Raw genomic sequence first — 72,089 nt, forward strand, 5'->3', positions numbered from 1 at the left:
TAGTATACCAACGTGTTTAAGGGATTAAATAGAGACAAACGATGATTATATGTTCCTCAACCTTCCGTTGTTATTTCAAGTACCCCTGCCATGATTGATGTGATTAAAGTAAAATATCTAATATTCAAAAATACACTTGCTGTATTGTTTACAAACGTTGCGTTAGTATTTTATTAGCAGGACCCTTTATCAGCGTTGCCCGGTGGTAGCATCCCCCCTGCGCGTAAAATATTAAATTACAGCTGCTGTTTTTATTTCCTAACCCCAACCTCTTCATGTTAAGAACGGCTTTCGAAATTAACACCTCCAGCCTCCTTATGTTAAGAACAACTTTCGAATGGACACCATCAACCTCCCTATGTTTAGAACGGCTTTTGGAATAGACACCCCATTTTGTGAGTGGTTGTGAGGGTGTCACAAAATTTTCCCGAAATAACTTTGATAATCGCTGTCAGGATTCCCACGCGCAAATGCTATGAACGAACAACAAAATTTGGTGGTTGCAGTGTCGTTTGGCCCGTGTGCACTAATCTGGCGGGCATGGCATTATTCAGAGTATGGCTCAGCGTATGGTTCAGAATAGGGTATTTTATTGACAAGACTAGAGTTTAAATGCCAAGCCTCTATACTTAAAAGGAACTAAATTCCTGTGCTCACATGTCCGTTACGATATAAACATGTAAATGTTATTTAAGAAAGAGACAGTTTTAAATTAGCAAAATAAAAGCAAAAAATACAAACAGAGCGTTTTCTTTAAATACGAACTAATTATTATTTATTTTAAACAATACATACAGAATTTCGTTTATATTATAGACAATATAAACGGAACACTTTATAATTTGAAGCAATGTAAACCTTTTTAAATTTTAAGCGTAAGACAACCGAAATAGAAGCATACTATTTTTTTAATTGGGAAAGATATAATAAATGTGTATGTTGGATCTGTTGAAGCAAATCTAGTGTACTTGTGCTAGTTGTTGTTGTTGTTATTATTATTATTATTATTATTATTATTATTATTATTATTATTATTATTATTATTATTATTGGCCTACAGGGAGCCTTCGCATAGATCATCGAAGATATCTCCTTAAAAAAAAACCTGTGGTGTTCTCTGGAAGCTGGGCGACAGTAGTCTACTCAGATTTCCAGTACTCTGAACCTTTTTCGGCAACATTTTCCAATGAATTCGCGTTATCGCAACAGCCACTTGCCATTGATTTCTCGTTGACAGCGATCTTTTTTTTCCACTGGGATTTGAGTGGCAATAATCCTCCCCAATGGTCCCACTTCTTTCCGCACTTGTTCAGGAAAGGTCTTCTAAGTGCTCTCTCTCTCTTCGATCTTTCTATCCTACTTGACACTTCTAGGCCATTTGTATCACTCTTTGAGAGGGGCGGTGTTAGGGCAATGGGAGGAGATGTGGGGAAAGATAGAGAACTTATAGATATGCATCTACAATGTTCTGTGTTTCACGTAAGCTTCATCACGTTTTGCGGCTACTGGCTCATGTGTATTAATCCCCTCATTCTAGTTTTTTTTTTAATATTTCAGCTGTTTTGATTATTGTTATTCGTTGTATCTTTCCAGTCATTCCTCCTATTCGTTTTGAAAGCTTTTTGGAATGGTTCCTAGTGCTCCTACTATTATAGGGACTATCCTTATTTTCTTTATAATCCCTATCCCTTTCAGTCATCTGGCTAGCTCCGTGTATTTGCTCCGTTTTTCCTTTGCTTTGGTATTCACCGTGTGGTCAGCTGCAACAGCAAAGTCCATGAGCTGACAAGACTTTTCTTATTTGTTAATTTTTACGACATCCTGTTTCGTGCTTTAATGGGTTGTTGTTGTTGTTGTTGTTGTTGTTGTTGTTATTATTATAATAATAATAATAATAATAATAATAATAATAATAATAATAATAATAATAAGACAAGTTTTTGCAATGTTTGGTATATTTCACATTCGAAGTAGCGTAGCATAGCTGTATCAAAAGAGGAAAGATCGTGGGAGAGGATTGAAAAGTGTAAAGGATTGTGTTAGAACCGAGGAGATGTCGTTGAAGGAGCATGTGGTTAGAAGTGCGGAGTGGATGCTTAAGTTTGTGGCCAATGAAGTGGAGGTATCTGAGACCAAGGCTGATTATGTGAAACGTATGGATAGAGAAAGGGCAGAGGAACTGGCTAGGAAGAAAATGCATGGTAGGTTCTTCCAGGATATAGCAGAAGTGGCTGATGAAACATCATGGAAATGGCTTAGAGCTGGGTATTTGGCTAAGAGTACTGAAGCTTTTGTTTGTGCAGCACAAGAGCAGGCATTAGGAACACGATTGTTCAAAAAAGTGGTTCTAGGAGAGGAAGTTGCTACAGAATGCCGGATTTGTGGTAAGACCTCAGAGTCAATTGCGCACCTGGCTGCAGGGTGTAGTGGACTGGCCCAGAGAGAGTACCGCAAAGACACGATCGCATGGGACTCCGGATATATTGGGAGGTGGGTAAGAGGATTGGGGTGAAGTGTGCTGGAAAGTGGTGTGAGGAGATGCCTGATGAAATGAGAACAAGTGAGGATGGCAAGGTAGAGGTATGGTGGGACAAAAGTGTCATAACAACAAAGCAATTGGAACATAATCGTCCGGATTTGGTCGTCATTGACAAGATCTAAAAAAAACTGGCAGATTGTAGACTTTTCAGTACCCTGGGATAGGAATGTGAAAGAGAAGGAGAATAAGAAGTGGAGAAATTATGCTTCATTGGCATTGGAGATAAGGCGTATATACACAAATAATCCCGGTCGTAGTTGGTACACTTGGAGTAGTATCAAGTCGTCTGGAAGGATCATTGAAATAACTACAACTCCCCGATGTTTTAGGCGACCTTCAAACTTCTGCAATTATAGGTACCACCAACATCCTGAGGAAAACACCAGATCTTTGAAGCTCCTAGTTTGAAGCCGGGATTAAGGGAAATCCTCTGTAAATGAATCCCATCCCTTTCCAGAGAGGCGTTCATTAGCGAAATCAGAATTATTATTATTGTTGTTGTTGTTTTGTTGTTGTTGTTGTTGTTATTATTATTATTATTATTATTATTATTATTATTTTTATTATTTTTATTATTATTATTATTATTATTATTATTATTATCATTAACAATCGTCAAGTGTTTAACTTTATTATATTAAATTTTAATAATTATAATTAAACATTCATTTTATCTTCAGTTCCGGCCTGCTTAAATTCTCAATTATATAATTTTTACTTATTTTATGTCTGGCATGTTGGATTTCATACAATGTTAATATATTTTAACCGGATTTATTTTAATAATTAACTAATATGGAATTAAGTAAATGTCTGATTTAAGTTGCATTATTATAAACAAAAGAGAACATCGTACTACATTATTTGTAGTAAACCATTATATTTACTGTTTGGGTCGCTTGTTTATCGGAAAAAGTAGCATTATTGATTTATATCCGCCATGTTGTGAGTTTGTAGAGCATCAATTAAAATGTTTACTTATGTTCTTGTAAATGCACTACGTTGAGATGAGTGGCGAAAGTATGCAACCTCTTTTGAAGTGTTTGGTTTATTGTTATAAACGGCAGATGCAGAATCGAAACAAAACAGGCAGCATGTTTCTTATCTATAATGAAAAAAGAAAAATTCACAAAAAGCAAGTACAAACAAATGCGCTCACGTAGATACCCACACACTCACACACGCACACACGCACACACGCACACATATAGCTCTATATTGATAATAAAGTTGAACGTCTGTGTGTGTATGTCTGTACACGAATAGGCTCCTATATGGTTTACTATTAAATTAAACTGACCACATATTATTATTATTATTATTATTATTATTATTATTATTATTATTATTATAATTATTATTATTATTATTATTATTATTATTATTATAATAATAATAATAATAATAATAATAATAATAATAATGATAATAATAATAATAATAATTATAATAATAATAATAATAATAATAATAATAATAATAATAATAATAATAATAATAATAATAATAATAAAAAAAAAAAAGTGGTATCAAGTATCAAAAATTGAAATGCTAAATTTTGAACATTGTTGGTTTTTTAAAATTGTGGAGTCTGTGTACGCGCCTGGTCTTCAAAGAATAGAATAAATTTAAAAAAAACTTTATACGTTTTTTTATATATAGATCCACATAATAATTTTTTAATAAGAATGTTTCATTCTAAACAGGGACAGTATAATAAAATTTTGGGTGTAGCGTTATTACCTGGCCTCCACATAATGCAAATATCCAACAAACTTTAAAATATTTAATTATGAGATAGATAGCTAAGCCAAAATATAATACAAAGTCGATGTTATAAGATATAAATGAGGATTGTTATATGAAAGAATTACCTCAGTCGAAATACATTTTTACTGACTCATAAGGAAAGAGCAGATACGGAAATTTTATTTATTCATGCGAAAATGAAATTACAATATTTTTCCATGATAAATACTACACGTGGAATCATTTATTCACAAACGCATTTTATTTACAAATATTTTTTTAGTGATTCTTTAAAAATTTCAAAGGCAAAGAAATAGAATTTCTTTACATTTCAAAAATATATTTATAGTTTGATTGATTGAATTAATTTTATTTTTTAATTAAAAATAATTTAGACAAACTGAACACAGTTTTTATTGGTTATAGTCCTTTCATCACATTTCGCTTAACTTAAAATATTTTTAACAGATGTATGTGTATTTTTGTTTTTGTTATTACGCATATATTTTATAGAATCACTCCCGTTAGAATCGTGTTTTGTGATTAACACCCCATTTAACGTTAAAGCAGAAGTTGAGAAAGGTTCATCAAAAGAATTTTGATTCATTCAGATTAAAAAATCCAATGAGCATGTTAGGCGATTCAATTTACCAACACGTAATGAAGTGGCACCTTTTATACCTGATGAAAGTTTTTGTAATAGATATATAATTTTTATTCAAGAGATTACATGCAGAAAAATGGATGTGAAATTCACAGATTTTATTACAGCATTCAATATCATCTACTATGTTTTATAGAGAAGATAAATAACATTATAGGATTCCACAGTTTGGAAATACTACCAAACATTTTTCATGCATAGATTTTTATGCGTACCATTTTATGATCAGAGATAATTCCTCCAATCATCTTCACATAAATCAAAATGCCTTCCATCAGTTTACAGTTGAAATGTTTGCAAAAATTGAAGCAGGAAGACTTTTATATATAAAAACTCATCAAAACAAGCTTACAGTAATTTCTTACATTCATATCAAAGAGCATATAAATAACGATGCGCACGGAAGTGATATAGGCCAGATATGCATTTTACCTTCTAGCTTTAAAGGAAGTCCAAGATATATGCATTGAAGGACCCAAGACCCAATAACATGTCAGACATTATTCAAAACAAGACCTTTTGATCGCATTCAATTTAAATCAAATGTATAAAGAAATTAAAATGAACAAACATACATCTATAGACAAGATCTATTTGCTGTGGTGTTTTGCTTGGAGATAATCAAAGTGATGAATCTGATAAACAAATCAGAAATTGTTGACTCACTACGATGCTACACGTACCAGAAAAAGGCTTGCTTTATTCACATATATTATTGTGGCTTACCGGAAAAATCAACTACAATCAAATTGATTCCATTATGTAATCTGGATTACTTGATATAAAAACTACTTCAATCTTAATCAAAATAGTAAAGAATAAAATTGGGCATTGACCTTGTGGTAATATCAATAGAAATACACCTTGCATTGTTGATGGCCAATGTAAAAACAACTACCTAAAGTTTATATTTGAATATTACTTTAGTGATAATGGTTATTTCTCTGATAGGAGAAAATGGTGGCTTTGAAACTATAGTTGGCACGCATGTACCTTACTCTCCCTAACTTTTAACGGCATTAAATGCTCATCAAATCAATGTGTATTTTTGCAATTCTGTGACGTCTATTGAATATGTTTGCAAATACATTAATAATAAATAAGGGGTTTGATGCCACTATGTTTTCCTTAAAAAGTTTTAGTATTGAAGTTACTTCATATATCGGCTTTAATAAAGTATTTTAGCGTATTTTTGGATTTTATATTCACGGAAAGCTTTCTATAATCCAGCAGTTTGCAGTTTTTCTTGAATATGTGTTGGCGGATTTATTTCACAAACGAAAATCTTACCCAAGTCGTCCTAAATCCAAAGGACACAACTCTTACTGCTCTTTGAATTAATGTGAACGAGATAATTTTCCAAAAATTCTAATTTATAATCAGGTTCTATTTTAATTACACATAGAACTGCAACACATGGCACGGTGGAAAACGAGGAGCGAAATGGTTATCTAGGTGTAAAAGGGGACTTATGACACTAAAATTAGAAGAGTTATTCTGTGCACCTAGATTACCGTTAATATTTCTTTTTGAAATTCCTTCTTCGGGACATGAGGACCCACTTCATTTTCCTTGCTAAGAACTATTGATGGAAAAACTGTTGACAATCACAAGGAAGCCTGTTTGACCTTAAATATATTAGAAAATCACAACCAGTAGGACAGAACTATGGTTGAGACTTTAGTGCCCCCACACCTGTTTCTCTATGAGTCTGTGTTGCAATAATTCTCTAAACTTGTGAAATAAGTAATCGATTAGTATTGTAGCAGAAATGTAAAGATGATTTATCTGATGACTATAAATATCAAACAAAACAAAGATTCCCCGAGAGAGAAATAGGATTTAGTAATAAACAATTCTCTGTTGATTGTTGTTGAAGAGCATGTAATCGCTATGGGAGTAAAAGAGCTTTATAAATCTGTGTTACCTAACATTCATCGAAGTAGAACGAATAGCTTACAGATATTTTGCGAGAAACTTTATATATTGATTCGACGATGATCATTGATGACAACGTGCTAAAACGTTTTTCCAGACTAACAATATGGAACACTCATTGAGCAAGTGGTCAATATGAAAGGAGGATTATACTTTTATATGCACTAAGATGAACTAGAAAACTGTTGTCACCAATTTATTGCTGGAAAAATTAAGGCAGAGAAAGGAAATAACCTTAATCGTAGCAAGTTCTAGAATTGTTGCAACTTTACTCTAGAGATTTTAGATAAGTCAAGCTTCCTTTGGATGAGTACAACTGATAGACTTTTCATATAATGTGAGGCGAACTTACAATGTCTCATGAAAAAGATGTAGAAGCTGATAATAGAACATTGCGTAATTCCTACTGTTTGATGGAATGTGTGACTGTAGTGCTTTCAAGTGATTTTAGGTGAACTTGCCAGTTTTTTTCCCCCAGGTAAGTAAGGCAGATGATTTGAAATCTTCTGCACTGTGCAAACATGCCAAATGTTTAAACTTTCCATGGAAATTTTCTATCTGAACAATTAGTTGATATCATTTTTAAACTTTAAGAGAAAATACTGAATATGACGTGGAAAGGTAAAATTAAGCCACTTGGTTTCCTCTGCTGAGGAAATAATTGCAAAAGTTTTTTCGTTAATTTCAAATTTTACAACTCACGGTCTGTGTGTGAAAGGGTACTTATGGCACCAAAAGGTATTGCAATTATGGCACCAAAAAGTATTTATTGCGCTACTTTAAATGAGCCTTCCTCTCGGTTGAATTACATTAGGAAAATAAAACACCAAAATACTGGTGTTGTTATGTTTCTTTAATTTCATTCATCCAGAGAAAGTCTCATTTCTCTATTTCGTCGGAATCCTATATATATTAATCTCATATATATATATATATATATATATATATATATATATATATATATATATATATATATATATATATAAAGAGAATAATGCAAATAATAATCCGCTACAGTGCCGCCAAAACGTAAGTCTGCACGTGTCCTTTATTTAAAAAAAAACGCAAATTTAAACTAAATTAAAAGGAACCAGTTTAACAACCTAAACGTCATTTGATCTGCCTTTTATTCCTCCATAATTTTACCTGTTTATACTTGACTTTCATTTGTAAGTATCCTAGTGTCCATGTCAATTTTAAAAAATAGCTTCAAATCGAGAAGGCAAAAAGAAACTCCGCGCAATGGAAAATTGTTATTGAAATGTAAGTTTAGAAAATTAATGCAACACAAATAAAACAGGTTCACAATGAACTAGTTATTATTTATGTAGATAGTCCGTTGTGCAATTTGACAGTCTGCAAATTACGGCGAAAATTTTGGGGCATTCTCTTCCATTTATCTGCGGCAATACTCTGGTAAAAGAGAATCCCACTTCTCTTAAATTTTTTGTCCACAGTTCTAGATTTGCAAATTTATCATTGCGTAGCTGTTGCCAGATTTAATGCCATGCGGTAGATTGTGCTGACCAATCCAAATACGGAATATCGTGCTTTTCAAGGAACCTCTTGACATTGCCGGTTGTGTGAATGGAAGCATTGTCCTGCATGAAGAAGAGATTATCATCTAAAATCTGGTCAAAGTAAAGTAGAAAATGCTCAGTCACATAATAATGGACTTGGTCAAATTAATTAGACCTTGCAAGCGACCTATAGCGTGACCATCGTCATAGATGGCCTGTCAGTTTAAAAATGACGTCATCGTCATAGGTCCTAGCAAGCAAGATGAGTAGAATACAGACTGTTGATAATGAGCAGACATTTTTTACAGAAAGCGTTGGAAAACTTCAAAATTGGATTAAAAAAGATAAACACGATACTTTGTACTGAAACTCATCGATTATAAATAATAAAAATATTAATAATAAAAAACGAATTGAAAGGAAGAAAAGTTGTAAAAGGTTTAAAAAGAAAAGGAATACGATTTGATTTGTATGTAACTGAAGTTTATTCAATAGAAATAAATAAAATGAACAATACATATTTTTTGGATAAATAACAATGTTTTAAAAATCAAAGCTGAAAAAACAATAAATTAGTTTAACTGAAGAACGAACAATAAATTAGTTTAACTGAAGAACGAACAATAAATTAGTTTAACTGAAGAACGAACAATAAATTAGTTTAACTGAAAAACGAACAATAAATTAGTTTAACTGAAAAAAAGAACAATAATTTAGTTTAACTAGAAAACGAACAATAAATTAGTTTAACTTAAAAACGAACAATAATTTAGTTTAACTAAAAAACAAACAATAAATTAGTTTAACTGAAAAACGAACAATAAATTAGTTTAACTGAAAAAAGAACAATAATTTAGTTTAACTAAAAAACGAATAATAAGTTTAACTTAAAAACGAACAATAAATTAGTTTAACTAAAAAACAAACAATAAATTAGTTTAACTTAAAAACAAACAATAAATTAGTTTAACTGAAAAACGAACAATAAATAACAATAAAAAAGCGCGTTTTTTAAAAATATCTCAAACATTTTAACACTTACTCTGCTATATTCAGATGGAGTAAAATCCTTTCTTTTTATTGCATTAACCCACTGGTAAATTATTTCCTTTTTTGGGGGAAATGAAAACACGGTAACTTTTGGTCCATTTTCGTAGTTACCTCGGCACTATACTACTTGGAACTATACATCTCGACGGCATCTTTAAATTTATTTAACCCTCCAAAACTTTAAACCAACTTCCGGTTTAGTTATGAGACACGTGACCATATTTCAACAGACCGATGTTCATGACGTCACCAGACTAAATTATAGTCGTCGCTAGGCCATCATATTACGGTAGCCACGCCTATAGGCCCTAATAACGCCCGACACCAAAGCTGACCTCTGCCATCTTGCAGCGTTAAACTGTGCACCTAGCATTAAATTATTCGTACTTCCTTTTAGGGATGTACTGCCTATTATCACTGCTTACATACTGAACAAGCTTTCGTTGCTGAAAACCAATTTCGACTAATATAACGGCTCATGATTTCCATTGCATCTGACGAAGTCTAGACGGTACCTTCTGTTCTTTACCGAAATCATCGGCTTGCGTCTTGGAACACAGTCTCAAAAGGTAACTTGCTTCCATCTGTAAATAACTGTAGAAACAGAACATTTTTTTACAATATTATACTGGTTTTTGATTTTGGGAGCTATTTCAAATCTATTTCTGAACTGCGGATCGTGATAGCGTGTCTTTCCTGTAAAGAAGTAACGCTAGGAGGACTAGATTTAGAAGCATCACAAACACTGCCAGTGTTTTGGTGCTTTGGTAGTCATTCGATTTCATAAACCAGAAAGGTTGAGATAAATAAGCTCCTGACTATAATTAAGAGAGTCCCGAGGTATATAGACTAAATATTACATTGTATAATCAAGGAACAATAACATCGTTGGAGACACTACAAAGTTGATATTTTACGATTAGATATGCCAGATTTATGATTTATATTCAAGAAAATATTTCATTGCATCAGAAGATGGATATGTTTTATTGTAAGATTATATATGGAAGTTCGTAGTTTGTTCCGGCATAATGTTTTAACATGGACGATTTCGATGTAGCTGGAATACGTTTTCAAGACAGAAACAATAAAGCGTAGTGTCAGAAGATAAATTTTACTCCTAATCAAAATAGGAATTCGTTTTCTTTCACTATTCTACGTTCGTATAGATTTTTAGTCAATACTAGTAAATACATTAATTCTGTTCTAAATGTTCTAAGACATCTTTCTTATACAAAGTGTTAGATAATGGAGAGAGAGAGAGAGGGAGAGTGTGAATTATAGTGTAGACATGTTGACCGGAAGTCAAGATCAGCTGATTTGATTGCGTGTGAGTCATGTGATCAGGTTAGCTGAATCGGGGAGATTTAGTTGGGACTTGGAAGAGAGAACAGACGGCTTCGCCGTTGTCTCCTCCCCTTCGCTGGGGGGGGGGCAAACGCTGACGTGGTAGAAATAACACCTAGAAAAAAAAACAACACAGGCCAAATTCACTTTCCAATCTTCTGCAAAGAAACTGGAAGGTGAATAAAAAAAATATAGAACCAATTTCTTGTCTTGGAGTGAAATAAATCTTCGTCTTAAAAAACAGTTATCAAGTCTCCCTCCCAGACGAGAATTTCCAGATGGACCAACGAAATGGCAGAAGGTATGTTGAAGATACATGGCATGTCACACACATATTCACACTTAACAGCATATGAACATATGTAATAGAAAGACCACTAGACGATCACACACACACACAACGATATCAACTCTGATAAGATAATCAAATACTTAATCCTTTATAAATAGACAATACAAAAAACGCTAATTTTATGATACAACGTAACAAAAGTATCATGAAATAGTTATGTGTTGTTAGTCGGTAACCAACAGAATATTTAAATGAATAATTTTAAGAGAAAGAAAAACACATATAAGTTCTGTTAAATTAAATTTTGTTTAAAATTTAATATTGTAGAATAAAATGTTCGCTTTTGCTTAAATTCTTACATGTAATTTATTTATAATACATAAGGATAAAATATGTGCCAGTCACACAGATGAAAGAAATACGAAGAAACATAAATTTCTTAATAGAATAACGACAGCGTTTTTTTTTTAGAAGTGTGCGCGTCCTTTATATATATGTGATAGACTATACCCGAGATGTTACTAAAAACTATAACTCGTTCTGCTTAAACATTTGAAAAAAGGAAAATACATATATTTGATTTTATACCAGATACACAATCGATATAATATAATGTTTTAAAGTATATGTGCATTTTGACATCGACCTTGTGTATAATATCTAAAACATCAAAATATAGTAATTTACCATATTAAAAATACTTATACAGTAGAACCCCGAAATACGGCATTAACAATTAGTAACAAAATGGAGTAAAATATATAATACAAATGTATATTTTCACATAACACTATAACGCAGGGCAAATGCTTTAATCAGGAACCGGAAAGCATCGTATTTCACATCAGCGTTAAACTGTATAAAGGAAATATAAATAGGAACGCCAATTTGTTATGTAACAGTAACCACTGAAATTTTAAAAGAATTCTTTGGACGATAACCTGAAAAAAATAATCAGCTCTAGAAGCTATCTGTGCAATGTACAGCCGTAAGTTGATGAAGTAAACAGAAAAAAATTGAATATATTATCACATTTGAATAGAAGAATTGGTCGTGAAAACCTATTAGTAGTTGTCCAGATTTTCAAAAGTTGATGCATGTTTTATAAGCGCTCGCTTTCTCTCGACAGGGGACAGTTTTCATTAAGTTTTGAAGCGATTAAGCCTCGCTGAGTAATCAGAATTGATTGATATAACGCCGTCATCTACTCCCTTGACAACCGAATGATAACATCTCATCGAAGCTTTTCCAATAGTCTGTGAATCAAATAAATGCGTTTGCAGCCAAGTGATCCGAGTCTGCGACGTCGGAATAATAGAAAATTAATATGGTTGGACATGTGGTTAGAGGGGCGTGATTAAAAGAGACAAATATAATATAAAAATGTGTAAGCTAAATATAATAAACTTCGTTGCTGCAATAAAGAGCACTAATCATTTAAACGAATATACTATTTCTGCATACAGTGCATTTTACATTTACAGGGTGGAGCGATAAAGTTGTCACCCTAAGGAAAACAACACTACAGAAATATTATAGAACATCAATTCAGGTAAATTGATTATGTAGCAGAGCTGACATATATTCAATAGATTTGCCTTGGGCACGTATCTATTAATCGTGGCAATTAAACGATGCATTTTGAGGGTGCTGGCAATGGTCCTGTTGTCTATAATTGGATCAGGTAGAGAGCATGAATTGTACAACGGCGCATCTCTAAACATTGTCGTTGGACATTGTGGTACTTTCAGACATGATAGAAGGCTCATATCGTGCTTGGAATCTGTACATAACTGGCCAACTAGTAGATGGTGTGCAACAAAAAAAACGAGTCTCATCATACGAAATTATATCGTCTTTTGTAGGGCGACTATTTTATTGTTCCATCCTGTAGATAGAGAAACTGCTTTCAATTATTTTTCAGTAATTTATTCACCGTACTGTATACCGATACTCCATGGCTGCCTGGGATAGCTCCCGTACATTTATATCTGATCTACTTCTGCATTCCATGTTTAAAAAGGATGTGTCCTCTATAGTATCAGACCTGACCGAATGGGTAATTGTAGGCATAGACCAATTCATACCATCCAAAAAATTCAAACAAAAACCTAACAGCCAGCCATGGTTCTCCCCTAAATGTGCTGCTGCCATCGCGCACAGAAATCACTTGTTTCCATAGCTACCAACGTAATAGATGCACTGAGACTAAAGCTGCTTTCAGGAACGCCAGCAACCACTGTAAAAGAGTAATAAAAATGCAAGAGAGCTATATGCCCAGTCTGTTAAATCCAAAGTAGTTGATCAGCGGCTAGGTTCCCACCAGTTTTGGCAAATAACAAATAGGATCCTGAACAGAAGTGTGCGTTCTATCCCAACCATTATCAATGGGGCATAGGTCATCCCGTCAGCTTCAGAGAAGACCAAACTATTTGCAAAGAACTTTGCAGCTTACTCTACCCTATACGACGAACGCGATCAACTCCCCATATTTCCTCCTATAACACAGAACACGCGAGGTAACATACAAATATCTGTGCATGAGGTCGCTAATTGATTCTAGTAAAGGAACTGGCCCTGACGGCATCCAATTATAGTGTTAAAAAAGCTTCAACCAGAACTTGCTACCATACTTACGAAACTGATAAACGTTGTCTTAAGGAGAAGTGCTTTCCAACATCCTGCAAAACCTCATCAGTATGCCCTGTACTTAAGAACTCAGGTGATAAGTCATCTCCCTCTCAGTACAGACCAATAAATCTCCTGATGAACTACCCTCTTTAGTAGACACTTTATTAAATCTCCACACTAACGTACTGTACTTACAATAACTCTTATCCCTGAGTGGCTTCCGGGCCTTGATAAGTGGTTACCACCATGTAAAAAAATAAATTATAAAGGATTGCAGAAGGCAAAATAAAATATTTTCTTTTATATTTAGAGGTAATTTCATCATTTAACAGTAGGGGTAAGTTATTGGAAATGAAAAACCAGATAATTCAGGAAACACATTGTCATCGTCGTTGGGAAAAACTTACGCGGTTTGTTGGTCTCAGGAAGATTGATTTTACGATTAAGAGTCATGCTCTTCCTATGGCTTATTTGAACAATTAAATGGAAATAGTATATTGCTCGAGGTCTATGTCGAAAGTAACGACCCCAATCGAATGACCAGTTGTCATAATTAAATCCAATGCATATCTAACGCGTTTGTCTTCATATGTTTATTCACGTTCACTGCCAACAAGGCATATCGACACTTGGACGTTTGTCGCTACTACTGCTACCATACTTAGGAAGACTGAACAAGATGCTGGTTTACATTACATTTAAACTTATGCATATCAATCCAGTCAGTGATGCAAACAGCCGCAATGGAATTCCAAAGTCTATCTGTCTGAGTAAAAAAACTTTTAGAGTAGAAAGTTTTCTGGCTATTAGGGATCTCTACAGTGAAATGATATGATTTTGTTGCTAATCGGGTTTGTCGTGGGGATGTACGTTAACCGCGTCTATCATGCCTACCCGTTGAACATAGTGAGATGTTAGCAAATCTGATTTAATTACAAGGACATAATGATCATGTAAACCAACAATCGTAAATGACTCATACTTTGTGAATCTTGCAGTCAGAAAGTAAGATTAAAAAATCCGAGATTGCCATCGAAATAAAAAATCAATGACCCCTTTCCTTTTATATTTTCTGTTAGTTGTCGGGGTCAACCGCGTATACTTAAGGCACACTTCATTTACTTCACGTCTCTATTTCTTCGACTGTGTGAATACTGGACGTGGTTACGGAGTGTTGTGAAAAAAAGTGTTTATGGGTGTCGTTTCGTTAGACTATATATTGTTTGTCATATGTATGACTAGGTTTCCTTCCTCTTATCTATTTGCCTTCCTGGTAGCAAATGGTATTACCCTTTAATGCATTTTTATTCTCATAGCATATATATATATATATATATATATATATATATATATATATATATATACTAGTAAGCATGTCGCTAAATGGATTATGTCATCTGTTTCTTTTAAAATTTGCTTATATATATATTAGTAATATTTCATCTATTCATGTATTTATTTATTTTTTACATATAATTATGAATAGTAACCGTATTATTCTACATGTTATTATTGGTGAAGAGGTATTTTCCACTGGACAGCCATGTATTTTACAGCTGTCCTGTTTTTAAATCTCTGAAACAACTACGTTGTAGGAAGCTGAGGATCACCATTTTCTACTTTAAAAAAAAGTGAAGGTTTTCTTTTTTTTCATCTTAATATAGTTAAAATCCTCCTTTATAATTGAAGACTTTTAATATTTTTTTTGCTGATGAGAAGGAAAGTATTTCTTCGAAACTCCTCGGATTAAGGACTATCCACTTATATTGTGCCTCATTAAATGTTTTTCACTTTTTTCAAAGCGTTAACTATTTGTTCTTATATATATATATATATATATATATATATATATATACGTATATATATATATATATATATATATATATATATACTAGTAAAAGTACCCGCGTTGACTGGGTTCAAAAACAGCCTACAGAAAATGGACTCTGATTTATGAAAGTATGATAGGTTATGAATAGGAAGGGTTGTAATGAGATAGCTTCGAATTCGGGGGTATCAAAACCAAAGCAAAAGATGATGAAAATAAATATAAAATAGATAAACCCCATAATTTATTATACCATACCTTTTCACACTGAAACACTTATCACAATATTCTGTGGATCTATATTGAAAAACCATGTTAAACTTTGTGACATATTTCCATTCTATGGAGATCAGGTGCGAACGAACACCCCATAATTTTATTATACCATATTTCTTCAAACTGAAACATAATTATCAAAGTATACTTACGCAGATAGATATGAATACTCATTATTAAAGTTTGTGCCTATTTCCATGCTATGCAGGCCAGACGCGAACGTAGACATTACAATTTTATTATACCATCCCTATTTAAGTAAAAACATACTTATCAAAGTATTCTTATGTACATCTATATAAAAAAAACCCTTGTAAACGCTTTTTTTATGTTTTATTTCCATACTTTGGGGGTCAGGCGCGAACGCCAGATCAAACCTACCGGATCTAACATATCGATCAGATCAAACATACCGATTCCTGATCCTCGATCCATCTTTTATCATTATATGTAATCAGTTTTAGAAAATAGTCAACCATATAGGCGACTATTCGTGACAAGACACACACACACAGACATTCAGCTTTATACATATATAATATATATTATATATATATATATATATATATATATATAACTATATAATAAATTCCACATCCAAACAACGTCGCAGCCCACAAGAGCCATGACAGTCAAAGAACCGGATGTGGAATTTATTATACACAACCTCTCACATTCTGAAAATCATATAACTATATATATAACTATATATATATATATATATATATATCGATAAATAGAAGATAGATCTGTAGATATACTTAAAAGTACTCAAAAATGCATCACTATTGCCCCTTTTGTTGGTGATTCTGAGTTATACCTTTTTATATGTTTTCAGATAATATACATAGCTGTGTGTGTGTGTGTTTATGTGTGTGCATTGTTTTCGTAAATATGCGATGCTCTAATTTCAGAATTTAGTGCGTTTTGTCCAATTATCCCAAAATGATGTATTTTATTGGAAGGGTAAAAACACGATTGTTTTTATATTTCTCAGTTGCCAAACGTGCAGAAGGGTCGCGATAAGAAATCAATAAAATTACTATGTTTATAAACTATGGAGCGTAAACTGCAAATGGATTTGTTTACGATCAAGAAGCAATTACAACTCTTTTACATAGAGACTCGCTCGTTTTTTTTTTGTTTTGTTTTTTTTTTTCGACTGTTTTCTCGAAATTGATTGAATGTTTGTCCATCGGTACAATGAAGACTATGTGCACATTTTTTAGATGACTCGGGCTAAACTGTAACGTAGAGTTGCGCAATCCCGAATTAGTCCTTTACTGAGTCAGTAGTGATTGATTTCCGTTGATGAGAGATCTTCATGCGACTGGAAACAATGTTGAGAAAAGCAGAGAATACAACGGCAACCGGTGTGTCAATTTGATTACATTGTGTATATGTCAGACGTTGACTATATAAAAAGAAAAAAGTATAATTTTATGAAAACTACATTATACTGATATAGACAATATTTTTAAATCGATTTATAACTGCCCCCAAAAATACGGGCGCTAACTCATCTACATAAAGTATACACGGGGCCATTTATTTTGGGTCAACTTTTATTTAAAACCCGCTGAGTCATGTCACGTGATACTGACGTCAGCAAGCTGTAATGGCAGCCTGAATTTATCGGTAAAAAAAATGTAACCCTCACACAAGCTAAACTATGAACGTCTACGCTATGACAACGTTACCAAAGTTATTAGCACGTTAAAAATAATTAGATACGATAGTTTAACGAAAAATAACAAGGGAACAATGTGAAGTAAAAAAAAATACGCTTGCAAAAAATATTAACAATCGAAGTTTTTACAAAAAAAAACAGCCATACGCCATTTTCTTTTTTAGTAACACTCTTTAGAGTAAAGAAGACGAAGTGTGAGAGAGAGAGAGAGAGAGGGAGAGAGACGCAAACAGAGAGAGAGAGACGCAAACAGAGAGGGAGAGAGAGACGCAAACAGAGAGAGAGAGAGAAAAAAACGTTAACTTTTTCACCCCGAAATCGACAATTTTCGACAGGGGGATCAACAACGCATGCGTCAGATGACGTCATGACGTCGTGACCTGATTTACTTTAAATTTCATATATGTCGCTTTAGCTCAGGTAGTTAAGGCTTTGGCTCATTATCTAAACGTCTTGGGTTCGAATCGTGGTGTGAGATGGGTTTGTTTTCGATTTTTTAAATTTAAATATTGCACCCTGTATTATTTAAGCCATTTTTCACGTAACGTTCGTTTTCCTGTTTTCTTTTTTTACTTCGCTTATTCTTAGCGACACCCCAAAACATCCGGGTACCCACAGATTTTTTAAATTTTAATATCGAAACAGGCTTATTTAAGCCATTTTTCACGTGTTCGTCTGTTTTCATCGTTCGTTTGCCTTACGTTAGTTTTTTTTTTGTTTTTTCGATGTTTTGATTACACCCCTCGCTTAATTAGAACGTTGTTTTCTTTTCTTACTTCGCTTATAACAATGCTTACATTGTCACCGTCGTCGTCGTCGTAACGCTCGACGACTTTCAAATATCTTTCACTTATTCGCTTATAACAATGCTTCATTCTAGCTGGCCGATTTTATTTTCAAACTTCGCCTCAGGGCTTCAGCTTCGATCCTACCTCCCCACCGGTTTCTTTTTTATTTAACACCACACACACCTACAAACACCCGGGCAACGCCGGGTACCCCTCGCTAGTCCTATATAAAATATGAAAATAAAGTCCGGATAAAACTTTGGGTTAGTCTAACGTCATTAGTAGCTATGAAGTATATTTGGCATAAATAGCATCGTAAAACAACCCATGTAAAGTCTAAGACATTCATAGCCATACATGTTAGCTATATGTCCGCTGACTTGGCCTTTAAAAACACATACCTTCAATTCTTGTATCAATGCTGGGAGCATTGAGGTACAATGCTAGAGTATAAATTCAACGGTGTCTTTGCAGTCGGATTCCCATCACCCTTAAACTAGTCAGTTTTAATTCATACCCTGATGATAGCATAATCTAGAAACACTAGTGTCTTTATATATATGTATATATATATTTTTTTACATAGGCGTCACCACTTATCAAGGCCGATAGGCCACTCAAGGATAAGGGTTAAAGAGGGTAGAGTAGTCAAAAGGACAATATAGTAATCGATAGTAATGGAAGTTCGGTAAATTTGTTAAATATAAGTGGAACGGCTCATCAGAAACTTGTTCACGTTGGACTTGATACAGCCATATTATAGACAGCTGAAAAGAAGGAAAACGGAAGACAATTCCACAGGCGTTCAGTTCTAAGAAAGAAGCTTTGTTCATCGAATCTATGTTTAGGTTTAGGCACAGATAAAGAGTGGGGAAAATTATTGATAATGTGTTCAGCTAGTCTAGTGTTTCTTGTGAAAGTTTAGCGATGGGGGGACCATAGATTGAAGCTCAGTCGAACACTTTCCATGAAAATAACGATACAATAGAGACAAACTCGCAACATCTCTTCTTTGAGATAGAGGTTGCAGCGAAGAGAAAAGGACATCTCCCATCAGGTCACGAAGTCTATTTTGAACCCTATTAAGGCAGGGCAAGTCTTTTCTAGCAGCTCCTGCTCAGATGTGGCAACAGTATTCATTCCTTGGACGTATCTGACTCTTATATAGATAGAGAATTGCATCAGCAGTCAGATATCTACTGGATCGAAGGAAGGATCCGACCATTTTCCTGTGGCCTTGGCAACAGATTTGATGTACGTATTCCATTTAAGATCAGGAGTAAAGGTCAAGCCCAGAAGCCTGTCAAAACTTGAGGTCTCCCCAAGACGAGAGCCATTCATTTCAATTGATGCCAGATGGGGATCAGAACGTTGATGATGTAAAGATAGAAGCTTGGTTTTAGATGCATTAAAAGTAACCAGCCACTCCTTTCCCCATTGTACAACGTGATCAAGATCAGAGGAGAGAGAATCGGAGAGAACTTGGTCGTTTACTGTCTTAGATGTGCTACCATAGATGGTAGGGTCGTCTTCAAAAATGTCTACGAATGATGTAAGGAATGTATTTGGAAGATCATTAATGTAGATCAGGAAAAGAGTTGGACCCAGGATGGACCCCTGAGGGACTCAAGCATTTATACTGTGAGCTTCTGATTTTTGCCCCTCAACTACTACTCTTATGAACCTATCAGAGAGAAATGATTTAATAATTGAGAAGACATTTCCAGCTATACCATAGCTGGAGATCTTGTGAAGTAAATCTTTATGCCATACCCTATCAAAGGCCTTTGATATGTCAAGAGCAATTGCCCTAGAAAGGTTACCTCTGTCGAGAGATTCGCTAATCCTATGAGATATAACTGTAAGCACATCTGCTGTAGATCTAGCAGAACGGAAACCATAGTGTGTGTCACTAAGAAGGTTATTTTTGCTGAGATGGTTGATTACTTCTCTTTTTAAGACAGATTCCAGCAACTTACTCATGACGCACAGGAGACTTATTGGCCTGTACTGAGAGGGGGGTGAATGTTCACCTTAATTCTTAAATACATGGCATACTGATGAGATTTTCCAGGCTGATGAGAAGCAATTCTCCTTAAGACAACGTTTAAACAGTTTTGTAAGTATGGGTGCTAGTTCTGGTTGAAGTTTTTTGAGTACTATAATTGGAATACCGTCAGGGCCAGTTGCTTTACTGGAATCAAGGTTTTTGATTAGCTTGGCAACATCACATACAGATATTTGTATATCACATAGTGTGTTTTCTGATACAGGAAGAAATATTGGGGGTTGGCGGCCTTGGTCGCAAAGAGTAGAATTGGCTGCAAAGTTCTTGGCAAAGAGTTTGGCCTTGTCTGAAACTGACGAGATTAACTCAGGTCCATTGATGATAGTTGGGATAGAGCACACGCTTCTGTTCAGGGTTCTGTTTGCAATTTGCCAAAACTGGTGGGAACCAATCCGCTGCTCCGCTACTTTGGACTTTACGGACTGAGCATACAGCTCTCTTCCGTTCTTTATTACTTTTTTACAATGGTTGCTGGCAGTCCTGAAAGTGGCTTTAGTTTCTAGTTTTTAGTTTTTTTAGTTTTAGTTATATATATATATATTAATTATTATAGTAAAAAAAATTATTATATATATATATATATATATAAATAGGGTCTGAGCAAAGCCGGGCTGAACTGTTTATATATATATATATATATATATATATATATATATATATATATATATATATATATATATATATATATATATATAAACAGTTCAGCTTCTGAGCAAAGCCGGGCTGAACTGTTTATATATATATATATATATATATATATATATATATATATATATATATATATATATATATATAAACAGTTCAGCCCGGCTTTGCTCAAGCCCTATTTAATAATTTCTCTGAGTAACTTCGTAGAAACCGCAGAGGTCAATTTTGTAAAAGGTTGACCTCGATTTCCACCCCTTAATATTTATTGTGTTGGTCTCAAATCAAAATAGAAAGTTCTGCCCATGTTTATCTTACCTTCATCTAAAATTTCAAGTCTTTAGACCGAAAATTGGCGGAGGATTTCAGTAGAATCTGCACAGGTCAACTCCTCCAACTTTGATCTTTTGGCCGCCAAATTTTCGCCCCAAAACTCATTAAAATCCTTGCCGCGTGTATGAAACTCGTTATGTATAAAGTTCACATGTTTAGGCCCAAAATTGGCTGATACCGCAAAGGTGAAATCCTTTTAACTTTGACCCCTTGGCAGCTACAATTTTCGACCCAAACAGATTAAAAACTTGCCCTATCTCTGAAGCCCCTTTACCGAAAATTTCAACTGTTTAGACTAGAAATTGGCTGAGTAATTTGGTAGAGACCGCGCAGGTCAGCATTTTTAAAACTTTGACCAAACCCCTAAACATTTATAGCTTTCGGCTCAAATAAAATTAAAAAGTTTCATCCATGCCTAAGTAACCTCTATTTAAATTTCAAGTGTTTAGATCCAAAATTAGCGGAGAAGTGTGGTAGAGTTTATATAGGTCAAATCCATCAACTTTGACTCCTTGACAGCAAAATTTCTGGCCTAAAGCTGATAAAAAAAAAAGATTTTCCCAAATCTCAACACTCCTTATGTAAATCTCGAGTCTCTAGACTTAATATTGACAGAGTTATTTTGTAGGGAAATGTACACACACACACACACACATTTTCACTTTTATAGATATACTAGCAGTTCAGCCCGGCTTTGTTCGTAATTTGTCCTAATTTTGTATACACACGTAAGATTTCAAATTTTTAGACCAAAATTTTTCTGAGTAATTTCGTAGAGACCACACGGGTCAATTTTATTAAACTTTGACCCCGATTTCCACCCCTTAATATTTATTAACATGTATTATTTGGGTCTCAAATTAAAATACAACGTTTTACCCATGTCCATGTTACCTACATCTAAAGTTTAAAACATTTAGACCCAACTTTCTCTGGCCCGTTGTCTTATTGAAAAAATGCAAAGAAGGGGAATACTACCCTTTTTATTGAAACGAAAGTGTCAGTAGTGCTTCTTTTATGAGGGTCCCTGAGACCTTGGCTTGACACTGGGATAAAACAAGGAAACGACGAATATTTTCACGTCAGAGTCAAGCCTCTTCTCACCCTGGAATTGCCAATAAGAATATATTTAGGGTTTTAAGCCGCTTCTTGTAGGTAAGCATCGAAGGTACTTTCAACACCTTGGTTGTCAATCGTTCAACATGCAGAAGGTATACAACATCTGGAGATAAAAAGTGGTGGCTTGGAAATTATACTAAACAATGTGTTGTATCTGAATTATGCATGAAAGGTGGAAAGTATTTGCCGAAAAGGTTGAAAACGAATCTTTAATATGTAAGCAGCTGCCTGGATTTTACGTTTATGAGTACTTTTTATGATGATTGATTATGTCTATTATTGTAGCTTGTAGCTGTAGAAAACGTTAATCTTTCTACAGAACTGTTTTATGTAATCCAAGGGATTATCATGGTGGGATATTGTCACTAGATAGAAATCTTGAGTAATTTGTATTTGTATTTTGAATGCTGCCTGTGCTGGGGATTCGACCATCATCCTCCTGGAGTGTCTTACTTCACAACTGAATTTTTTCTAATTCATCCATTATGTGACGAGTTGTTGCAAGTTCGACTGAATAATGTCCTAGTTTGGCACGATACATCCGAGATTACATAAAACGAAACGGCTGTGAAAATAGCACTAAATCCGAAATATCCAAATAATACGCACCTCTTGGATTTGTTCAAACATCTCAATATAATAGAGGGATTGATTCATAGATTAGCCCATAATCGTGAAGTCGATCGTATTGATGTTTAGGTGATACGTTTCACATCGATCAAAAGAATGCTACCAATTCAGTCAATCAATCTAGGAGATAGCAAGTGTACAAGAGAAAGAGGGCAATAACTAAGCATTGTAGCACTTCACTTTATGTACTCGTGGAAAGATATTCATTCTCTTAGGCACGAAAAGTTACTAAACACATTTTATCACTAAGTCTTTTTTTGTAAGAAAATATCCTTTGGAAAACAGTCAAACGTTTGGAAAAATCCAATGATATTACTCTGTGGTGTTTCTATCGTCTATAATATTGGTGAGCACCACTCCTCACTATATTTAATTCCTATTAATGATGTATTATGTAAGAATCAAACCTTATTCAATCATCTAATTCTAAAGTGAAATCAAATGTAGGCTTTTGAACCACTCTTTGTAGATTAGCGTGTCGAATTAAGTCACCATTTGCCAACTGGTAAATATGGAAAAAAAACAACCACAAGTGTTCGTGGTATTTTTTTAATAGACAGATAGATAATGCAAATCTATGTAGTTGATAAGAGGGGATATATATAATGGCTGCTCAAAACCAAAGTTAAATGAGTTGCAAAATATAAGTGTTGTCAATAGTAACAGCAAGAGAAAGTTCTGTGAGTCACTTAGCATCCAATTGTAAATGCTTCTGGGGACACTTAATGTTAAATGTGCTAATATATCTACTGGATAATCTGTAAAAAGCGGAATATCTTAGATAGTAGAATTTCGTGGGAACATATACATTGTGGAACGATAAAATTGTCTCCCTAAAACAACATTATTTTAAGACTTTATAAAAAATCAATTAAGTAATTAAGTAAATAAGTATGTAAATAAGCTGATATCTATTCAATGTAGCCGGCTTTAGCTTTGATCGACACAGCAATGCAGGTCTGGAACTGGGAGCGTGTCTTTTCCACAACCGTCGGCGCGAGCGCGGCGATTACTCAGATCAAGCTCGATTTCATGTTGTGGGAGGTCATGTTGGTGATGTTTTCGACATATGATCAAAGTCGTCGAGCAGGTTTACTTCGGGATAGGAGTAAGCCAGTAAGAGAAAGGTATGAAGTCGTAACACCCCTGAAAATCTTTGGATTTATGAGTCGGCGCAGAGTCTTGCTACCACACCCACGCTCTACCATCTGACTGGGGATTATCACACTCTTCAGCACATCCAGGAAAACTCTGGTGTTGACTTTCATACCAACTTCGAAGATGTAAGGTAGCATGATTGGGCTCTTGATTTAAACTACACTAAGGATCATAACAGTGACGAAAAACCTTCGTTTAGCTTTGTCCTCTAGCGTTGAACCGTCTGAATCTGGAAATTATGTTGGTAAATATTCGTCTCCTCAAATAAGAAGTAATTTCTAAAAATAATACCTAAATATAATAAAAGAGAGGTTTTAATTATAAGCTGTATAGAATTCCGAAAAATTGGTCTTTCTATGCGCTGATGAAGCCTACTTTAGCAAAATTATAATTGATATACTATTATACACTTGTATTTCAACATCGAGAGTTGAGACAAGTGTACGCAAGGAGTTACCAATAAAGGCTTGCATTTAGAAAAGCAGAACATCTTCGAGTTTCCAATTCATTTTAACGTGTATATATATATATATATATATATATATATATATATATATATATATATATATATATATATATACTGCGTCCCAGAATTATTTTCAAATGTATAAATCCAAGTACGTCCAGGGATGGAGTGCTGTTGCCACATATGTGCAGGAGCTGCTAAAAATAGCCTACCTGCCTTGACAGACTACAACATAGATTTAGTGACTTAGTGGGGATTCCCTTTTCTCTTCCCTGCAGCCACTCTCCCACAGAAGAAGGGTTGCGAGCCTGTTGTTGTTTTATCGTTACTTCCATGGCAATTGTTCGTCTGAGCTCCAATCTCTGGTCCCCTCTCGCCAATCTTTCACATTGAACACCAGGCTAGCTGAAACCACTGTTTATCTGTGCCAAAACCAAAACGTATATTCCATGAACGAAGCTTTTTCTTAGAAGTGCCCGCCTGTGAAACTCTCTTCCGTTTGCCTGTTTCCCACCTGACTACAACTTGGATGTCTTCAAGTCGAACGAAAACAAATTCCTTATGAAGCGCCCACTTCAGTAGACACTTTATCAAATCTCCAATACTAACGAATACTACGATACTATCTAATTGATTATTGTACACGCAATAACCCTTATCCCCGAGTGGTTTCCGGGCCTTTATCAGTGATGACTACCATGTAAAAAAAGTTTGTTCTAACTCCGATAGTTTTCAATGAAAACTCGTGAACTTTCAAACGTTATACGGCAACACTAACGCATGCGCGGATATAAAATTGTAAGCTGATCTGCGCAATAGCGAGCAAACGGCAGCAATTTTGATGACTTACAGTTTTTTTTCAGCGTGCCGACTTTGTATGCAAGATGGGACGTAAAGGTGATTTAAGTCAAGCTGAGACGTCTAAAACTGTTCAAAGGCTCCATAATAAGATTTCCACCTTAGAAATTGTCTGGTCATCGTACAATCAGAGAATATTGTGCTAATCCTCAACTTTGCAACGGACGTCCTGACAAATGGAAAATTCGTAAGAAATCATATCTGTCACGTCGAACAATCAGCAAGATCAAGAAAGAAGTTCGCCGTAACCCACGTGAAACTAACAAACAAGTTTTGCCGTATCCTGAAGACGATTGCAAGATTTGGAAACCAAGAGGTCCGCCCTCAATTGAAGGATATCCACAAGAAAAAGTATAGAGTGGGCAAGAGATTACATGAACGTGAATTTTCAAACTGTTTTGTTTACCGATGAGTCGAACGATACTTGATGGACCCGATGGTGGAAGGGAGGATGGTACCATAATGAGTGTCTACGCCTCCAAAAGGATCAAGCGTTTACAAGGAGTTGGTGCTGTGATTTTCTGGGCTACAATCATGGCAATGAGCTGGTAGGACCATTCAGAATCGCAAAGTGAGTGAAAATTACCGCCAAACTCTACACTGACTTCATTAAGGAACATTTGGAACCCTGGCAAAAGAAGACGAATTTGGCATTCCATAAAATGATGGTATTCATGCATGATAATGCACCGTTTACTTCTGCAAAGATATCCACTCAATATTTGGAGTGAATTTTTACCAGACATGGGGAAATAATGCGATGGCCAGCCTGTTCTCCAGATTTAAATCCCATCGAACATCTGTGAAGCGTCTTGAAACAAAATATTTACTCCGGAGGAAGGCAGTACAACTCCAAGGATGACCTCTAGAATGATATTCTGACTGCTGTCAAAGACATTTTATCAGATGAAATCGAAAGTTTGACATCTTCAATGGACCAAATGCATGTTGCTCTTGTCAATAAAAATGGCAATTATATAAGATATTGATTGTACTATGAAAACATATTGAAGTTGTTTGTTCTTTATTATTGTTGTTCTCAATGTAAAAATTCCTAGAATAATCAATGTCTCGATGATCTTTAAGCACTTCGCCATATTTTAGCATTGGTTTGCATATAAATTTAGCTGAAAAAAAATGAAAATCACCAAAACGACTGCCAAGTGTTGATTATTGTGCAGATTAGCTTTAAATATTAGATCTGCTCTTGTGTTAGTTTTGCCATATAACGTGCTAAATTTCACAGATTTTCATTCAAAACTATCGGAGGCACGGGATATATATATATATATATATATATATATATATATATATATATATATATATATATATATATATATATATATAAAATGTTGCTCATTTTCAGCTTCGCATAGTTGTGCTCTTCCCAAAACATTATTCATGACTGATTGCAGAATCTATGGATTACGATTTAACTCCCTTATTTCGTTCTTTATATATTCATTCACTTCCTGCAGGGATTAGGCTTTGTTAAGGTAGACTCTTTAAAAATCCCCACCAGAAAAAGTAGGAGCTAGTCAAGTCTGGGGAACGCGGTGGCCGTTTACATTGCCATAGCGGAAGATAATATACAAAGCTGAAAATAGGGGAAAAATTTCAAACGTCTTAGTTTGTTGTAAAATTACAGAAAGATATCAAAAATAAAGAAATAAAGAATATATTTAAATTCAAAACTATGTATATATAGCTCGTCCGAGCTCCAATCTTTCACGATAAACACCGGACTAGCTAGAACCGCTGACAATAATTTTCCCCACTCTTTATCTGTGCCTAAATCAAAACGTAGATTCCATGAACAAAGCCTCTTTCTTAGAAGAGAACGCCTGTGAAACTCTCTTCCGTTTGCCTGTTTCCCACCATACTACAACTTGGATGTCTTCAAGTCCAACATAAACAAATTCCTGATGAATCGCCCCCTTAAGTAATGAGATCAAATCTCCATTACTAACGATTACTATGATACTATCTCATTGCTTGCAGTACACACAATAACCCTCATCCCCGAGTGGCTTCCGGTCCTTGAAAAGTGATGACCTCCATGTATATATATATATATATATATATATATATATATATATATATATATGTAAATATTAATATATAAAGTTATCATGGTGCGATTCCAGCGGGGGAACAATGTATATTTAAAAAATATAGCCACCAGTCTCTTTACTTGCGCCCTACTATTAGAGGCTATTAATGTATGTGCTGACGACTTGTATAGGAGTAAATTTCAACTCCCCCAATTCTCGAAAATATTTTCGTAAAAGTGATGAAATTCCCCATAATGTCGGTTGCTTTAATGATATCATGTACAAACAGATAAATGGTGTGGCCATGGGTTTTCCATTGGGCCCAGCTTTGACTAATATCTTTATAGGCTATCACGAAGAGGGTCTATCAGCTGGATTCCATACGTTGATGACACCTTTTGCCTCTGTGACAACAAGACGAAAGCGGACTCCTTTTATCACGCCCCTTAATAACGTTCATCCAGCCCTTAGGTTTACGGTAGAAAAGGAAACCAATTCTACTCTTCATTTTTTAGATGTTCTTGTTTCCAAGACTTTTCTTCATTCTTTCTATAGTGAATCAATATTTACCGGCCTTTATATACGGGACACACACACACACACACACACACACACACACACACACACACACATATATATATATATATATATATATATATATATATTGGGGGAGTTTGTATTAGTCAAAGAAAAAGCGCTATCTAAATGGAAGCAAGCGACATTCGAATTCGAACAAAGCGACTAAACCAACAAAAAAACTGACAAACAAATATATTTTCAAACTCGCCAAACATAAAAATGACAGGCAAGAAAATAAATCTATACATGTTAGAAAAAGAAATGAAAACATCGATGCAAACAATCTCATATTGTCAGGAGAAGAAATTGTTGTCCCCAAAAAATGATGTGGAAGGTGCAACAATTTTAAACACAAATGTTTCTCCTGGAGATGTACGAATGGGCAATGCCACCATAACTTAAAAAATTAAAAACTTAACTTAAAAAGATTTTTTAACCGTATAATTGTTAGGTGTAAGTACAAATTTGTGTTTGTTTGTTTTGTTTTCCTTTTTGTAACCGTATTGTTTTTCTTCCAGACTTATCCTGAAGAAAAACAATACGGTTTCAAAAAAGGAAAACAAACCAAAAAAACAAAAACTTGTACTTACCACTAACAATTATACGGTTAAAAAATCTTTTCTTGGAAAAAAACAACAACTTTCTTACAAAAAAGAAATTAAATACTAAAATGAAATAAACATATTTTCATTTTTCAAGGTATTTTTTTTTTGTTGTTATTTTTTTATTATTTTGTAGTTTTTTTCCGGTTTGTCTTGTTTTGTTTTTTCATTAGCCTGCGACTGTTATCACGCTCGGCTGACACCGATAATTGCCGGTCTCGCCCGATCCATACTTGATGGAAATCCACGAGAATTTCGCTCAAATTATGCAAGAATACCATATATGTATATATATATATATATATATATATATATATATATATATATATGTGTGTGTGTGTGTGTGTGTGTGTGTGTGTGTGTAAACTAAAAGACAACCTGAAACGTTGTGGAATTTCTCTGAGTTCCTGGGAGAGTGCAGCAGAGGATCGCAGAAAATGGAGGAAGACGTGTTTCCTGGGGACCAAAGAATTTGAACATTGCCGCCTTTGTCATAGGGACACCCTTCGTGCAAATATGAAGGCAAAACCCAAGAAACATCCATCTAAAAATGAATATGTATGTCATTGTGGTTTCAGAGCACGCAGCAAAGCAGGGTTATCTGTTCATTCGAGAAGGCATCTTTGACCTACGAGCATATGAACGTTCATCATCTGCGGATGAGTGTGCCGGACGTCTACAGGATTGCAATTACGCATGTGGTGTCACAGATCTTGGGAGCTACTGAAGATTGCATACTGAACCCTCATTCATAGTCTTCGATGAGAGAATCCACCATATGTATGTATATATATATATATATATATATATATATATATATATATATATATATATATATATATATATATATAACAATTAATCTACGAGAAAACAAAAACACGTTAAAGTTAGCATCCATGCTCCTCGTTTGCAATATAACCGGCTACACACATAAAATTCATAATAAAAACTAAATTCTATTTATTTTGTTATCGATGTCTATGGAACATTACAAGCTGAAACAATTTGCGTAGATAACGACCCAGTGCACACGAATATTTCTTCCAGATGAAAGTTAAGAAATAACAAAGTCTTGTTAATTTATTTATAACTCGCACTTATCTGTAGAAAACTTTGAAACTGTTTTTTTACCGTTGCAGAATAATCCCTCCTGATTTTACACTTATGTCATTGAGGATAAAAACAGAAATACAAATCCTTCTATTTCGCTCTTTCCGACAACATCTGCACCCTTACACATCATCTCACACATACACATAAAAACAGATATACGTAACTCAAAAATATATTATATGTATTTATACCTATACCTTATACATCATGATATATATATATACATATATACATATATATATATATGTATATATATATGCATACATTGTACACATATGTAAGTATGTATTGTTGACATGTAAATATGCATATATAGCTTATATATATTTACATATATATTCTTTACATATTAATATATGCTTATATGTGTATATTTACAAGTTTTTCACATACATAAATACGTATATAAACCTCATAGGACATATTTTGTTCTCAAATTTTAGTAGTAATTAAAATTTAACTCTGACCACTTAATCATCTCACTACTTGGACGAATACAGATTAACATATTTCTTACACTATTATATTTTTAATCGAAAAAAAAATGTTATATCTCCTAATTGAAAAGAAAGCACTATCTGTTAATAAATATATAAAGATTAAACAACCGTTATTTATATAAAAATATTTTTATAAAAATATTTTTTAAAAAATACGCTAAGCAAACACTTAAATAGTAACAGACACAAGCGCAGAAAATAATTTAAAATAAATGAAACAAACGAATAACTTGGTAATAATACATGGACTACAGATTAAATAGTAATCAAAAACTATAAACATTATTGTGTACCAAAACACGCGCGAACATATTAGTACAAAACATAAAATACAAATAAAATGAAAACGTACAGAACTCCAGAAAAATAAAATAAACAAATAAAGAGTAGTTTTCTATATAAAATAAATAATTAAGGTTTAATATAAATACATAAATAGCAAATAATATCGAGTAACAAGACACGTCTGATATTAATAAATTATTCAACTGATAAATTAATAAAATACAATAAAACTACCATGCACGTTTGGAAATCGGACACACGCTTTAAGAAGGGAAGACAACCCGAAATATATCATCGCAGACACACATACTAACCGCCTGACGCAAGTAAGAACTTCTTACACGTAAGAATTTATATAAAAACATATGTGTATGCATAAAATCTGCTGTACATAGACACGTGCATTGGATCAATAAAATTAAAACTGCATATCTGGTTCAACTATTATATCTAAAGTGGGCGTCGGCTCGAGTCTTTCGGTCACACCAGTGGATTGTTCTGCCTTTTATAAATTTAAAGGTCATCTTATATACACATTAGAGAATTCTGCGAGCAAACTACTTTAACCTTTTATAGATATCTATGTATACATTTATTTATATATATTTGCATATATAAAAACATGGTTGCATGCATATTCCCAATTTAATTTCGTAAGCTAAACATCTAAACATATATTGAATAAATTGAATTAAAAAAATATGCCGAATATATATTACTTTTTGCTCTTATAACTCGATTTTCAACATTTAAATAAAATACATATATTTTCTATGGTACAATCCTTCTTACTTTTTTTTTCTTTAACGTATCAAATATCTACCAGAAAATTCATATTCTTTTAAAATTCGTTCTGGATAGCAAGGAATAGTTTACAAGCGATCTATTCTATATTTTCAATGCGTCAGTCTTTGTCATTTCATGTAGACAAGGAGATCATATCATAATACCGTGAAAAATCTCAAAGATACTTTGTTATGCTAATCTAACTTATATTGCTACAGAAATTACACTTCATTTACGTTTTAAACCCTTATAAAGCTACAACACTTATTCGATTTTTCTATAATTAATATAATTTAGTTCCGAATGAGGATAACCATTACAGGGTGGCTTCTTTACCTGTATAGTTGTTAATTTGAATTATTGGTGATGGTTCGTTCTTTTTATGCATTTTTGTACTAAATCGATTAAGGAAAGTTGGAAAGATTTTGTTTTGTTTTAACTATAAATCATTTTGTTGTTGCTGGATGCCAGATATTCACTAACTATTTTAGTTTCTCCAGTCGAGTGGTATTTTGTAATATTCTAACTTTTTCAGTGTAACTATGTTTATTTCTCTTGCACTTGATCCATGGATTATATTCCTCGGATACTTTATGCTTTTTCTTTCTTTATAATTATCGTAATTATATAGACTTAAGGATTCCATTTTCTTTCATATCGTACATATTTAGTATTTAGTTTTCTTTTCCCTTTTAGTCATGCTATGCCTCTATGATTATGGACACTTCAAATGTGGTTGGGACCTGCTTCATGCTACCCTGTACATGCTATCCTGTACATCAATCTTGAAAGCTTGATTCTCTAGATACATCGTTGTAAATAGTGTACTGTAATAGTTGGTGTTGTTATTCCTAACTGCTTTCTAATTACAGGCTGAATCGAATATTGTCTCTTTAGAAAAGACGACAGGATTGAATTTCCGTTTTATGAAAATGCCCAAAGTTTCTACTAGTTGGACAGTGGTTTACAAATCCCAAAAGTGATAGGAACCTTTTATCATGTCTGAAAGTACGATATTAAACGGCCGAGATCGGATATGCCTGACAGTAAGATGTCTGAAAATAAGGTATTAAACGGGCGAGATCGGAGATGCCTCGCTGTAGGATTCATGCTCTTTACCGATCCAAGGTAATGACGACACGGCCTTTCCACGCACCCTCAAAAGGCATTGCTGATTTGCAAAAAATAAGAGAGACGTGTCCAGGGTGATGAAAGCAACGAGTCCGCCCACAATTATAGTCTTTGGTGTGTTTTCGAGTGAGGCTACATTATGCCACCTCACATCTTCGAAGTCGGCTTCAAAGTCAATACCAAAGTGTATCTGGATGTGCTGAAGAGTATAATGATCTCCTAGTTTAATAAGGTGGCAGCGGGCAGTGCCTGTGTGTGGCAGCAAGACTCGGCGCCGAACCACAAGTCAAAGGGACCCAGGCTTGGCTTCAGAAGGAGTGCGACGACTATGTACCCTTCTCTCACTGACCCTTTCATACCCCGACCATAACTCGTTGGACTACTTCGTTTGATCATACGTCGAAAACATCACCAACATGACCTTCCACAACACCAAAACCAGCGTGATCGTCGTCATCCGCAGCGTATTCACCGAGCCCCTGCCGACGCTTGTGAGAGAGGCATGCTCCCAGTTCAGGACCCGTATCTAAGCGGTGATTGAGTCTGAAGGTGGCGATATTGTATAGATGTCTACTCTCCTACATAATCAAGTTAATTGATTAAAAAAAACTATGTAGTGTTGTTTTATTTAGTGCGACAACTTTATCGTTCAACACTGTGCATAAAGATACATCCATACATATGTATATATTTCTAAATGTATGTACGAATACATGTATTAATATAATAAACCCTATATCTCTATTTCTATCCATTTATCTACTATTGTATAAAAGGAACTGTCTTTCTCTCTTTCTCTCTCTCTCTTTCTTTCTCTCTTTCTGTGATTGTGTGTGAGTTCGTTCCTTATAGATTTGAAAACGACTGGGCGGATTTTGTTTTAATTTAACGTGAAGATACTAGTCGTGTGTGGGTGTATTTTTAGTGGGTTTTTCGTCAGAATGCTTTTGATAAGTATCGAAAATCGATAATCTCACATATGTGAGTTATCAGAGAAATGTAATAGATTTATACAACCTAATACCATAAGTGCGTTTGCGAATTGCATCACCATACAAGCGAAAGGGCCCAGCTTATAAAATCAACTGTAAATGCTACTCTTTTAAATAGAAGCCTTTCAAAAATGAATGTTTCTTTTTTTTAACATAATTGTACCACGATTCTTTACGTTTGTATGTTTTTCTGTAATCCAAGTGATTAAGTAAAAATACATTTTAAAAAATCAGTAGATAGTTCTTTGATATGACAAGGACGCGTTCGAAATTAATGTTTCTGTTTTGAGCGACATTGAACGATCATAATTGACTTTCGCATTTAAAACTTCGTGATGCAATTGATCACACATAATTTTTGAAAACGAACAGTAGATGTTCTACAGTGTAATTTAGACTAAATGCCATTATGAATTATGTCACTACATTAAGACATGAAATACGTTCTCCCGGTACACTGCACTTGTCCCTAACTTAAATCGGAAATAAATCGATTCGATTTTTAAAAAAGTATCGGGGTTTGAAACATTTATTCATCCTTATTCGATCATAGACTACATCGTGTTTCCCGGCTAGTATACACACACACACACACACACACACACACACACACACACACGCGCGCGCGCGCGCGCGCACACACACACATATATTTATATATATATATACGAGCAAACAGTTAATAAAACATGTTAAAAACACTTTGAAATAAGTTAAAAACATATTTAATCTGAAAAGGAAACACTAGATAAGTGGATAGTCCTTAATCCGCGGAGTTTCGAAGAAATACTTTCCTTCTCATCAGAGGGTAGGAATTAGTAAAATGCGTGATCGGATTTTGCATGCAAAAGTATTTGATGAAACAACGAGTAAGTCAAAGATCTTACTTTAAAATAAAAAAGTGAAGAAGAGTGAATATGGCGAAGAAAAGGGTGATTACACATGAATGGATAGTCTGGTGGAAGATAAATAATCCAATGACGGTAAAATCCAAGTATATAACTTCAAGAAAGTTAATTGAATTTCCATTTGCACAAGTAAAATCTAAAAATCCCATAATTGGAAGAAGATAATAATCCAAAGGCAGAAATACATGGAAAAATTCACAAAAATGTGTACAAGAAAAAAAGGAAAAAAATCCAATAATATTAATAAAAGAAAAATAAGATATGCTTTTCATTCTACTGCCGAGATATAAATATGTGTGTGTGTGTCTAAATATATATATATATATATATATATATATATATATATGTATATATATAATTTTGAGGTTGTTATATTTCAGCTGACCTTAACATGTCAAAGAATGGGTAGAAATAGATTACTGCTTATATAAAACATATTCTATATTGTTCATTAAACAGTGTTTTTAGCAATAACCCTTATCTCCTAGTGGCTTCCGGGTCTTGATAAGTGGTTACCTCCATGTAAAAAAAAATCTGAGTAGAGGCTGTTTTTGTGAATATTTTCAAACGATATAAAGTTTGAAGTTGTCCGAATTGTCGCGAAACAATTGTAACGAATAAATAAAATACACTTGTTGCTATCAATCCAAATATTTGTTATTTTGATTTTGTTAAAACAATATATATATATATATATATATATATATATATATATATATATATATATATATATATATATATATATATATATATATATATATATATATATATACAGCCTTGTATACTTTACACGACCGTGTGCCACAGTCGATTGAAAATTTCCTGGGGCGACTAAAAGTCGTAAATCACTCGAGCACCAGTCGATAAAATTTCTTTAAATAAAGAAATGGGAAAAACTCATTTATTTTACGACTCTCAAATATGCGATGACTTAGAATGACCTATATCTCATCATTTGTGAACTCTTTCATCTCTAGCTGTGAGACCGTTGGAATATCATATTGAAAAAAGAGTGGTCACGCTAAAGGTCAACAAGAGGTCAATTTACACATTCGGCATGTAGTCAAAACGTAGCCTTTATTTAGCTCTCTGATTTTTAAATTCATTTGGAAAAAAAATTCTTCGACTTCGACTCACCCAGCATAAAAGCTTATACTTAAACTTACGCGGCTTCATATAACCTGGTTTTTGTTAGCCAAAGAAATATTCATCTCCCATCTTTGCAATAATTGGGTTTTGTTCGAGTTAGTTAATTCCATCAAGTGGCTTCACACCTTGTCCGAAGAACGTGATATTAGGTTGTCCGGAAAATAATGGCCATTTCAGGAAGTCTGTTTTGAAATTGGACATGATTATTGATTTATATGTGTTCTTTAATAATTTCTTACTTTTTTCTTTCACAAAACGTTTTATGAGCGAATGAGCCCATAATTTGGAATATGAGAAAAGAAGACTTACGATTACTTTTCCTGCATGAGTTTAAGCTTGGTAACAATGCTTCTCAAACAACTGCAAATATCAATAGGACATGGGGAGAAGACATCACAAGTGATAGAATAGTACGAAGGTGGTTTCAGAAATTTCGTAGTGGTGATGAGAGCCTTAAAGATGAAGAAGGTAAAGGACGGCCATCTAATCTTGACAATGAAAATTTGAGAGCCATTGTTGAGCAAAACCCACGGCAAAGTGTCAGGGAAATGTCTCGGGAACTTGGTGTCAGCAGTTCAACAGTGTCGGACCATCTGAAGCAAATTGGCAAGGTGAAAAAGCTCGACAAATGGGTCCCACATGAGCTCATTGAAAATCAACAAGCTCGACGTTTTGAAGTGTGTTCGATGCTCTTTTTGCGAAACATTAACGATCGATTTCTTGACCGAATAGTTACCTGTGACGAAAAGTGGATCTTTTATGATAATCGGAAACGATCAGGTCAATGGCTTGATTGTGATGAACAACCCAAACATTTTCCAAAGCCAAAGTTTCACCAACAGAAGATTATGCTGACTGTTTGGTGGTGTGCAATTGGTGTTATTCATTACAGCTTTCTGGATGCTAATCAGAGCATCACGGCAGAGGTTTACTGCAATCAACTCGAAGAAATTCATCATCATTTACAAAAATTGAGACCTGCATTAGTGAATAGGCGTGGTCCAATCCTGCTCCACGATAATGCGCGGCCTCATGTTGCGAGAATGGCACTGCAGAAACTCACAGACTTGGGATACGAAACTTTACCACATCCTCCTTATTCTCCAGATCTTTCACCCACGGACTACCATTTTTTCAAGCATTTAGCCGCTTTTATTAGCAACAAAACTTTCAGATCTAATGCAGAGGTTGAATCTTTTTTCAAAGATTTCTTAGCATCTAAGCCAACGAATTTTTATCAACGAGGCATAAATGATCTAGTTGATAGATGGCAAAAATGCATGGCTGTTCAAGGATCATACTTTGTCTAATTTCAATGTTTAGTGTCACCTATTTGATTAATAAATCTTTTTTCTCTAAAATTGGGCATTATTTTCCGGACAACCTAATATATATATATATATATATATATTTTCTTTATCGGCGTCATTAAATGTTGTTTTTTTTGTTTTTTTTACATAATTTCATTGGTTTTATTGCAAAATGTTTTCTCATATTTCTCGCTATATTATTGAAATTAATTTAAAATTTATGTTTTTACTAGCATGGGTTCCCGGCGTTGCCCGAGGTTTTTGGAAGTCTGTGGAGCAAAAAAAAAAAATCCGTCGCCCCAGTAAAGTTTTAGGGAGATATGATACCATACATACATACATTTATATATTGATAGCCTAAATTTTCGACCCAAACTGATTAAAAGCTCGCACTATCTCTGAATACCCTTTAAAAAATTTCAAAAGTTAAGACGATAAATTGTCTGCGTAATTTGGAAGAGACCGTAGCGGTCAACTTTTTAAAACCCCTATTGACGACAAAGGTCAAATCGTTGAACTTTGACCCCTTAAAAGCAAAATGTCTGGCCGAAAACCGATCACATTGATTTTTCCAGAGTTCAGTACCCTGCATATCAAATTCCGAGTCTGTAGACTAAAACTTTACATAGTTATTGCGTAGAGAAGTGTACACAGACAGACAGACACACAGACACGTTCCATTTTATAGATATATCGACTAGAATTTCAGCCCGGCGTTGCCCACGTGTTTGAAGGTGGTAGTAGAAAATTATTATGTAGGGAAATGTACACAGACAGACATATACGTTCACTTTTATAGATATAATAGCATGGGGGGCCGGCGTTGCCAGGGTGTTTGGAGGTGTATGCTGAGCAAAAAAAAAAAAAAGGTCAATTTTTTTAAAACTTTGACGCCTATTATGACCCCTTAACATTTATTGTTTTGGGTTTGAATAGAGTTACTAAGTTTGATCCATGTCCAAGGAACCGATATCTAAAATTTCAAGTGTTTAGACCCAAAATTGTCAGAGGAGTTTGATAGAGTTATCAAAGGTCAAATCGTGGAACTTTAACCCCTTAACAGCCAAATTTCTGGCCGAATACCGATCACATTGATTTTTCCAGAGTTCAATACCCTGCATATCAAATTCCGAGTCTGTAGACTAAAACTTTACATAGTTATTGCGTAGAGAAGTGTACACAGACAGACAGACACACAGACACGTTCCATTTTATAGATATATAGACTAGAATTTCAGCCCGGCGTTGCCCACGTGTTTGAAGGTGGTAGTAGAAAGGCACCCTCGAATCCATACAGCGAAGGAGGAAAATTACGAAAAAATACTGACGTCTTTGCTGTTACAACCACCGCCAAACCGAAAGTGACGCAGGTTTAAATTAAGGCAAGACACTCGAAAGGAGATCGAAAATATCGATGAAAAAAGCGACCCCTCATTGTAGAGATGTGCCTCCTTGAGGATGAAGACATTAATGTTTTTAGCCAATTTTTTGGTATTTGTCGTCTGAAGGGCTGAACTTCAAAACGATACTGATTTTGTGAAAATCTGTTACCTCTGTTGAAAGTTTTAAGCAAAAATACATATATTTATATATTGGTAACTAAAAGTTTTCGACCCAAACCGATTAAAAGCTTGCCCTTTCTCTGAATACCCTTTATAAAAAATGTCAAATGTTTAAGCAAATTGCCTGAGTAATTTGGTAGAGACCGCAGAGGGCAATTAAAAAAAATACCCCTATTATGACCCCTTAACATTTATTGCTTTGGGCTCAACTCAAATTATTAAGTTAGATCCATGTCCAAGAAACCTATATCTAAAATTTCAAGTGTTTAGACAAAATATTGTCGGAGGAGTTTGGTAGAGTTCTCAAAGGTCAAATCGTTGAACTTTGGTCCCTTTACAGGAAAATTTCTGGCCGAAAAAGGATTACAATTTTTTTTCAATTCTCAGTACCCTGTATATCAAATTTGGAGTCTGTAAACTGAAAAGTGACAGAGTTATTGCATAGGGAAATGTTCACAGACACAAACACACACAGAGGGACGTTCACTTTTATAGTTATATAGAGTGTCTGCCTCTTCCTTTTAATATTATTTTATCTTCTTTACGTGATTCTCCTCATTTATATTTTCTTCTCTATTTTTTCGCAGCTATTATAAGCGATTTTCTTTTCCGTTTCTTCGACAAGATAAAATTGATGCTGTTTGACGCGCGCCATTAATTTCGAATCGTATGACGTATAGATAGATTAAACAAAAATATATACGTATACATAAATACATATGACGTGTCCGCAAACACTAATTGCTTTTCTCTTGTTTCACTTTCCCAGTATGAATTCAGTTTCACAACCGATGAGACATACCGCCCGATCCAAATAACCTGATATCACCACGTAAAAAGAAAACAAACGAACCTGCGCAATTGAACACCGAATTTGATCAGTTAAAACCACTTTTGTTTAAAAAACATTAAGTAGTCATCCATTTTTTCATGTGCATTTCTATTTACTGTAAACAGTTCTGATCGAATTACCGAGTTATTTAAGCTTTGTTACTTTTGGCTGTAATTGCAATATCAAACTAACAAAACATTGTGTTTTTTGTATACTTTATTCATTTTTTTACTCATCACTCAAAAGTAGAAATATCGAACAAGACCTGGGATTCTTCCGTGTTGAGTTCAGTTTACAATCTTAAGAGCCGCAATACGTGCGGTCTTTTAATACTGCAGTCGCAAATGTCTACCTTGATCTTTAGAATTCCTGTCAGCAGCTCGAACAAAAGTAATTCATCCAAGAGAATACTATTGAATACACTTTTTCGTAAATCTATATATCTATAAAAGTGAAATTGTTTGTCTGTGTGTTTGTGTGTAGACATTTCCCTACCAAACTACTCAGTCAATTTTCAGTCTAGAGACATGAGACTTGACATAATGGGTAGTGAGATTTGTGAAAATCGTTTTAACTGGTTTTCTGCATGAAATTTAGCTGTCAAGGGGTCAAAGTTCAACTATTTGACCTTTGGAAACTCTATCAATCTCTTCCGCAAATTTTGGGTCTAAACATTTGAAAGAGTAGGTGTAAGTTACCTGGGCATGAGTTAAACTTTTAATATATATCTATCTATATAGCTATAAAAGTGAACGTGTCTGTCTGTGTGTCTGTTTGTGTATGTTTCCCTACGCAATAACTCTGTCAATTTTAAGTCTAGAGACAGAAAATTTGATATACAGGGTACTGAGATTTGGGAAAATCTTTGTGGTCGGTTTTTTGATCTATAGACAAAGATATTCATTTCAAACGCACCCCTGTCGTATCAAAGAACTTACAGTTCATTTTATAAGCCTGGCATTACTGCTTATGCGATTATAATAGCTTGAGTTAAAGTTTAATATTAAAGAGTTAAGCATCATTGGGCAATTGTGCTTTGAACAGAAACATTCAATTCGAATGCGGCCCTGTCATATAAAAAAAAACTACTCTGGATTATATATGTCTGACCTTTCCGCTGGTGCGACAAAAAAACAACATTTTTTTAAATGCAGTTGTGATGTTAGGTTGTGTAAGGTGTTACCTTAAATCAAAAGCTCCTGTTCCTTCTTTCATTGAATTACATTGATTATCTATTATCGATAATTATCGAAAACATTCAGATACAAAACCGATCAGGAGCATTGCCAAGCACACAAAGTACCTTCGTGTTAAATATCATAAAATCGCCCCAGCCGTTTTCGAGTCTAAGTGGAACTTACTCATACACACACAAGACAAAAAGTTTATATATATATAGAGAGAGAGAAAATGAAAAAGGAACAAACCGTATTATGTGTTCACCAACGTTTCGTCTTTATTTCGAGACTTCCTCTGGGTGAATGAGATTAAGAAACCAAAAAATATACCAGTACAAAATATTTCAAAAAGTTTCACGTGCACAGTGTGACGCAGTTCTATTTAAGAGAAACGGAAAAATTGATGTTGGAAATTTCCAACATCAATTTTTCCGTTTCTCTTAAATAGAACTGCGTCACACTGTGCACGTGAAACTTTTTGAAATATTTTGTACTGGTATATTTTTTGGTTTCTTAATCTCATTCACCCAGAGGAAGTCTCGAAATAAAGACGAAACGTTGGTGAACACATAATACGGTTTGTTCCTTTTTTTATTTTCTCTATTTTGTCGGAATACTATTTCCATTATTTTCATCATATATATATATATATATATATAATAGTATATATATATATATGTAAATAGTATTATGATTATTATTATGATTATGATTATTATTATTATAAATAATAATAATAGATATGCATATATATTCATATGTGCGTACATATGTTTATATATAAATAGAGAATTTTGTGAACGCGAATTTTATTTATTCTTATACACATAGAATGAAATATATTCATGATTAAACTTGTGATTATTTACTTTTGAATAGTGTTGATTGCACTCAAATTGAAAGAATATTTCTCATACAAAGAATATCATTTCAAGCTATTTTAAACAGAATATTGAGAGAACCTGTCGATATCAATTATCCAAGAAGTCGCTAGATTGTTTGCTAAGTAATTTCGTTGCTGAATCTCATTGGCTTCTTCTACGTCATTTTGAAAGAACAATCAATAGATATTGAAACTGATACCATGTTCATCAGCGCTTTTCATTATAATTTGATCCAGTATTTAACTTTACTTTCTTGTTCGGAGGATGTTGTATTGAAATATTTACAGATGGAAACATAAATAGGTTTATGCTTCTCAAAGTTCGCACTAAAAGCTACTATTAAGTCACAGCGCCGGAACAAGAGTGTGCTACTCCGTTTGTTAAATGAGTGATTCCTTTCGAACTTTTACGTTTAAAACAATGTTTTCAGAGTTTGACAATATACACGTGAAGAAGACCGGAGATTACATCGACAGAAACTGTTTTCGAATTACCATAAATATGAGAAAAATCGTCCGAAGAATTACACTATTACAAACACTAATTCTTTATCTGAAAATTCAGAACTTTAAAAACATTTCATGAGAATTTTTTGTAGCAATAATGAGCTTACGTCAAATCTGATTTTTACAATATCCATTTGAAAATATACCAATATTTTCAGAAAATATCCAACTTTTCAATTATGGATTAAAATCAATTAGACCGGCTTCGTGTTTGAACATTTTGTAAAACCAATCATTTGAATACGTACTACAGCAGACTATTTTTTATTGTATATGAACACGTTTATATCTTGCAAACACTGTCCATGCTCATGCACGAATAATATAAAATTTTAGCTCTTTCTAAAATATTATAAAATTTTATTGTCACGGGGACATGAGAGCCTTTTAATTATGGTCATTTTTACAGGAAACAATGTGGTGAGTTAAGCTGCGAAATATATGTTCTCGTTATATTTAACGTTCAGCAAGTTACGTAGAGGGGGCCCTTTCAAGTCTTTTAATTTCAAATGGACGCCATTTCAAAACATGTTGCCAAGTGATCGTGCAATTTAAAATTTAGAGGAAAGTAAGTTTCCTGCTTCTAATTACTTAATTGTGTACTAAGTATTGTAAATTTCTTGCTTATTCACCTAAACTTGCTTTTCTGCTCTTAATTACTGATATTTCTTCGATCTTTTTGGTAAATAAATTATGACTCATTGCGAGGTTTTAATATAACGCCTATACTAGCCGCACATATATGACTATCTATATATGATAGTAAAATAACTGGCAAATATTCTTTAACAAAGGACTAGCATTTTGCCTCCAAGAAAACTGCCTGTGGCTCTTTTGCATGATAAATATTATTCCAAATCCTTATACTACCATACACTACCTAAATCCCTGTATATCCTAATTTATGTTAATACTGTATTTTTGTAAGTTGTATCATCTCTCCTGTTCGAGCTGGACAAATTATCAATTGCCCCCCTGAAGAAGATTCTATTTATAAAATAGGAGGATAGAAATTAATGACCTACTACAAACATTAAATTATATATAGAAACGTTGATTTGATATTCGTAGTATGTTATCACACCCTATACGCCTTTTTTAATAAATAGAATTCCCGATCACCGAAAATGCAATAAAAAAAAAACAATGACACGATTCACTTTTAATATTTCATGGGAAATCTCTAGTAAAGGCAAAACAAGCATGGCTTTGCGATTCAGCAGTCGTCTTATACAACCGATATATGATAAAATTTATTAAATTTTGCTCCAAGATTGTACCTGGTCTTATATGTCAAAATATACAGTATATATATATATATATATATATATATATATATATATATATATATATATATATATAATAAAAAGCTGAACGTCTGAATGTGTCTGGTCAAAAATAGACTCCTAGATGGTTGAGACTATTATAGAAAACTGATCACAGATAATGATAGATGTATCGAGACACAGGAATGGGTATGTTTTATCTGACATAATGACGATTCATTAAAATTGTGGGGTCTGCATACGCGCCTGGTCCACAAAGTATGGAAATAAAAATTAAAAAAAAAAACGTTTATAAGTGTTTTTGATATAGATGTACATAAGAACACTTTGATAAGTATGTTTTAACTTAAAAAGGGATGGTATAATAAAATTGTGGGGTCTGCGTTCGAACCTGGCCTCTATAGAATGGAAATAGGCACAAACTTTAATGAAGACTTTTCATATCTATCTGCGTAAGTATACCTTGATAATGATGTTTCAGTTTGAAGAAATATGGTATAACAAAATTATGGTGTGTTCGTTCGCGCCTAACCTCCATAGAATTGAAATATGTCACAACGTTTAACAAGGTTTTTTAATATAGATCCACAGAATATTGTGATAAGTGTTTCAGTGTGAACACGCATGGTATAATAAATTATGCGGTTTATCTATTTTAATTTTACTTTCATCATATTTTGCTTTGGTTTTGATACCCCCAAATTCGAAGCTATCTTTTTACAACCCTTCCTTTTCATAACCTATCATACTTTCATAAATCAGAGTCCATTTTCTATAGGCTGTTTTTGAACCCAGTCAACGACGGGTACATTTGCCTGTATATATATATATATATATATATATATATATATATATATATATATATATATATATATATATAGCAAGTTATGGCAATAACGTTTGGAAGAAACTTTTTTTTTATTTTATGTTTATTTTCTTAGTGAAATCTTATTCTTTATTAATGGACTTCTTGTCATGATTTCTTTTGAAAAACTTGTCCTGCAATCGTAATTTATAAATGGTTGCGAAAGACTTAATAATTTCCGTACTTTTAACGAACGTGTTTTAATTTTTTTTTTTTTTTTTTTTGGAAAAAATAAGAATAGACGCAGTAAGTAATATATTATTTTAATTCTATAAAAAATATTTGAATAAGATGTAATTATTGAAAAATCGGCACTTATTTCTACTTCCACTGTTCAATTTCCACAGGCCTGCTGGTTTTATTGTGTAAAACTTTTGCAAGTAACGTTATTTAAATTGATCAGTAACACTTTAGCAATATTTATTGTCGGCATGTCACGGTTAACTTTGAAATACAAGTTTCAGTATTTTTGTAGGGAAAATAATTCCAGGAAATGTCGGTATTACATCATTTATTCCAATCTGACAGATTACGAGGTTGGTGACTGTGAACGAAAAAAACGTATGATAAGCATTTTTCGTTAAAATTGTTTAATTAATACAATCAATTGTATTTACGCGTGTTCTACAATGTTGTTTTGGGCTTCTATATTAAACGAATCGAACAGTTTTTTTTTAACTATAACAAAATCATAGATAAACTTGGACCTAATCTTTGTCTAACAATACGATTTAAACCGGTACGTATTGTCTAGGATTGTTTTTATCTGGTGAAGTTCATATTATTTTTGCCCAGTGCAAAAATAATATTCGATTTCTTAAATTTTGAAACATGGAAACATGCACCAAATATACTAAGAAATATTACCAAATTAAATAAACATTACTCAAATGCTACGAACAAATATTCTTAAATCATGTCAATGTATCCGGAAAATCACGAATCTATCGGAAATATTTTTTCTAATTAATTAAAAATTATCTAATGAGAAAAAATGAGAGCACATTTTTTTACTTCTATATTTTATCCGTCTATATTTACTTCTATATTTTATCCGTCTATATTTACATCTATATTTTATCCGTCTATATTTACTTTTATATTTTATCCGTCTATATTTACTTTTATATTTTATCCGTCTATATTTACTTCTATATTTTATCCGTCTATATTTACTTCTATATTTTATCCGTCTATATTTACTTCTATATTTTATCCGTCTATATTTACTTTTATATTTTATCCGTCTATATTTACTTCTATATTTTATCCGTCTATATTTACTTCTATATTTTATCCGTCTATATTTACTTTTATATTTTATCCGTCTATATTTACTTTTATATTTTATCCGTCTATATTTACTTTTATATTTTATCCGTCTATATTTACTTTTATATTTTATCCGTCTATATTTACTTCTATATTTTATCCGTCTATATTTACTTTTATATTTTATCCGTCTATATTTACTTCTATCTTTTATCCGTCTATATTTACTTCTATATTTTATCCGTCTATATTTACTTTTATATTTTATCCGTCTATATTTACTTCTATATTTTATCCGTCTATATTTACTTCTATATTTTATCCGTCTATATTTACTTCTATATTTTATCCGTCTATATTTACTTTTATATTTTATCCGTCTATATTTACTTCTATCTTTTGTCCGTCTATATTTACTTCTATATTTTATCCGTCTATATTTACTTCTATATTTTATCCGTCTATATTTACTTTTATATTTTATCCGTCTATATTTACTTCTATATTTTATCCGTCTATATTTACTTTTATATTTTATCCGTCTATATTTACTTCTATATTTTATCCGTCTATATTTACTTCTATATTTACATAAAAGTCGGAACGTTATTCGGCTTTTTCGTGTTGTAGCTATAACTGATTGCGCAACGATTTCCACTCTTTAAATATCTTTTGCTTAGAAGCGCCGAATTTGCATTATTAGGTGCAAACAATGGTTGTATTTCTTTATTCGGTTTTGTCGTAATATTTTATTCTTTTTACATTTTTTTTTTACTTTTAGCCGCTCTTCCTATTCTGTTCTCCAGTTTGACATGTGTTATGAAGTCAACGTTTTCTTGATTTGGTTTCTGAAAGAATGCTAATCGGGTCGCAGGTGTTTTGTTACTCTATAAAACAAATATATTTTTGTGTTTTAGTAATAGAACGTGAGAATTGCACCTACAGATTTATGTTAAATGCTGACATATCATATTGGGTAAAGTAATCACTCGAACTCAGTAGTACGAACATAAGCTGATATATTTTTTGTTGCTTTTGAAGATAAACTAAACTTGAAGTAAACTAAACAAGATCCTGTCTATCTTTTCATGTTTTTTTTTATCTTTTTGGGATTTTCTCTTTATTTTATATCTTGCTTATCTTTTCATTTATATTACTTTCTCATTCTGTATATTTGTTTTTTCTGCCTATATATATATATATATATATATATATATATATATATATATATTCCCATAAATTTGTTTGTATTGATATTTATATCCACCCCACTTTAACTGTACATTATTATTCCAATAGATGGTGATAAGTGTTGTTCGACCGAAACTTACCTACATCATGGACTCTTCTAGAACTATATAATGACATGAGATATATATATATATATATATATATATATATATATATATATATATAATATATATATATATGTACTCCCATGAATTTGTTTGTATTGATATTGCTATTAATCTCCTTTTTTCTATTTAATTAAATAATTTATCACTTCTTTAGCAAGCATTTAAAGTCCCTTTTCCTTAATAGATTTTATTTTTACATAAAAATATTTATTAGAATGAACACAACAAGTATTAATGAAGGAGAATGATAAATAACAAGGACAGCAGAAAAGGGATGGTTGAAGTGGGTGTCGGATGGCGTCCACTTTGTCTATTTTTTTATACAGTGATCACCACTTATCAAGGCCGGGAAGCCACTCAGGGATAAGGGTTATTGCAATACATTACGTTAGTGTGAAGATTTGATGAAGTGTTTACATAAGGGGGCGGTTCATTAGGGATTTGTTAACATTGGACTTGAAGACATCCAAGTTGTAGTCCGGTGGGAAGCAGGCAGACGGAACAGAGTTCCACAGGCGTGCAGTTCTAAGAAAGAAACTTTGTTCATGGAATCTGCGTTTTGATTTAGGCACAGATATAGAGTGGGGGAAATTTTTCACAGTGGATTCAGCTAGACGGGTGTTTTTCGTGAAAGATGGCGAGGGGGGACCAGAGATTGGAGCTCAGACGAGCACCTACCATGGAAGTAACGATAAAACAAGGATAGGCTCGCAATGTCTCTTCTGTGGGAGAGAGGTTGCAGGGTAGAAAAAAGGACATCCCCCACTAAGCCACAAAGTCTATTTTGTACTCTGTCAAGCTGGATAGGCTGTTTTTAGCAGCTCCTGCCCAGATATGGCAACAGTATTCCATCCTTGGACGTACTTGCCTTTTATATAGATAGAGAATTGCATCAGTAGTGAGATATCTTCTGAGGCGCTATTTCCTATAATAGTATCGTTCACTATATACCACATTCACTCTATGGGCCTACGTATTTAAAAGGAAAAAAAGAACCCATACGTTGTTCGAATGATTTTAGTTGTACAAACCTATAAACATGTTTTATATCAAGTGATAAGGCCCCAGCTTGCGGGCTTTAGGAAGTGTGGAGCAACCTTTTAATTTACATTCTCCCAGGTCCACTCTGACCCGGAGTCGTAGTACCTGTTAGGACTTGAAAACAACAAATATATGCTATTAAAATTTTTTCTTCACTCTTTGTATTCGGCATTAAATAACCTGAAAAGGGTTGATATGCCGTAAAACAACAAACCAACCAACCAATATAAACATGTTTGGATTTGTTTTGCACTGACAAAAGTGCAATACAAAAGAAAATAAACTTGTGGCCAAGACAATATTTACAATGATGCGACGATGGAGATTGGGACAAAAAAACTTAACAGCCTTAAAAACACTAAAATAAATAAAGAAAATTAAATAAATTCAACAAAATGGTAGAGATACTACGTTAATAAAAATGGCAGATCCTCCCAACCGAACTAATAAACTAAAATGTTCGCTGTCTTCAGAGAAAGATGCTGAAAACAAGTGGGTCATTTCTTAAGTGACAAAAAATATATCGGGGAATGAAGACAAAAAAGAAGGGTCGGTGACCACTAAGATAACATTCCATCGTGGGGGGGTGTACCAAAATAAAATTATACTGGTGAAGCCATCATTAGATTTATACTAACACCTTATATAAAAGACGGGGGCATGGAACTCGTTTTCTCCTACTAGGTAAGGGACTGATCCTCTCTGGGATGGACTATTTCCGATCTAAGACCTAAGGTCAGCGCGTTCCATGCCTAGGAAGCGAACATGTATTCAAGCCTGCTCCTCGTCAATGCACATAAACTAGCGGTGTCTATTATCTTACGACTAAAACTGGAAGAGTTAACCTCCTATCACATTTTATTTGGATTTTAATTTGGTGTTTAAAATACAAAACTAGATTGTGATCAGAAGGCAGTCTCCGTCAATACCTATCTCTAAAAAAGTAGAATATAGTACGAGTCTGGTCACGGCTAAAATCGCTAGCAACACCCTTCGTTCCACCCTGGAGAGCAGAGGATCCATGTTGTTGACGAGAGTAGGTAATTTCAGGCGCGTCACCCGCTCGAAGGCGATGCGAGCCGTCACCTCACTGACATACGCCCAGAATTCACTAAGTTTAAAGCAGTTAAAAACGTATGATGTACGGTTTCTATCCTCCTTGCATCTTTGACAAAAAGGGCCGATGTCTCTTTCAATCCTAAATCGTATCCCTTTAAACCATATCGTAGGTACAGGAGAACTTGAAGCAATATTGAGATATGCGCAAAGCACATACAGCACCTAGAATTCCCAACTATCATCTTCAACTCCGCTTATATATAGACAGGTATATTATATATATACATACATACATATACATACATGCATATATATATATATATATATATATATATATATATATATAGAGAGAGAGAGAGAGAGAGAGAGAGAGAGAGAAAGAGAGAGAGAGAGAGAGTTTTCCCCACTCTATATCTGTGCCTAAATCAAAACGCGGATTTCATGAGCAAGGCTTCTTTCTTAGAACTGCACGCCTGTGGAACTCTGTTCCGTCTGCCTGCTTCCCTCCGGACTACAACTTGGATGTCTTCAAGTCTAATGTTAACAAATTCCTAATGAACCGCCCCCCTAATTAAACACTTCATAAAATCTCCTCACTAACGTAATGTACTTGCAATAACCCTTATCCCTGAGTGGCTTCCGGGCCTTGATAAGTGGTGATCACTGTGTAAAAAAAAAAATATATATATATATAAAGCTGAATGTCCGCGTGTGTGTGTGTGTGTGTGTGTGTGTGTGTGTGTGTGTGTGTGGTCACGAATAGGCTCCTATATGGTTGACTATTTTAAAAACGACTGATTACATATGATGATAGAAGATGTATCGAGACACAGGAATGGGTATGTTTGATCTGGCAGAACAGTGGTTCATTAAAATTGTGGGGTCTGTGTTCGCGCCTAGTCCACAAAATATGGAAATAAAAAATAAAAAAATTAAAAATTAAAAAAACCTTTATAAGTGTTTTTGATATAGATGTACATAATAATACTTTAATAATTATTTTTTTACTTAAATAGAAATGGTATAATAAAATTGTGTGGTCTGCGTTCGCGCCTGGCCTCCATTGAATGGAAATAGGAAAAAACTTTCATAAAGACTTTTCATATCTATTTGCATAAGTATACTTTGATAATTATGTTCCATTTTGAAGAAATATTGAATAATAAAATTATGGGGCGTTCGTTCGCGCCTGATCTCCATAGAATGGAAATATGTCACAAAGTGATAAGTGTTTAAGTGTGAACAGGTATGGTATAATAAATTATGGGGTTTATCTATTTTATTTTTACTTTCATCATATTTTGCTTTGGTTTGGATACCCCCAAATTCGAAGCTATCTCTTTACAACCCTTCCTTTTCATAACCTATCATACTTTCATAAATCTATAGGCTGTTTTTGAACCCAGTCAACGACGGGTACTTTTGCTAGTATATATATATATATATATATATATATATATATATATATATATATATATATATATATATATATACATGTTAAACTATATAAATGCAACTTTGTATTATAACAATTATATAAATGCAACTTTGTATGTTTAAGTTCGTTCCTTATAGACGCCGAAACGGCTGAGCGTATTGTATTTAAAATTTACAGAACTTTAATGCATAAGTCTGGGAGTGATGTTAGTTCAGTTTTATCTCAGAATACGCCCGGTAATTACCGACAATTGATGATTGCAACCGTTATTTTAATGTATCTATCATCGGTAAAATCATTTTTTTCTTGCGACAATGATAGAGAAACTGGCCGTGAAAATTCTACTGTGGGTAAGTTGATAGCGTGTTTTTTTTTGTTTTTGTTTTTTCGTATGAAGTGGTCTGTACGTTCGAACTCTGCGCGTAAATTCCTTTTCTTTTCCAATAACTGCAAAGAATTTTATAAGGTTACGTGTTTTTTTTTTTTTTGTGTATTTTTTTTTTTTTTTTTTTTTTTACATGACAGGGTCTGTAGTTCAAACCCCGCACATAAATGTCTTAATGTTCTTTTTTTCGTTGGCTGGAAAGTAGTTATACTAAATAATTTTATAAAAGAAGTTTATGATAACATATATTTTGGATTAAGTTACTGCATGGAGGCAGGTGAAGTTTCCTCCCGGGCGATTTTACGGATTTCGATGGCAAAAAAAAAAAAAAAAAAAAAAAAATTCTAGCGTGAAATACTTGATGATCATCATTCAATCCCGGGCAACATCAGGTCTTCCTGCCAGTCTACTATAAATTGTTTAGATATCATGAAAAATGGTGCAGCAAATTTACGTTCTTTAAAAAAAAAAATAGGCTATGAAAACAACACTAAATTCCGAGACATGTCAATAAGTTTAACAACAGTTACATACTATATGTTTTTTAATGTAACAGACGCCGTCGGAGATGAGCATCTCAAGACGGGCTGTAAATGACTCACACGCTGTTGTGTCCTTTTCTATGACAGCGCAAGCATCTGTGATCTCAGCCTTCAGAGTGTCGACCATATAACATTACTGCAATTTCATGGCATTGCCGGCCATGAGAAATATAACTAAGCTATATATAATATCTGGTAAGGATTTACATTCAAAACAATATACATAATGTAATAGACTTTTGATTATCTATAGTAAGGTGAAACTCAAGTAGACGTTATTAATATATATATATATATATATATATATATATATATATATATATATATATATATATATGAGGTTGCTATTTTTTAAAAGTAAGGTAACCAATGAAATATAACGAGATTTATATAAGAGTGCTTAATACGAAAGTAGAGCAAGTTACATTTTCGATTTGTCTTTACATAAGCAGCAACCTACCGCCACACAGTCATGAGCCCGCCTCGGTTTTCCAGTGTTTAGCAAGCAGAGACCTCTTCAGGAAACAATGCTTATCTACGAAAGGGATAACATCTACATAGCTCTGGCTTTACAACCTAATTTCCTAGCTTACAAACTATTCCCTGACACCAACATGAAATGAATGAATAAAGACACGGTAAATAAGTGAATAAACAAATGGACTGGTAGATTCGCACCCAGTCATCCCTATTCTACGGGCGGCTGAACCGTCACCCACATGACCCGTTTAAAAAAAAGCCTTCTTTTGCTGAAAGTTGAGAATTCCGCTTTCGAAGATTGAAGTTGATGTCCAATCTAAACAAATTCAAAGTCCAAGGGACAGGAAAGCGGTTCGATCAGTACACACACAGACACGGTGACACGCCACCAACACGAACCAGCATATACAATTACCAACCGGCCGTTCTTTCCTCACTCCTTGCCTTCCAAAACGACCTGAATTTATAGTTGTCGAAGACAAACTGATTTGCATATATGCACGAGATTTTGCGAGAGTTTTCGAGATCATACCATTACAAAACGCCGTCGGCGCAATCCTGGAATTCTTTTCTTATCCTAGCTTCGCAGAGATGACAAAGCACACACGCACGCCTAGGTCGTTTGAACGGTAAGCCCTCATTTTCACAGCTTTTGCCACATAGATAAGCATTGTTGCTGAAGAGGTCTCTGGTTGCTAAACACTGGAAGACCGAGGCGTGCTCATGATTGTGTGGCGGCAGGTTGGTGCTTATGTAAAGACAAATAGAAAAAGAGTATATATATGCATGCATATATATATGTATATGAATACATATATATATCTACATGAAAAAATATATATGCATAAGTATGAAAAAAATAAAAAAATTAATACATATATTTGTACGTATATAATATCCTGCATATATATTATGCCTATTACACACACATACACACACACACACAAACATATATATTGGAATACTATGTATATATATATATATATATATATATATATATATATATATATATATATACACTTTGAAATACTACATATATATATATATATATATATATATATATATATATATATATATATATATACACTTTGGAATACTTTGTGAATCTGCATATGTATGTGTCATCATTAATTGCAGGGTTTTTTTAATCTATGCTTATTTAATGATAGAAACTGTTTGTTACTTCGCTTTGATATACCAAAACATACCTAACTGAACTGCAACGTTGTAAAAATGATAGTTTTCCTACTGCCAAGAATATTTTCCTAATTGGATCAAAATATAAAAAGCATGTTTCGATTGTCATATTTTGTTATCCGTGATCAGATCTGCGCACAACTCCTTCACCCTCGTTCTGAATCATAATGAGCAAAAAACAAAAAAAAAATGGGCCATGAATAATTCTCTGTTTTTTTATTCATTGAAAGAGAGTTGCATTCGAATATCGAAATATCGATTTATGTAAATGTTCATCCAGCAAAGAAAAAAACTGTGATTTAGATTCCTCGACTTGCATCTTTCCCTTGACTACGTTCATAACGAACAAAGAACTTGAAAAATTCTGGGGGGAGGGGGGCATTATTTTTTATGTCGTTTATCTTTTTCCCCAAACTTCTCATATTCCTAGAGTTTACGATAATCGGCTACGAAATACAGTTTATCTTTTCTTTCTGTTGGGATTATTTTTTTAAACACTGCTTACTCAATGAATAATTTCTATATAATTTATAACGGTAAAATTTCATATATATATATATATATATATATATATATATATATATATATATATATATATATATATATACAAAAAGAGAAATAAGCTGTATGTATGAGATGTGAATATAACTGAATGAAAAATTGCCATTTTTTTCATTTATACAGTCTTACAATCAAAACTTATCATTGTCATTTATACTCATATATATATATATATATATATATATATATATATATATATATATATAATATAACCTCGCGATACGGTGTCCCTGGATACGTTTTTTTTTTCAGGTTACAATATCGAATACGATGTTTTTCCGGCCCCGTGTTACGGCATTTGCGCCGCCTTAAGGTGTTATTAAAAATGTCATTTGATTATACACATGTATATTATATACTGTACTGTATGTTGCTACTGATTTTTAATGCCGTAATATGGGATTCTTCTGTATATAAATTTTTAATCCTAATGAAACCTGGATAATATAAAAACATTAATCAATTCGTGTAAAGTACGTACGATGTTTATATAATTTTATAAATATCAGTAGATATCAGAAGTATAATTTTCACTGTTTGTGGCATATACAGATTGTGTTTGAATAATTCTTTTCCTCCGCAGAATTGTCTGAAGTGCTTGCTACAGTCAAAAATAACGTGATAACATGTTTTTCTGTCTGTTGAAGATTGCTAACGAAACAAATCTGTAGCATACACTCTTATCAAAAATAAAATACATGCGTTTTCAAAAATAGTGAATTGAACTTATATATACATACATATATATATATACATATATATATATATATATATATACGTGCATACATTCGTATTCCTGTCTGTTTTTTTGTTATGTTTGTTTGTTCACAATTAGATTACTATATATAAAATGTCCATTACTTTAATGTTTCATTAAATGTTCTATATAGTATTATTCTTTTAAAATATACGATTAAGAGGTCACTCATTTGCGTATTATATTGACGAACATCGATTTTATCAAAACGTATGTGTATTAGTTTAAGTTACTAGCAAAAGAGTTGCTTTAAGTGTTCTATTTAAGTTATTTCATCAACTTTCAATACCAATTATATTGATAATATATTTAATTTATTTGGAATCATTATTTCCGACATCGATTGTTTTAGAAATAAAATAATGTCGGTATCGTAATAAGTTTCTAGCGTCAACAAATAATTTCGTGTAGACAGAAATATGTTTTGCTTTATTTTCTTATATTAAAAATAAATAGTAAATAAATGACTTACATTAAACGAAAACATCTCATTTGTTTGTTTTTATTATTCTTGAAACGACTATACAGAATCTTGGAGCGTTTCGGAAATTGCCCCCCCCCCAATACAAAAGTCGAAAATTTATTTTATTTACGAAATAAAACGCTAGTGACAATAGTGTTCCTACAAAAAATAAATAAATAAATAAAAATAATCCAGTAAAAGGAAACATTATTATTTTACAGTGGACAAAGTCGTTTGCAAATTAGCGTTTCTCTTTGCGTTTCATGTTGGAGTCTGCCTACACGACTTTTTTTATGTAGTCGCTCCGGCATCGCTGCTGTTTTTATTTTATTTTACGTTTTAGGGGGGGGGGGCAGAGACCAAGCAACAAAAAGTGCTCAATATCTGGAGAATAGCCTTTTCTCTTTGTATGCATTCTGCCAAAATATCGGGTGGAAAGGGTATCATATATTTTTCTTTGGGAGCAATTACACTTACATGTTTATCCGTTCTTTTATTTTTTAAATTGGTGTAGGGGGTATCGACGTTGCCCAGGATGAAAATACTTCACTTTCGGCTCGTTTTATATTTATTTTTTTTTCTATTTATATATGTATTTATATTTATATATGTATTTATATTTATATATGTATTTATATTTATATATGTATTTCCGGATGCCTTATTTGCTGTTTCTGCCTTATTTACTCTTTCTTTTTTTACTTTCTTTTCTATCATCCTTATATTTTCCTTTCTATATATACTAGCATGTGTGCCTCGCGCTGCCCGGGGGTTTCGAGGTGTGCCTGTGCAAAAGATAAGTTGTAGTGTGTAGGCTGTCTTGAAGCCGTGACGCGAAAGTGGAGGTTTATGTTGGTTGAGCAAAAAAACAATGCAAAAAAAAAGGTTGCGAATGCAAAAAGAAAAATAATGGTAGTAGGCAGGCAGGCTCGAACCCGTACAAAAAAGGGGGAAAAGAAAGTGAAAAAAAAAACGGGTGAGGTGTTAGCTGCTGCACCCATCGCCAAACCTAAAGTAACGTAGCTATAAATTAAGGCTAAACAATCGGAAAGAGGCGACCACTTCTTAAATTATCGGTGAAAAAAGCGACGCCTTCCTGTAGAAAAGTGTCCCGTTGAGGGTAAAGGAATTAATGTTTTGGGCCGATTTTACGATATTTGTCGTCCGAAGGGTCGATCTGCAAAATGACTCCGATCTTTAAGAGCATATCTGAGAAAATAGACCATATAGTGTCTGCACATCCCTCGGCTAACATCCACATCTGTGGTGACTTCAACGTCCATAACGTGGAATTGCTGACCCATTCAAAAAAGACAGACGATGAGGGGAGGTTTTGTCATGATTTTGCCATTGCTTATGACCTCACTCAAATTGTTTTCGAACCCACCCGTGTGCCCGATACACCCGGTCAATATGCAAGCCACCTAGACCTTTTTCTCTCAACTTCCCCTGAGCTATGTTCCTGTTCCGTTCATTCTCCTCTATCATTCATTCTCCGCCGTATCAGTTAAGATAAAAACGAAATGTAAGAAGTCCCCAGACGTACCCCTCCACCGTACTGTATACCGATACTCTATGGCTGACTGGGATAGCTTCCGTACCTTCATATCTGATTTTCCTCTGCAATCCATGTTTAAAAAGGAATGGTCCTCTATAGTATCAGATCCGACCGAATGGTTAATTGTAGGCATAGACCAATTCATACCATCTAAAAAATTCCAACAAAAACCTTACAGCCAGCCATGGTTCTCCCCAGAATGTGCTGCTGCTATCGCGCACAGAAATCACTTTTTCCATAGCTACCAACGTAATAGATGCACTGAGACCAAAGCTGATTTCAGGACTGCCAGTAACCACTGTAAAAGAGTAATAAAAAATGCAAGAGAGCTCTATGCCCAGTCTGTTAAATCCAAGGTAGCAGATCAGCGGCTTGGTTCCCACCAGTTTTGGCAAATAACAAATAGGCTCCTGAACAGAAGTGTGCGTTCTATCCCAACCATTATCAATGGACCAGAGGTCATCTCGTCAGCGTCAGACAAGGCCAAACTATTTGCAAAGAACTTTGCATCTAATTCTACCCTATGCGACGAAGGCCATCAACTCCCCATATTTCCTCCTATCACACAAAACAAGCAAGGTAACATACAAATATCCGTGCATGAGGTCGCCAAGCTAATCAAGAACCTAGATTCCAGTAAGGCAACTGGCCGTGATGGCATCCCAATTATAGTGTTAAAAAAGCTTCAACCAGAACTTGCTCCCATACTTACGAAACTATTTAAGGGCTGCCTTAAGGAGAAGTGCTTTCCGACTCCCTGGAAGAACTCATCAGTTTGCCCTGTACTTAAGAATTCAAATGATAAGTCATCTCCCTCTCAGTACAGGCCAATAAGTCTCCTGTGTGTTATGAGTAAGTTGCTGGAATCCATATTAAATAGAGAAATAGTCAACCACCTCAGCAGGAACAACCTTCTTAGTGACACACAATATGGTTTCCGCTCTGCAAGATCTACCGCAGATGTGTTGACGGTTATATCCCACAGGATTAGTGAATCTCTTGACAAAGGCTTCCTTTCTAGGGCAATTGCTCTTGACATATCAAAGGCCTTCGACAAGGTATGGCATAAGGATCTACTTCACAAGATTTCCAGTTACGGTATGACTGGAAATGTTTTCTCAATCATTAAATCATTTCTCTCCGATAGGCTCATAAGAGTAGTGGTAGATGGACAAAAATCGGAGGCCCGCAATATAAATGCTAGAGTCTCTCATGGGTCAATCCTGGGCCCAACTCTCTTCCTGATCTACATCAATGACCTCCCTAAACACATACTTAAATCATTCGTTGTCATCTATGCTGATGACACGACCATCTACGGCAACATATCAAAGGCTATAAATGACAAAGTTCTCTCTGATTCTCTCTCCTCTGATCTCGATCGCGTGGTTCAGTGGGGGAAGATGTGATTGGTTACCTTTAATGCATCCAAAACCAAACTCCTATCCTTACATCATCAACGCTCTAATCCCCATCTGGCATCAATTGTGATGGATGGCTCTCGTCTGGGTGAGGCCCCGTGTTTTGACAAGCTTCTGGGTTTGACCTTAACTCCTGATCTGAAATGGAACACGTACATCAGGTATGTTGCCAAGGTCGCTGGAAAGATGGTGGGATCCTTCTACCGCCCCATAAGATATCTCACTACTGATGCAATTCTCTATCTATATAAAAGCCAAGTACGTCAAAGGATGGAATTATGTTGCCATACCTGGGCAGGAGCTGCTAAAAACAGCCTATCCTGCCTTGACAGAGTACAAAATAGACTTCGTGGCTTAGTGGGAGATGCCCTTTTCTGTACCCTGGAACCTTTCTTCCACAGAAGAGACGTTGCGAGCCTATCCTTGTTTTATCTTTATTTCCATGACAGGTGCTCGTCTGAGCTCCAATCTCTGGTCCCCCCTCGCCAATCTTTCACAAAAAACACCAATCTAGCTGTATCCACTGTGAAAAATTTCCCCCACTCTATATCTGTGCCTAAATAAAAACGCGGATTCCATGAACAAAGCTTCTTTCTTAGAACTGCACGCCGTCTGCCTGCTTCCCACCAGACTACAACTTGGATGTGTTCAAGTCCAACGTTAACAAATCCCTAATGAACCGCCCCCTTAAGTAAACACTTCATGATGTACGTGTTCCATTTGCGATCAAGGTCGCCAACCCCCAATATTTCCTCCTGTATCAGAAAACACGCTACGTGATATACGTAAATTTGTACGTGATGTTGCCAAGCTAATCAAAAACCTTGATTCCAGTAAAGCAACCGGCCCTGACGGTATTCCAATTATAGTACTCAAAAAACTTCAACCTGAACTAGCGCCCATACTTACAAAACTGTTTAAACGTTGTCTTAAGGAGAATAGTTTACCATCTCCCTGGAAAATTTCATCAGTATGCCATGTATTTAAGAATTCAGGTGATCGCTCATCCCCCTCTCAATACAGACCAATAAGTCTGCTGTGCGTCATGAGTAAGTTGCTGGAATCTGTGTTAAATACAGAAGTAATCAACCATCTCAACAAAAATAACCTTCTTAATGACACTCAATATGGTTTCCGTTCTGCTAGATCTACAGCGTATGTGCTTACAGTTATATCTCATAGGATTAGCAAATCTCTCGACGGAGGCAACCTTTCTAGGGCAATTGCTCTTGACATATCTAAGGCCTTTGATAGGGTATGGCATAAAGGTTTACTTCATAAGATCTCTAGCTATGGTATTGCTGGAAATGTCTTCGCAATTATTAAATCATTTCTTTCTGATAGGTTCATAAGAGTAGTAGTTGAGGGGCAAAAATCAGAAGCTCACAGTATTAATGCCGGTGTCCCTCAGGGGTCCATCCTGGGCCCAACTCTCTTCCTGATCTACATTAATGATCTTCCAACTCACATCCTTACATCATTTGTAGACATGTATGCTGACGACCCTACCATTTATGGTAGCACATCTAAGACAGTAAACGACCAAGTTCTCTCCAATTCTCTCTCATCTGATCTTGAGCACGTAGTACAATGGGGTAAGGCGTGGCTGGTTACTTTTAATGCATCTAAAACCAAGCTTCTCTCTTTACATCATCAACATTCTGATCCACATCTGGCATCAATTAAAATGAATGGCTCTCGTCTTCACGAGGCCTCAAGTTTTGACAAGCTTCTTGGCTTGACCATTACTCCTGATCTTAAATGGAACACGTACATCAAATTTGTTGCCGAGGCCGCTGGAAAAATGGTGGGATCTTTCTATCGATCCGGTAGATATCTCACTGCTGGTGTTATTCTCTATCTATATAAGAGCCAGGTACGTCCAAGGATGGAATACTGTTGCCACATCTGGGCAGGAGCTGCTAGAAAGGACTTGCCCTGCCTTGATAGAGTTCAAAATAGACTTCGTAGCCTCGTAGGAGATGCCCTTTTCTCTTCCTTGCAACCTCTATCTCACAGAAGAGATGTTGCGAGTTTGTCTCTGATGTATCGTTATTTTCATGGAAAGTGTTCGACTGAGCTTCAATCTATGGTACCCCCTCGCCAAACTTTCACAAGAAACACTCGTATAGCTGTACACACTATCAATAATTCCCCCCACTCTTTATCTGTGCCTAAACCTAAACGTAGATTCCATGAACAAAGCTTTTTTATTAGAACTGCACGCCTGTGGAATTGTCTTCCGTTTTCCTGCTTTCCGGCTGACTACAATATGATTGTCTTCAAGTCTAACGTAAATAAGTTCTTGATGAGCCGTTCCATATAAGTTATCAAATTTACCAAATGTTCATTACTAATGATTACTATATTGTCCAATTTCTACTGTACACTCTTTAACCCTTATCCTTGAGTGGCCTTGATAATGTGGTGATGCCTATGTAAAAAAAAAACTTCATCAAATCTCCACACTAACGTAATGTACTTGCAATAACCCTTATCCCTGAGTGGCTTCCGGGCCTTGATAAGTGGTGATCACTGTGTAAAAAAAATAAATAAATCTTGTGACAATCCCTCGCATCTGTCGAAAATTTTGCGAGACATACGTATTACATACTTGCGAGACATACCTAATACATACATATAAACAGACAGGTGAGCTGTATATTATAGATTATTTGCTCTTCATTAATGAATTCAAATATTTCATAGTTGATTGTATTTTAACCCTTAAAGGTTTTAGCTATTTCTAATAACTATTTATCATTTCATCCTATTCCTTCAGTCTTATTTCATTACGAAGTGTCATTAATGATGTGTGTTTTCTTTATTAACATGTTATATTATTCTTCTCTCTCTCTCTTATGAGAAGCATTTAGCTTCGAAATGCTATGGCCTAAAGCGGGTTTCTTAATTTTTTTTCTTAACTTTTGCTTATTTTTATGAAAATATAATAAATTTAAATATAACTTTTATTCTTCACCTTCCAATTAATAGTACACATACACACACATATGTATACATGTATATATATGTGTGTGTGTATGTGTGTGTGTGCATAGATATTTTGTACGGTACAATTACGTTGACACACCAGTTTTCGCCAGACGACCGAAGTTAAGCAATGTGTAGCCTGGTCAGTACCAGAAGAGTGACAATTTTGAAAGGTTAGGCACTGTATGCACCGCAGAGGGTCGTACAAATTTCCAGGTTGGTATCTGGAGGCGCATTAACTGGGGGAGATGAACCCCCAGTCTTCGTTAAGACATGCATCTAGAAGGAGGAAACTCTGATGTAAAAACCTGCGGTCAACTGTGTACTCTGTCCTGTGGCAGACACGTGTAGTGACAAAGGTAAGTAATACCAAAATGTGTGGTTGGTTTTACACAAAGCCTTCACCACTATGGACAAATCATCCATGTGGATTTCCGAACAACTTAGTTGTTGTGGTGAAACCTCATACGTCGGAAATTTACGGGAGAGTCAATATATAGATATATTAATGAATAACGATACCAGGGCTTGTATTTGTATGATTAATAAATATATAGGTTATAATCAATTAACATTTAATGTTATGTATTTGTCGCATTCATAGAAAATAGTTTCGGCTTTATTAGCAGTGATCAATTAAAGTCATCTAATAAAAAGCGAATGACTAAGAATCTCCAATTAAATTTAGATCGTTCACAAAAAATTTTAAAAAAGACAGCTAAAGGAGTGGGGGCATATGACTAATTGAATGGATGAATGTCCGTCTTAATCGCTTTGTTTCTTCACTCTTGTTAGTGCCGTTGCATTTTTCTTGTTAAATCAATGAATGATTTGATCCTCTAGACAAAGGGATTCACATTAGTAATTTCTCCAACCGTTACAGAGACTAACCTAATTTCTTAAAAACTACAAGTTGTTTTAAATTATAAGTGTAAAAAAATACACCCACGCACACAATCGCTCTTTCCAATTGGTTTACTTTTCTATTTAATTTTATTACGACTTTATATAAATGTTTTAAACTTAAAGCTTTTAATGGCTCTTTCTTTATTCAATATGAATATATAAAAGAAAGGATTCTACTCTTTCTTGCTGATTAGTTTATACTATTGAATAACTTCGAATAGAAAAAAACTCTGATGTTAGCGGCGCCTTTACATGCTAGTATTAATAAAGTATAATGAGAATAGCTCTATTAACCATTGGGCAGCATTTTAGAAAGCCTTTTCAGACATGAAATTTTATGCATTCTTAAATTACCAATATTAGTAACATCCTGAAATGTTTGTAATTTTTTTTTAAATAACCAACTAATGAAAAACATATACAGGTTATAAATATGTATAAATTGTGCAAAACCATTTAGATAAATTAATCAGTGACGATACATCCAGAAGGAATAGAAGTATTCGCACTTACGATTAATATAGAGATTGCATCAGTAACTTCCTGTCGAAAGTTAATAATGTTATTCGGAAGTTGGAAATGATAAAAAATAGTATAGACAAAAAACGTTTATTTTATTTAATGAAGTATGCCTTAGTATAATATGCTGGATAAATATGTAACTTATTGGCTTAGAGCAAAATTTTATTAATAACATGGGTGGGATACTCATTATTTATTAACGTTGTTGTGGAGAAATGCGTGACTTACCTGGATAGACCACGTGCGGGTCGGTCACCGAAAATAAATAAAAAGAAAGAAAAGAAACGGTCAAGACTCTTATTTATAGAGTAGTGATCACGTGAGTTAGAAGAATATGCAAATAGAGGTGAACGATTTTGCGATATAAAAAGTCTGTGTTGTTAAGAGGAGGGGCAGACTGTTGGCAGAAGTCAATGCTGTCAGACGTGTTTTATAGTTTTATTATTATATGCTGTTCTCGATTGTTGGGAGAGAGAAAAGAGAAGAGGAGGAACCAAGAAGACATTCTGCAGGTACTTTGATACAACGGGGGCGCAATTCAACAATCAACCATTTCCTTTGGTTTAAGAACACAAAGGAATCGAGATACTTGACTTGGTGTTGGTTTTAAGCTATTTCGGCGCTTGGTGTGCGGTGACTAACAATGGACAGATTCGACATTCGCTTAATACCCGAGTTCGACGGATCTACCACTGGACCGGCTGTCGTCGAATGGATTGAGAAGGCAAAGAAAATCTGTAAACTGTGCAAAATTAAAGAACCAGCCACAGATATCCCTTTGAGGCTAACCGGAGGGGCCTATGCAGTCTACCAACAACTCGGGGATGAACCAGACTGGGAGGAAATCAAACAGAGCCTGTATACAGCGTTTGGTACGGATCCATGTGTTGCGTGACAACAGTTCACGAGCAGGAGACTTCAACCCAAGGAAACAGTCGACGTGTACCTAGCCGACCTGTGAAAATTAGCTGTACCGTTTGGTGGGGGTCAACGATAAAATATTAAGCTGTGCTTTTTTGGTAGGCCTACCCGGGGAGGTCAGTAAACTGTTGCGGGCATCATCAAGAATCGATGAATTGTCAACTGATGAGTTATTGGCCCGAGCTCGAAACATCTGTAAGGAACAGGAACCAATTACAGCAGCAGCTCGTTTTCGACATGGAGACAATGTGGACTCTCTTGCCGATAGTAATAAACATGCCACCCCAGTGTGCTATAAATGTGGGGAGGCCAATCATTTTGCTAAAGAGTGCCGGAGTGATAGGAGAGGTGTATATCCACAATCAAAGAGACCAGTGCAATGCTATCGCTACCATAAGTTTGGGCAGATATCTCGCAACTGTTCGGGAAACGAAGTTGGGGGCAAGGTACTATCGCTACCCTTGCCCCTGCCAACCAATAAACACAGGATTGCCTGTCATTAGCGTTAAACTTGATGATGTGCAGTGTTCAGCACTTATAGACACGGGGTGTTCCCGGTCTATAGTTAGTGCCCATTGCTGTCCGGTGTGGCAGAGGAACCCAGTCGGCGTTATGACCATCAATGGCTTATAACGGGTATGTTGTGGTGAAGGGAAAGTCACAATCTGTACTGAGAAGGGTGACACAGCTAAAGTTGACTTTCTGGTGATGATGGAGAAACCCCGCGAGAAGGGATGATGGAGCATACCGAGGAGATGACGCCTCCGATTCTTCGGAGAAGTACCCGACAAAGACGGATACTGCCCCCCTGCCCGATTGTGAGACACCGCCTATGGAACCAGTAGACGGGATAATGGAACAGACTGGTAGTAATGATGGTGGTAATGAAGAAAATAGCAATGAGGAAGTGCTGCCCCTGATTCTTCGAAGGAGTACCCGCCAACGACGATTGCCCGCATGTCCTGTTTCTGATCATAAGATCAGGGGGGAGTGTGGAGAAATGCGTGACTTACCGGGATAGACCACGTGCGGTTCGGCCACAGAAAATAAATAAAAAGAAAGAAAAGAAACGGTCAAGACTCTTATTTATAGAGTAGTAATCACGTGAGTTAGAAGAATATGCAAATAGAGGTGAACGATTTTGCGATATAAAAAGCCTGTGTTGTTAAGAGGAGGGGCAGACTGTTGGCAGAAGTCAGTGCTGTCAGACGTGCTTTAGAGTTTTGTTATTATATGCTGTGCTCGATTGTTGGGAAAGAGAAAAGAGAAGAGGTGGAACCAAGAAGACATTTTGCAGGTACTTTGATACAACGGGGGCGCAATTCATCAATCAACCATTTCCTTTGGTTTAAGAACACAAAGGAATCGAGATACTTGACTTGGTGTTGGTTTTAGTTGTTTAATATTGTTGAATTCGCGTTTAACCGTTCAGTACTAAACGGCTTTAATTAACAAGTTACTAAATCATTCCATATTAGTCCCCTCTCTCCTTACTATTGTAGAACGGGAATTCAACAAGCAACTAAAAAATCATTGGTTTTTCTTTGTAATATATTAAATTTAACTCAGAATATCTTTATTATATATTTAGGACATATAACGTCCTCTATCCGCAGGTATTCCTTTACTCCCACAAGAAAATAAGCATAACCTGAACCAATATTATATGCATGTAGCTTAGAACTTATTTATTTGCATTTAAGACCACTTATTTTTTTTATATGTTTGAATTTGCACCAATTCTTCTTTTTTTTTTGTAGATACAATTTTTTTACCTTATCTTTACATTTATAGGTTTCCCACATTACTGATTTAGTAAACCTCATTTTTATTTGACAGATACAAATAGTTATCGAGATATAATGTCCTGTGAGGTGCACTTTTTATCGCAGGCCGAACGACACTGCAAACAAGAAATTGTTTTGTTGGTTTACAGTATTTGCACGTGGGAATCTTCACAGCGATTCTCGAGGCTACATTTCAGAAAATTTTTTAGACACCCAACCTCCACTCACAAAATGGCATACATATTCTGAAGGTCGTTCTTAACACGGGGAGGTTGGCGGTATCCATTCCAAAAGCCGTTCTTAACATGAGAAGGTTAACGGGTCCTGCTAGTTTAATATATTTCAATGCTTTTTGAAGGAAATGCATAATTGAGTTACATGACTATTTTGACGTGTTGAAAGCTTCTTAATCAGTTTTCATCCCGGAAAAAAAAGCTGCTAAGGAGTCAAAATTTAAAAATTGGTATTTGGGAATTATCGGATTTTTATCAGTTTATCAACTATTTCGCAAATGCCTATGTGAGGTCTTCAAACATTACAGCCTGGCAATATAAAGACTAAGTAGCTTTGAAAACATGTTTTAAAGACATGTCAAGATGGTCTAATGGTTATCGTATTTGACTTACTGTTTTTAGGTTTTGGTTTCGATCACAGCTCGAGCACATTATTTCACTCGCAAGAAACGAGCTGTTTCTAAAAACCATAATACTCGCATGCCCATTTTTCAGTGTTTTATTAAAATATAATATTTATGCGTATTTTACAACAGGCAACGCCATGCGGCCTGTTAGTTATCAATAAATGTGCAGACATTGGAAATATATTAGTTTTTTTATGGACGAAGTAAAAATTATTTGTTATTTTGATTAAGAAGTTGCAATATTTACTGTGCTAAATCCGCTGATCATGAATTTTTAGACAAATATATTTTCGAAACCTTGAACAAATTCCCAATTGCCATACATTAATCTAGTTAATATCGACAAATAGAATCGCGTGTTTCGCATTTAAAAAGGATTATCATCGTTTTTTGTCTTTGTTTTTTTTTTATTTTATATTTTGTTCAATTTCATAAATTAATTAATGTTGTTAGTTAAGCATGATTACGTTTTACGTCGTGTAAAGTAATCTTCCGAGCGATAGAAAATTCGAATAATCACAAAAAATGCTTCGCAGAGCTAGGGAAAATAATTTAGAACTAATGAAAATGGAAATCAAATAATTATAAAAGAAACCTCCATTTTATTATCTGAAAAAAAAAAAAAAAAAAAAAACGTATTAACAAGCGACTAAGCATTCTTACATCAAAACATTTATTATTTTATTTATTTCTTTCCTCTAAACCTCACCTCTTTATGTTTCAATTGACGTCCTCAACCATTTTCATACATCTATATTTGTATGGACAGAAAGATGATTATTACAAAAAATCCTTACATAGATAGTTTTCTACTGAAATCATATATGGTCTGATTTTTATTTTTATTTTTTTTTACATTTTCACACCAAACAAGGCACATTGCCACTTTAGTGTAGGGGGCTACTATCGGGGGCAACAACTGCTGGGGAACTATGTTGGGTTTTGGGCAGCAAGATGTCGGTTCACGTTACACTTGAATTTCTGCATGTCAGTGCAGTTAGGGAGGCAGGGACCTGGAATGGAATTCCAGAGTCTAGCGGTTCTGGGGAAAAAACTACTGGAGTAGAACGATCTTTTACATCTAGGGATCTTTACTGTGTGGGGTGGGATTTAGCTGCCTGTCGGGTTTGTCGAGGGTGTCTACGTCGTGGGAGTACAAGTGTCTGCAGTTCGTCAGAGCATTCACCATTGAAATACTTGTAGAACAGGTAGAGCGATGCAACGTTTCGTGGATGGGACAGAGGCCGAAGCTTAGATGCCAGTTCAGGGCCTATCAGATTGGCGACTCTTTTTTTAACCTTGTCTAGGAGCGAGAGACTAGTAGCAGATGCACCAGCCCAAATGTGACAACAATACTCACTACATGGGCGAATGGTGGGCTTATAGAGGTACAGGATACTTTAGGGTGTCAGTAGTTTTCTAGCACGGTAGAGAGAGCCTACCTTCTTCGCAGCGGCCCTGACAATGTTTTTAATATAATTGTTCCAGCTCATGTTTCCTGTGAACGTTAGGCCAAGCAGTTTGAAAGATGTACTCTCAGACAGGGAGTCACCGGCCATTGCTATGTGTGGCAGAGAAGGTTTCTTGTAATTACTGAAGGAAACCAGTTTAGTCCATTTATGTCCCCATTCAACTACAGATTGGAGGTCATCCTCTACTGTCTTTGCCATTTGTTTTGTAATGTGTTCATTTGTTTTCGTGTCATGCCTGTTATAGAGCGTGGTGTCATCAGCATATATACCCATCTCAGAGGCAGTTTTGTCGGGGAGGTCATTAATAAATATTAGGAACAATAGAGGCACAAGGAAAGACACTCCCGCATTTATATCACACTCTTTAAATGTACGACCGTCGGGGACAACCTGGATTTTTCTCTTATCTAAGAAGGATTTAATTATGTTAAGTATTCTACCAGTGAGACCGTATGATTTAATTTTCCTGGGAAGACCCCCATGTCAAAAGCCTTAGATATATCTAGAGCTACCGCTCTGCCCTCCCCCGCTTTGTCCAGTGAATGGTATATACGTTCAGATATTATAGTAAGGATGTCTGCTGTGGAACGGGCTTGTCTAAATCCATATTGTTTGTCAGTCAGAAGTTTAGCATCTGTAAGGTGCCGGACTAGAGCATGGTTAATTATGGTCTCAAATATTTTGGCGAAAAGTGGGAGGAGACTAATGCGGCGATAATTTGATGGGTCAGTTCTTTCGCCAGAATTCTTGAATACTGGTACCACAGAAGCAGTTTTCCACAGAAGCAGTTTTCCAACAGCCCGGACAGCATGATTAATGTAATCTTTCCCTCTCTCTCACTTTTCCATTTCTATCATTTTCATTTATATTATATATATATATATGTGTGTGTGTGTGTGTGTGTGTGTGTGTGTGTGTGTGTGTGTGTGAATAAAAATCAATACGAAAAATATCTAAATGTTTATATATTTTCAGTATTTATTTGCTATGCATTGGCGTGTAGGAATACAAAAAATCTTTTGAAAAAAACACAAGAATATTTCTTTCAAAAGCATATAATTTCCGACCGATTCTTCGATCTTCTTCAGTGTGAATGATACACGTGGATACAACATGCAATTCGGACTCTCTCTCTCTCTCTCTCTCTATCTCTCTCTGTATATATATATATATATATATATATATATATATATATATATATATATATATATAATTAACTATATACATATATATATATAGTTATATCGCTATTTCCATGACAGGTGCTCGTCTGAGCTCCAATCCCTCGACCCCCTCGACAATCTTTCACAAGAAACACCCGTCTGGCTGAATCTACTGTCAATAAGTTTCCCCACTTTTTATCTGTGCCTAAATCCAAACGTAGATTTCATGAGCAAAGATTCTTTCTTAGAACTTCACGCCAGTGGAACTCTCTGCCGCTTTCCTGATTCCCACCTGACTACAACTTGGACGTCTTCAAGTCCAACATAAACAAACTCCTGACAAACCGCCCCCTTAAGCAAGACACTCCATCAAAACCCCCAGTACTAATTATTACAACAATACTATCTCATTGATTACTGTCCAGGCCATAACCCTTATCCCTGAGTGTCTTTCGGGCCTTGATAAGTGGTGACCTCCATGTAAAAAAAAGACTACTGTTCTCATCTTAACTGTGATTTTCACAACGTTTTGGTCGGTATGGGCGACCGAAAAATACAATTCCGAATTACTTAGGACCTTAATTTAGTCTTATCTGACGAAACAAAGGCATGCTACCTCTGTGAAATAAATAAAGGGTTCCGTCCGAAATTCTGTCCAAGTTCCCGAGTTCGACAGAAACATTCCTGAGTTCAACAATATACACTTGAAAAAGTTCAGAGATTACATCGACCGAAACGATGTGAAAATAACACTGAAGATGGGAATCGTTGTCCGACAAATTAAAATAATACGAACGTGATAATTTGTTTAGCATTCATTATTTTTGGAAAACGAGTTTGCTTTAAAACTGATATTGATAAATAATCGAAAAATACCCTCTAAATTTAATGCAATAAATGAAATTCTTGCCGACTGTTCAAAAGAATACACTTGGCAACTAGGTAAGCCCCAGCTCCTCTTCTGTACAATAGATACCTTCTTCGTACATCGCATTCATTTCTCGTTGAGACACTGGTAAGCTTACTAGACCACCATGCTTCGCTCGAAGAATGGCAAGCAAATACATTTATCTAGCCGTATTGTGTGTAACATTCATATGTAAATCAAATCCCAGATTTTTTTTTATAGCTTTGCTTTGTTTTTATTTACATTATTCAGGTGCTTTTATTATTATTTCATCTACTTCGTTCTCTAAAATTAAAAACGCTTTCTCATTATTCTCAATAGATAAATGATTTCGTAATATTGTTAGAGGGTATCTCCAATTCTATGCTCATATATTTAGAGCAGTGCAAAACTTTATTCATCTAAGATACTAATTATTTTCATGCATTAGAGGGCGCAGATATACCTGACGTGTAAGCCAGGCGCATGGTTACCCTCTTCAAGGTGATGGGCCCATAGTATTAAGCCAGGTCATTCATCTAGGAAGAGGGCAAAGTCTGATATAAAACCTGCGGGATGCAGGCTTCTTCAGTCGTGGGTGACAGCCTACCTAGAGTTGGAGACTCGTAGAAATAATCCGGTTTTCAAACCTAAATTGCTTAAAGTATTCGATGGACTATGCCTATCGTTTAATTTTCACATTCCGTCTTTGTCTATTGGCCAGTTGCATGGCTATACTACCAGGCACTCAGTAGAGTTGCTTTGCACTTGGTCTTGTTTGCTTACAAGGACAATTAACGCTGTTCCCTCATCCACAATTATTCGCTCTCCCTTACTCAACAAATTAGGTGTGCTTGTATTACACTTGTGTTCACCGTGCTGGTTTGGCTCGCTTTTGTCTGAGAGGTTGAAAGAACTTGTTTAACATTTTGTCTATTTACTATTTCTGACCGAGTGTAAAGGAGTCTTAAATCAATCGTAACCATTAGATAGGCCGCTCTGTCATCAGTTTTATAATGTTATGATAGTTGTAGTGCTTGGTGAACATAGAAAAAAACACTGCTACTATCTCTGGTGAGTTTTCACGAGAAAGAAACTCGGCTACTGGATTACTTGTGCATGCATAGTTAGCATCAAAACTGACATGCTTTGTCAAACACCTAATCCCAAAATTGAAATTAAACTGAAACGTAATATAATGATAGCTCAAACAAATATAAGGATAAAACAAGACAGCCACCTAAATAATGGTTCGCATTAACAAATATCCGAGTGCGTAGAGTCTAACCTCTTTGTAAACTCATTGGATATATAAAACAAATCTGCACTACTTAACCCCTTCTAACTACTTTAACATAACTGGATACTTCCCTCTTCTGTCGTAAGGATATATACATGGACGTTAAATCTATATTCGCCCCAGACTTGACTAGAGAACAACGTCTTGAATCATATAGGTAGACCTCACGTGCTTTCAACTCAAGTCAGAACTGTACTCTAATCAATCATGTTTCTGATAAAATAGATACTGCATTAGATTAAACATTAACGCCAAAGTTAATTTCCACCATAAAAATCTTGGTTAGTTTCTCAAGTGCCGTAATTATAGCTTCTCTATAGTTCATTTCTTTCCACATCTTATGCTTCTGCCCCGCATAACAATTCGTAAATGCCAGCAAGCTTCACTTCTAGACCTATTCCTTACCACAGTACGGGAGAGTTGGATGGCTAATGCTTATAGTAAACATTGCTTTCCTAGCTGCTAGAAAACCTTTTCTGTGGTTCCAGTTTTCAAGAATTCTGGCGAAAGAACTGACGCATTAAATTATCGCCCCATTAGCATTCTCCCGCTTTACGCCAAAACATTTGAGTCCTTAATTTACCAAGCTCTAGTCCATCAGCTTACAGCTGCTAAACTCCTGATCGACAAGCAATATGTATTTAGGCAAGCCCGTTTCACAGCCTATATCCTAACTGTATATACCGTATATATATATAACGTATATACCGTTCACTAGATAAAACAGGGGAGGGTAGAGCGGTAGCCCTCGATATATCTAAGGCGTTTGACCGGGTGTAGCACGATGTTCTTCGAAGGAAAATTAGATCATATGGTATCACTGAAAAGTTACAGAATGTAATTGAATCCCTCTTCAAAAGAGAAAAATCCAGGTTGCCCTAGACGGTCGTACATCTAAAAATATGACATAGATGCAGGAGTACCTCAGCGGTTTATCCTTGGACCTTTATTATTCTTGAAATTAATAAACACCATCCCTGATGAAATTGTTTCAGGCATGGATATATTTGCTGATGACACAAATCTCTATAACAGGCACGAGGGTAAAACAAATGAATACATATCTAAGGACATGGCAGAAACACTAGGGCAAGTACCCAATCCTTATTAAACCGGGACAAAAATGAATTGTCACATTCAATGCTGCCAAGACTAAGCTTGTTTCCTTCAATAATTACAAGATACCTTCTCTGCACCAAATAGAAATGGGCAAGAACACATTAGCTGAAAGCACTTCTTTTAAACTAATTTACAGGGAACATAATCTGGAATAGATAGATTGAAAGCATTGTCAAGGCTGTTACGAAGAAGGCGGACTCTCTATTTTGTTAGAAAACTTTTTACGCCTGAAAGTATCCTTTACTTCTATAAGGTCAGCATCCGACCATGTACGGAGTACTGTTGTCACATTTGGGCTGGTTCATCTGCTACTTGTCTCTCACCCCTGGACAGGGTTCAAAAGAGAGTCGCCATCCTGAAAGGTCTAACTGTCATCTAGGCTTCAGCCTCTGCCCCATCGACGAAATGTTGCATCCCTCTGCCTGATCTACAATTACTTTAATGGTGAATGCTCTGACGAAATATAAGCACTTCTATCCGCTCGAGGTTAATACCTCCGACAAACCCGACAAGCAGCTAAACCCCTCCAATTCAAGTCGTGTCTCTAGGTGTAAGTTTACCTTGTTATCTCTAATAAAGGAGATATTGTGTGATCGTCTAGTCAGAGTTAATGTCGTGTGATCGTCTAGCTGTTCTTTCTATTAAATGATATGTTCATCCGTCGCTGTGTGTGTAGTACATGTATTTTTCAACATACCTGATGTGACGGGGATGTTGGTCCATCTGGAAACATCTCGTC

This window comes from Euprymna scolopes, chromosome 5, assembly GCF_053919585.1.
Source record: "Euprymna scolopes isolate OS-2025 chromosome 5, ASM5391958v1, whole genome shotgun sequence".
Taxonomy (NCBI): domain Eukaryota; kingdom Metazoa; phylum Mollusca; class Cephalopoda; order Sepiida; family Sepiolidae; genus Euprymna; species Euprymna scolopes.